Source organism: Ixodes scapularis, unplaced genomic scaffold (genome assembly GCF_016920785.2).
Source record: "Ixodes scapularis isolate PalLabHiFi unplaced genomic scaffold, ASM1692078v2 PGA_scaffold1__304_contigs__length_218370807, whole genome shotgun sequence".
Lineage (NCBI taxonomy): Eukaryota > Metazoa > Arthropoda > Arachnida > Ixodida > Ixodidae > Ixodes > Ixodes scapularis.
The window spans coordinates 197,744,881-197,816,969 of NW_024609846.1; the positions used below are offsets into that span (position 1 = coordinate 197,744,881).

General features: G+C 46.5%; 1 protein-coding gene across 1 annotated transcript; it reads left to right on the forward strand.

Moving 5' to 3' along the window:
• The first annotated feature begins 8,601 nt into the window (after positions 1 to 8,601).
• On the forward strand, positions 8,602 to 19,888 carry LOC115315790. Its single transcript, XM_040222201.3, has 3 exons — positions 8,602 to 8,812; positions 12,613 to 13,545; positions 19,557 to 19,888. The coding sequence occupies exons 1-3, from the start codon at positions 8,602 to 8,604 to the stop codon at positions 19,886 to 19,888; spliced, it is 1,476 nt and encodes a 491-aa protein (XP_040078135.2).
• Positions 19,889 to 72,089: the final 52,201 nt, after the last annotated feature.

A 72,089-nucleotide genomic window follows, 5' to 3' on the forward strand; every position in this document is an offset into this window, starting at 1 on the left:
AGAGCACTTCTGTGACACACAAGAGATATTCCAAACTTGGGCAGGCGTCTCGGCTTTCTTTGCCATTTTTGGCACTTATTTTGCAGTTCAGTGGGTAGCCAGAGAAGAGCCAAACTTCGGCATGGCCCGAATCGCCAAATTAAGATTTATTGCGGCAGTTATGGCTAAGGTCTGGCACTTACTTTGGCAGAACTGTGGCGCACCAGAGAAAGGCCAAACTTGGTGTGGCCAAAATACCCAAATTAGGCGTTGCTCTGGCAGTTAGGGTTCAAGTCTGGCACTTACTTTGGCAGAACTGTGGCGGACCAGAGAAAGGCCAAACTTGGAATGTCCGAAATACCCAAGTTAGGCGTTGCTTTGGCAGTTATGGCTAAAGTCTGGCACTTACTTTGGCACAGCTGTGGCGGGCCAGAGAAAAGCCAAACTTGGTGTGACCGAAATACCCAAATTAGGCGTTGCTCTGGCAGTTATGGTTCAAGTCTGGCACTTACTTTGGCAGAACTGTGGCGGACCAGAGAAAGGCCAAACTTGGCATGTCCGAAATACCTAAATTCGGCGTTGTTTTGGCAGTTATGTCCCAGGTATGGCACCAACATTGGCGCTCCTCTGGCGTTCCAGAGAAGAGCCAAACTTTGGCATGCCCTAGGATCGCCCAACTACGGCTATAGTTAGGCACCGTACTTGCACCATGCACTGAGGATTGCCATGGTGCAAAATCCTAACTGCGCCAAAGTTAGGCCCTTATGTTTGCCAGACCTTTGCCCAAGTTGGGCATTCCTCTGGCGTGCTACCTGGGTAGTGCGATAGCAAAGAAAGCGGGGCCGTTGTACAGGACGGTGGTGCGACGGCACCCCTCTACTGCAAAAGCCACCAAGCCTGCGATGCAGGAAAACAAAAGGGAAGGGGGCAGAGAGTGTTGGTGATCGGGAGCTCTAATGTGTCTGAGTGCACAGCGGGGATCGCCAGCAAGGTCAGGAAAGATGGGAGAGTAAAGGATGTAGCCCTACCAGGCAGGAGGATGAAGGAGGTGGTGCACTCGGCAGCTCGGACACAGAAGTTGTCATCGGAGCTTGGGACAATGCTGTCAAGATTTTTTATTTGGGGTGCCTACCACTGGCGTCAATATGGTGGTCTAAAAGTGTTAGTTTTTTGTGACAAAACTTGCACTTTTCTTGGTGAACTTTTAATCCTCTGTCGCGCGTCTGCTGACACCCATCAGAGGGTGGTGTCGACTTTGGTGTTTTCTGCGACAGTAATGCAGTATATATAAACTTGTATTCCACGCAGATCGCTCAGAAAAATTTTGACGCGACGGTGAAGCATCGCAGGTGCCAACGCAATCTCAAACTGAAGCCGAGTGTTATTTGCCGCTACCTTGAGAGACACCTAGTTGTGGACAAACTGATTGTAGACGCTACCTGAAGTAAAAGGTGATTTCAACACAGTTCAGCACAGTAAAAATATCTTTCACCAGGGCCCAGAGTACTGTCAAGCTTGATTGCTACTGTAAACACTTAGTTTGAAATCACCGTAGAGCCCTATAGTTCCAATACCCTTAAATACATGCACGCGATAGATAATCCAGTTGACGACCGTAATCCTGAAAAAGTGTGCCCTCGTTGACGCGTAGGCACACTCTGTCAAACCTTTTTTTTTCTTTTTTTAAGAAATGCATAGTGCATTCGTCATGCCTTGCAAAAAAAAAAGACTCAATCTTTCACGTGCAATTGACCTGTCTGTGTCATGTAAAATCTAAGCTCGGCTCGAACACGCCACCAAAGTTATCCAGAAGGATCTTCAATCTCTCTGTTATAGGTTCAGCAGGCTTTGCCACCTGCAAGCTCGCGAGGGTCTTCCTAAAATAAACCCCAGTCATTCCTATGCTTGAAATCTTTAGACGTGCCTCTTCCAGTAAGAATTGGTCCAAAGCAATTGCCCGCTATAACTGACTACGTCGCCTCTTGCGGATCGAAATTCACAGTATCTTCTAGCTACTCCTTTATGGAGAGGGGTCTGATAAGAAGAAAATCTCAATTTTATTTTCTTCACAGGTGGCTTTTCATGTTGGGCTCCTGGAAAACGTCTCACTGTATAACGCTTATCGGTGACCCGGTGACAGCATCACGAAAGCTACGTCATTCGAAGTCATGGTTTTTTGGAGAGGCTTCACTGTCCTGCGGCTTGAAGCTGGGTCTTCATCCACCATTTTAGTTTTAAGGGTGTGGCGAGACTTTGTTGCTCGCTAAACAGGCTCTGGCCATATGTGTGTCTTGTGACTTATTTGAGACAGGTAGACCGGAGGTGCATGCATGTGTGCGAGTGGAGCGAATCACTGCGGCACCATCCACATGATTCTCAGTCGTCCCCGATCATTTTACACTATTTCTGCTTGTTTCTCAGGTAGCGTCCCGAATAAAGAACCTTTCTCAGGTAGCGTCATGAAGAAAATCTTCTTCAGCAGTGAGTGTTTGCCTGGTCAGCCGATTGTTGCGCGCCTCGTCACCAAACGCATGCAAGCAACAAAATCAACTATCATCAGGTGCAAGATTACGCCGAACTTGCAATGTTCGGTCAGTCGGCTGGCGTCTGGTATGAGTACCTGCACGGACACTATGTCACCTTGCTTTCTGATTAAGAAGTTTTAGCTTGCAATGATCTTGTTTACCTGGGTAGCACCGGAAAACGTACTGTACGATATCTGCGAAACTGAGTTCGTTTATTTTTTTGTGGTAACAACGGCGTTACGACATCTTCATGTCGTTGTTGCTTAGCTACGCTACCAGCAATGCCAATCGTTTCGGCTTTCAACGTTTTGCTTTCGGAAGTAGGCCTCCATCCGTGCCCTGTTAGTGCCCCTTGAGACTGTTGTCTTAACAAATTCCGTTGGACGCGTCATCATGTATGGACTGCGAACAATCTAGTGTTACCTCGCTGCCTTGTCCCGAACTGATGTATCGTAGTAGAAGTAGGACAAGGGGCCTTGCCAATACCACCTAGAACACAAGGCCTGCGCGTTTCCTCCTCTAGACGTCTTCACTAGTAGATCCCCTCAGCGCCCCGGATGGGCACCATCGCCTGCTACATCGCCTGCTTCAGTGGTCCTGCTCAGAACGAGCTCACATTAATAGGTTGCTAAGACTGGGAATCTTGATGGTGTCGTGCGGGCTCACATTATTAGGCTACTAAGACAGGCAATCTTGATGGTGTTGCATGGACGTGGCAAACGAACGGTGGAAGAGCTCGCTATCAGCTCGCGCTCAGCAGTCGCGCACGCAGCTGTGGCTGCCAGTGAATGCGGCGTAGTTCTGACAAATACGATTTAGCACCGCCAATACTTGAAACCCGTCCGAAAACCCATGGCAGCGGCGGCGAACGCCTGTAGAGAACTCTGAGTCTACGGAAGCAGACGACGCAATGAACTAGTATAGGCTCCGCGACGTCCTCATGCTTTGCGGCCCCCGTTTCGTCACGCCAACAGCTGAAACAATTCATTACGGTCAGTGTGCTTACGAAGCGGAATTGACTGATCGCAACTGCAAGGGCAGTCAAATAACAACGCGCGCACAAACCTAGATAAAGCAGTTTCTTTAGCGGTGTCAAACGCCACTCAGGGGATCACACAAGTTTGGACGGTTTGGAACGCATCTGGGAAGCGGAGGAAAGGCGTCCAGCTTCTCGAATTGAGTCGTAAGAGGATACTGTCGATCAGTTACAGACTGCGTTGTCACAATTTCTTACCAAAATAGGGGTGGTCGTTAAAACCTGCACTAACAACATGTTAAGATATTACCAGACCAAGCGCATCAGCCGCTTCAGCCTAATAAAAATAAAAAAAGTAACGAGGAAAATGATTGTGCAAACATTTTCGAAACGGGTTCCTTTCTCAGACAAAAATAAAGATAAATAAGGAACAGGAAGCGAACAACAGCGAATAAAACAAAAGTTAGCAGACGATACAGATAGATACAAACGATGTACAAATAATCCAGTAAAGGACTCCTTGAACGACGGCGATCAGTGCGGCGCGTATAGAACAAAGAGAAAAGTAAAATAGAAAGCAACGGCATAAAAAAAGCTCCACTTTTTTTTGCAGCTGCCTGTTATTTGTTTGTTTATTAACATTCCTGGTGTTGGTAGGAACTGAAAACAAAACAGGGGAAAGGAATAACGTAATCCAGCTCACACTGCCCAGTAAATAAGAGTCGCACGCTGCAATCTGCTACGTGCCAGCAGTGTGTGAACTTTTTTATTTTGCATTTTTTTTTGCAGTGACTTTGGCAGGTTTTTTGCTTGCTCGCATGACGAAGCAGTTCAAAAGTGCATTCAAGTACTTGTTGACGAACTTGTCCATTCGATCTTTGCACACCGTGCCTTTGTTTTGAGTGTCGATCAGCGGCCTCAAGTCCTTCAGCTGAGCTCTCGTCTGGTGCAATATATCAATGAAATGTGTTTTTCGAAGGCACGGCTGAGGTTACCGGGTAGATGAGGAAGGTGTTATCATTTTTCAATGCGAATATTTGTTGTTCTTCAACGGAATGTCTTTCGAAATGTTTCATGTTTCTGATTACAGTTGGACTTAGCAAGCATGACGACATATCTGACTGGCAGCCCACCCGGCTCCATGGGACTGGGTGTTCAGTTGTGCATCTGGTCTGTCACCCGTGAAGTTCTTCGCGATCTCCGTGGAGTTGTCATAATCGTCTGTTGAAACGTCAGTGACGATTTCGAAGCAAGGCTTGAATAGCTCTTCCAGTTTAATTTGAAGTAACTTAATTACTCACGTTTGTTCTGTCTTCCCGAAACCCAGAAGGATTTTCCACCACAACGCAGAAACTTGTTTTTGCAGTGGTATGCAGCACATGGCATGCCTGCCATCTCTCTAGAGGCGCTGCGATCATTTTTTCTAAAATATCTCCCGCGCTACTACTCTCGTAAAGCTTCAGGGCGTTTGCCGCTTGGGGCGGGTCGGGGATTTACTAACGAAATGTCACGCGTAGGCCTTGTCTTCTAGTTTGTATTGGCCTTGCATGGTACATAAGAATGACTTGACAAACTATAATATACCAATTTATACATGGCTGCTCGTGGAAGGTCTCGCCTCCTTCACCAGCCTTTCAGTGACAATGGTTATGATCAGCTTCCGGAGCTACACAAGTAATAGCAGTCCTGGTGGTCTCATGTCAGAAAAACAGTTATGTCCTCTTACTGTAAAATATACCTACTCTTTGTTTAAAAAAACTAAAAGACTAACTGTAAAACAAATCCCTCTCGCAAATGTCCTATTATTCGCTGGAGGGTTTTTCAACTGCTATCCACGTTACGGACACATGCTGGGATCCAGCTGACTCATGAACGGTTCACGTTTGCAATTGATGCGTTCCTATTTACATACATTTCCTGCGGCACAGGTGGGGCGCCGACAAACCTCGACTGCGTTTTTTATATTTTTTCGCGGTGACTATTTTTGCAGAAATCGTACCCCTGTAGAACAGAACAGTTGGGTTATGCGCCGGTATACAGCTATGCAGCAAATCTCAGTAAACCTCCACTGTAAAATATACGACGTGTAGCTTCAACTTACTACGAAGAACAAGGAGAAAATGAGCGGCATGGGCTGTTTGCAGGACTAGAGCGTTGGGGAGGTATTTCTGCCTTGCCACCTACACCGAGAGCTTTCTACCTGGAATCACGCTTCGGGGTCTACTGAGCATCGAGCTTGCGGAGTCCTCCAGAACCCGGTGGAAGTCAACGAGCACGTGCTACAGATCAGGCAACGGAAACAGAAACCCTTCCGTTCATGTCCTCTCAGTGATTATAGCGAATTCTAGAAGCGATCTCAAAGGGAACTCTATTTCCAAGTAATATATTTGCTTTCCCCCGACATAATTTTTTCCAATATTATCGGTGAGTACGAAACATAAAAATTGATCTAGTATTACATTGTACCTTTCGGCTCAGAAAAAAATCAATCAATACTCTTTCCCTCATTACCCAACTAATATGTTCTCCGTCTAGAGCGAGGATTTCGCTCTGGACGGGAGCATACCAACGGTACTGCCGTTGGTATCGCTTTGTCTCCACGTCGTCGTCATGGTGGTTATTATGTTGAAAATGGCGTCGCGCATTTTGTACCTGTGCCCATTGTAGTTCATCAAGGGACTAAGGCACTCATATAGAGTGTCTCTGGGTGAAACCATGAAAGTATACTGATATGGTATGAACTTTAATAATGTGGCACGAAAGCACGTGTGAAAACGTTGGTTTGGAATTAACTTATGTTGCTTGGAAAAGAGTTGACTAAATATCTATTTCTGTGTGAACAGTACGCAGTACAGAGTGTTCTCCCCTCTGAAAATGTACAGTTCTTTTTTCATCGAAAAAATTGACGACACATATTTGAACGCTCAGTCTCTCTCGAAACTAGAACTAGGTAGCGGTGTCTGGACCAAATTTTAAAGTTTCAGGACTTACAAAAATAAAAAAGGGAAAACTTCTTCTTTTTTTAAATTTCAATATAACACTGTGGCCTGTCCCTGGTAGTTTACACCATTCATACACATGTAATATTGGACTTTGTCGGCCATACGTTTTCTAGTAAACATTTTCAAACATTGCTTGTAACTTTGGAAGAAAAGAACGCTTAGTTCTGTACCTTTGGCTTTTAGTCCGTCAAACCTTTAGGGCTACATTGACGGTGCACTCTCAGAAAAAAGGGTATCGATAGTCCTCCGTAAGGGGAGGAATGGTCTTGTAACCTATGTTCATTTAGAAAGGGAGAAACTTTCGTTCCTGAAGCAAAGGAGCAAAGTTCCTCCGTCGCCTGCATCTCATTATGGCGGCCCCGAATCGAGCGAGTCGAGCTCAATAAGGCTTAACAAGGACGCTACGTCTCTTGTAGGGGACAAAAGGAGCAGCAAATCAAAGCGTAACACGAGCTTTCCGCGAACTGTGTTTATTTCCGACGCCAGATTTCCCCCGCAGGTACAGAAACTTGCGTTTCAGAAGCAGTTACCCAGTCTTCTCGTAGTCAGCACTGCGATGTTAAACGGAGACAACCAATACCCAGTTACTTCGCGCACTTTACGTTTTACCTTTGCTGTTCCTCGAGTCAGAATTCCTTCGCCAACCGCACGTCACGGAGGAATGGCAAACCAACCCGCGAAACCAAAAGCCGCTCTCAGAAGAACAAACTCGAAACCGCTGTCTATCGCGTAGCGCGAAAGAAGGTTAAATCGCTTGCCACCAGCAGAGTAATTGCAAGTAGCTAGGCTACTATTGTTTTTCATGCTAAAATTCCACACTGTAAATGTACGTACTTTCCGTCATAACTTTGTACTGTTCAGTCCTTTCCCAAGAGCGCAATCGCCCTCGGGGAGGAGACAACCGACAGTAACATTGGCCACTCTACGATAGGAGCGATTGCACCTAATCCCTCAAGTGGTCTTAAACTTTTTAATGTAAAGCGAAATGTCAACCTGCGACACCCCGCCCCCTTTGATCACTGCCCGACCAGTGGCATCAATGCCCGAAAGTTTACGTCATCTCATCTTGTTACACCACTGACACGCGAACACACGTTCACTTCGGCGATAATTGCTGTCTTCTGTTCCCAGCGCACAACGCTGCCATCACGATATTGCTGCTATGCTGCTGACACGCAGAAATACAGAACCACGTTGATTGCCGGTTGGCGCTCGGCATCGGAATACATAACTTAACTCAGCATGGAGGGCACCCAGGTAGGCGGCAGCAAAACCTGCCTGTCTTGGACGCAGTTCTTGCGATTTCCATAACGTCGAAAACGTCGATACAGTTCCGCGTGGTTCCGCTACTGTAGTTCCGCGTGTGTCCCGCAATCCGGAGACGGCCATCTTATCCAGTGTACGTAGCACTGCTGGCACTGCTCCGGAACTTCGCTGTTTCTAGCGGCTTAACAAAATTTATTAAACAACGTGCGCGACGTGCTCGAAAAACGACACCGAAGGAGATAAGTCGGAAGGGCGAAAGCTTTCTCCCGTCGGCCTGGAGAAGGAGAAAAACGTCTCGTTCCTCCCCTCTCTTCGTTTCCGCTTGGGGGAGCGTCAGTAGAAGGGAAGAAGACGCGCCGTTGCCACTTTTTTCCTCCATTTTTTCTTAGAGTGTGGAGGCAGCATTTGGGGTGTGAAGTTTATTTTTGTGATGAAAAAACCCTGTACCATTTTGAAGTGCACTCTTTACTTTTATAGTAGTTAATTTAGGAGCTGGAGTAATATTAGTTTCATTATTTTTATAGTATGTTGCAGGTTTAGAAGGTAGGGCCAGGGAAAGAAAGATGGGAGAGGAGAAAGCGGACGCAACACTGGCGAGGGGCGGGATTTTTCCCCTCCCCTCGCCAGCGTTGTGTCTATTTCCTCCTCTCCCATGTTCTTTTCCCTCGTCCTAGCTTGAGTTGTCACCGACAATAGTTAAATAATCCTTGCTAATTGGAGTGCCATATATAAAAATAAGCTCAGAAACCATCCTTCCTTTTCTCTTCTTTTGCAATAGGTCCGACGAATCATTCTGCAAGGATCTGTTTTACATTAAACACGGCAGTGGGTTTCAATTTCCTCTACCAGGACAATGGAAAGTCTCAAGCAGCATGCCATCTTTGGACTGGATTCTCGGCGGAGTTGGGTTGTTAATGGGTTTTGCTGCTGGGTCGCACTTACCGCAACGTTAAGCATTCGCTCAAGTGGAGTCCTTTTTGTGGGAGTGGTTCAGTTCTTCGATGTCACACGTGAAGATGCTTCCATGCCAATGACTGTACAGATCGCTTGCAACTTTATGGGCGGTGAGCAGAAACACCTATTAATAATAAGTGCGTCACAAATTGAGAATGTGTCTAAAGAGAGAGATATCGTGTAGAGGCAACCTCAACCTTGAACAATGCGTGCATTGAGGGTATACGAAGTACAGTACCTAGTATTGCAAAGGAATGCATCCCACATCTTGTTAAGTGAAACGCCTTGTCAATTCGACATGTCTAGAAACCTTTTGTTGTTACATAAAACAATCTTTTGTAAATCCAACGGCGCTCACGCCGATACCATTACGAAGGGGGAAAATATAAACTGTGTACATGTTCTTCATTAAGAACTGTGATCATCCCATAGAAACACTGGTTTAAAAAAAGGTCAGAGAAGTGGTGAATATCCAAAATGTCTACAAATTGTCCGCGTTGAAAGCTAGAAATGTATTTACTTTAAATGTTTGTTGTTTTTTATTCTTTTTTTTTTATTTACATTTTTCTATTTAGTCGAGCCCTCCAGCTGCTAGTTTGAGATTATTGGGTATTTAACTTGTGTAAAACGCGAAACTGGCGAACAATTTTTCTGGTTGAAACGCGGACAATAACAATATTACGCTACTATGGAACAATCCACTTCCCTGCTCTAGTCCGTCGTAGGTCGCCACTGTATGCTTTGCGCTTTGTATGATTTTTCTGCGTAGTGACAGCTACTCCGCTTGAATCAATGCACCTTTCAATTTTCTACTGCGGAACTTGGAAATATTAGATCATAATGTTTATTTCATCCAGACCAACATCTCTTTTATGCCTAGATTTGATGAGCGAACAGAAACACACGCAGTGGAAATAATCAATAGAGTTTTATTGTTCTATTACACTTGGTTTGGTCCTTTTATTTTAAAACCTGGCATTATGGTATCTTAAAACCTTGAGCGTATTTTTTGCGGCTCCTTAAAGAGAACGATATATTCGGAAAATAGGTTTCGAATGTGAATGCAAATGCCTCAGTGTGCACCGAGTTTCATAAGTTCCATATTTATGACGTAATATTTGCAGCGCTTGTGTTTGGGTATCTCTGCGAAGTCTGCTCCTGTCGCGCAGTGCTGGTGATCTCAACGTTGGTTACATCCGCCGGAATTTCGCTCTGCTACTTTGCACCCAGCCTTTTATTTATTACAATTTTCTTTGGAATCGTGCACGGTAAGTATACAGCCTTTGTATCTTCTTTTGTTAGCTATCGAATTGAGCTCGGTTTTCTAACTTGTGCGCGTTTAAAGGAATCTTCATCCTAGAGCAGGGGTCTCCAAACGTTTTGGCTAAGGAGTCGGATCGGCGATCTGTCGCAGTCTGGAGGGCCCGAAAACAAAAGTAAATATAAAAAAAGAAAAACTAAATAAATAAACCTAGATTAGCATTTAAACAGACAAAATGGTGTTAGAGAAAGTGTGAATAAAAACAAATCATCACAGAACCATTAATTCCTAATTTATTATTAAGCTAATTGTGATATTAAACCACAGATGTGCACAAAACGACTGACCAGGCATAACAATCGAGCAGACCTAGAGTGACGCAGACATGAAACAGGAGACTAAGAATAGTATTGCTGGTGGTGACAGTCCGTTTCTAGTAATATGGCGAGAGGACCTGCATTACGATGCAGTTTCTCTTGTTTTTTCTGGTATCTTGGTTTGCGCATTTGAAGCGCGGCGCAGCGCCATTTCTTTACGTGCACTTCTTTCGCAGCTCAGCAGCGTGTCAGAAGGAAGACCAGCGGCTGTTAGGAACTCTTTCGAACAGCCGCTGGTTGTTCGGAAGAGTTCCGCGGTCCAAATCTGCCCTGGCCCGTGGGCCATGGTTTAGAGGCCCCTGTCTTAGAGTATGAAAGCGGTTCTGTGTTGTGGGGATTCCCGTGATGTCCCTTCCCCGATGGCTGTGATAACGGCCGCGGGTCGGAACACTGGGCCTGCTTCGCCATGAGCTCCGACCTGTTCGTGAGGCGGAGGGCCGCCTGGCTTGGGAGACCCTCCTCTCACTCTCTCTCGGGGGGACCGATTTCCGTTCCCCCCGCTCGGATGCGGATCACTGCTGACAGGCGAGGAGGTTTCGCCTCTTGTTCTCCCGCTTTCGGGAAAGGAACTCGTCCGGGTGACCGCGAAAGAGATAGGACGTGTGTCGGCGACTTCTCGGATGCTTCCCCGGTCTTGGCTCTCCGGAACCCCGCGTCTGGCAGATAAGGACCTTTTCTTACCTTGTCGGCGCGGGGGGCATTTTGGATGGGGACATTGCAGTTCATTTTAAGAGTGTTCTAATAAATGCTCTTGGACTCTGTCCTTACTCTGGTACCTGTGTCTTCTCTTCCGCTATATTCGAGAGAGTGAGACAAGGTAGACGATCATTGGCACCGACGGAGTAATTAATCGAACCGACCCGCGGTCATGTAGCCTTAAACGACGTCTACATTGCCGCGGAGATGTGGGAACCGCGGGCTACTAGGTTTGATGGCTCCTTTGAGATCGCCGCCGCTGTTGAGATAACCCTTTGGTTACTCTGTCGGGACCTGTGTTAGTTGGTAGCAATATCCCACAGTGTCCGTCTCCGCCCTCGATGTTTTATCTTTTCATGTACTCGTACGTATCTATTCACCAACACGCTGGTCGTTAATTATTCGAGTATCGTTTGACACTTTCAGAAGTAAATAGCGCAGAGCATTTGCTGACACTCAAGAGAGTGCATATTAGGTACACCTGCAGTTAGAGAGAGAGGTAGTTAAATTTGCAGCACTCCTGTAATGTGTAGTTGTCGGTAACTTCTATAATATCAAAGGAAATGTAAATGAGACGACTCAAAAGAGATCATCCTAGCAAAACATGGCCGTAAAAATATCATATCCTTAAAAAGTATGCTCCAAGTGAAAGTCAAATTACACCTGCAACGTGTTCTTCCTTGCACCGTTCCCAAATTACCTTAAACGCACTTTCAATCCAGTCAATTCCTAGCTGCGTCGGTGGAACTTCCTTATATATGTCGTGATCTCCGTGGTTCCATGTTCACATTTTAAGATGACTTCGATAATTAGCGTCTAAATTATGGAAATTTAAGACCAATTAATATTTTTGTTTGGTGCTAATGAGAGCGAGATGAAGCACATCACCCATACTTCAATATTCCCATAAGGAATTGGTTTCTAATATTTTTTTACAAAGAAAACAAGACTTTAACGGCTTCTCGTCGTGTATAGAAAGTTGAGAAAATCAGATTACTACTTGAAGGTATAAAACGGTCAAACACTGAAGCAATTATGCAGGCTGATGTACGACTTTCGTAATTAAACCGAAAATAAGAACACAATAAAAAAACATAGTATACATGTATTCTTAGGTGGTTCCTATCGCTTCGGATAAGTTAGAAAAATCAAGAAATACCCGGTTTAATGATTTATAATTTATTGTGCTGCTACTGAAAACATGGTTTAAAGATAAAATATTTCAGGGTTAAAGCATTTCCGCCAAGAGAGAAGCTTTGATATTGACAGTTATATTAGGATTACACATGTTCCACAGAAAGGTTGTTGGTATGGAATGTCTGCAAGCTAGATACTGTCTTAACACTCGCATATTTAATCATTTAAATAATTTTATGCCTTTGCATAAAGCTGTACCTTACCTGGAAAACAGATGATTATGTGTGCTTGTATTGTCTCAAAGCGATCATTCTTTTAGCTTGCATTTGGCTCAAAGTGATAATATTGTGTGCGTGTATTTCTTTCAAAAGAAATTTTAAAAAGCAAACTTTATTTTGGCAATCATTGCTTACGTTCTGAAACTAAGCTTCTTTTTCAGGAGGAACCCTGGGTGGAATTACGGTCGCTGTGAACACGATATGCACTCAGCATTTCAAAAAGTGGCAAGCAACAGCAATCACAATCGCAATATCATTTCAAGCAGTGAATGTATTTTTTATGCCGCAGCTGACGAGTTATTTTATTTCCACATACGGAACGCTGGGAGCATTTTTACTTCTTGGCGCAGTTACTCTAAATGCATTTCCCGCAGCTCTGGCCCTTCGAAGCCCCCCCTGGGTGCATACTAAACGTTTCAAGGAGCCTGTGTCAGTGAACCGTCCGGTGATTGAACCTAAAATAACACAAGACAATGGCGAAGATTCCCAAGAAAGCTTAGATTTCACAGAAAAAGAAAACATATTATTTGTTGTCCATGACGCGTCATTAACCGCAAGGAAGGAAAAAATCATAGGTCTTAAAGAGGACGAAAAAACGTTTCGCAACCGCACACATAATGCCTTGAAGAATACACTAAAGCTTCTATCGAGTATAAAATTTCACGTGGATGCTTTCTCGTTCGCTGTTCAAATGTACGTTCTGACGACGTTCATCATTATACACGTTGATCTCGCGAGAGACAAAAATATTGAATTGGGATCTGGGGTTTACTTGATGCACTCATTCACAATCGGGGATATACTCTTCAGGGTGATGGGGGGTCTTCTGGTCGATCGCCGTGTCGCGGCTTTAGAGACTGTAGTCATGCTTAGCTTTGTGGGATGTGCAATCGCTTGTGAAGGTTTTATCTGGTTGTCATCGTTGCTGCCATTGCTGCTGCTGTCTTCATTGCTCGGTGCGAGCCAGGGTTTAATTGTCTCACTGCCATCAATAGTGCTGCTGCATGACTTCAAAGATCAACCGCTACCAATGATGTTTGGAACATTACGCTTCATCGGAGGCCTGCTACTGATGACAAGACCGCCCCTTCTTGGTAAGTCTTTTCTAGACAGTGTTCCCCCATTTTCGAGGGTGTACTAAATTACTCATATATTTCTTAGTCCCCATGCTTCAAATTTTTGTATTTCAATAATTATTTAGCATCTGACGTGGCTCGTCACCGTTCAACGATAATGACGATGCCTGGATAAACAACGATGCTGACAACATGTGCGAAGCTGTTGATAAAAACAAGTCCTTTATCTCTATCTCGGTTATGGCCTCACCTCAGAGGCGGTCATTACACGTAAGAGGAAGGATTCAGGTTCTGAACCTAAGTCCCTACGATGGCGTTCGGGTATACAGACCCACAAGGAGTCTAAGAATATGTTACGAAAAAATCCCCTTGTACAAGGAAACGGTTTATTTCGTATAGATCACAAGGTCGCTGCCATGCATTCTGGTATGTAGGGCAGGTACGTAGTGCTCGGATATTTGTGAAAAATTATTGAATTGAGCCGCGCTATGAGAGTAATCATGTTGCTATTGTATGGCAATAAGATTCAGCAAACATCTCCAGCAGGCTTAATGCGAAAATACAGCGTTACGATTGAAAACATTTTCATTGCATTGATCGCTGAATGAAGGCAGGAAAATGGTTGAAGACAACGAAACGGCTCGCACACACGTGCTCGCTCTTCCCATCTTTTTTCATAATATTAAAAATTCTCCTTCTCTCACACGCACCTTACCCCTTGTGACTTGCGCTTTCTTCCCTGAGCTGGCATGTTAACTTTAGGGTTGTCGTATTTCGTGCTCGAGACATGGAAATAACACAACGTTGTTTGAACTGTAGCTCAGGTTTATTTTTTTTCCCTCCAACGGCAAGACGAAGGTAGAAAAAAAAAAGGGACTCTTATCACTTCATAAAGCTACTCCCTCCTCCCCCCCTTCCAAATAAATAATGAAGGAATATACATTCTAAATAATCTATTAGACAGATGCATCTTGTAGCGTACAGGCGTAAAAATAAAGACAAATGAGGCACAAAATAAAAATAAATTACACAATCTAAAAGAGAGAAGTAGATGAATGGGCAGCAAATATCTTTGCTGCCAGTACTCATGAGACCAATATGACATCTATGCATGCTATTTGAAATGTTTGTAGGGAAATATTTAGCATTCGCAAGGCGCCGCGTTTTCTTGAGCGAGGCTCTAATTCGTTTCGGGGAGTGCAAAACATAGTGTTTCTTCATTTCCGCACTAAATTTAGCGGAAAGGTAAACTACACGTGACCTGACGCCAAGTGACGTTATGATATCATTTGATACCAAGTCCACGCCATGACGTCAAGGTGTCAGGCAGCCTGACGTCAGATGACGTCAGGTCATGCGAACAATTCCGTAGTCTAAAATATGCAAAAGAGGGGAACATAAATGAGTCCCACTTGCCATTAAAACGTGAAAGACATCCCGAAGCGTTGCGAGAGCAAAACTATTGGCAAATTCAACGGGGCGTTTTGGAGCGCGCTGGAATCAGTTGACCAGATCCGGAATGGAGCACACGATCCGAACGGGGTCCGCCACCTACGGATCCCTTGTGGAATATGACCACTGCTCCGGGATCGGCAGATGCCTTCCCGTCATTCACTTGCCCGGGAATCCCCTTTCCGCGGCCGCCGCGGTCGTTTCGAAGACGTTTTCGCTATCGCGGCGCTAACACGTGTTCGACGCACGAGCGGCAGGAATGGCTCAGGAGCTTCTTGCGAAGATTGCCGGAATGCCGGATGGGCGAGATCAGCCGAGATGCCCCGCGAGAAAGGAAGTCATGTGTGTGCGCCGAGGGCTGGCGCGGCTGGATTCCGGTTGAATCCGCCGAACTCGTGGGAGCGACTTTTCTCAGATCCGGATCGAGATCTGGATCGGGAGCTCAAAAGTCAAAAGTCTTTATTTCTCTCCGCTTGGAGACGGGAGGCAGAGAAAAAAGCAAAGCAGTGTTGCTTGACGAGCCTCTGCCCCCCCTAACGCAGCAGAGAAACAAAATATATACACGTACACAAATTCACACAACTTCACAATCTCTACACCAATAAAAAGAAAATAAGTGAGCTAAATCGCACAATCGATTCATGCTTTAACTATTCCGGAACGTATTTAAGAAAATCATTAACAAATACAGAAAGTACGTCCTTCCGAGTTCCACTTAAAATATTTATAATCAATTCAATGCAACAATTTAAGAGACGCGGTAGTGTATATCGCAGCATTTGATCCAAAACCTAATCCAAAACGACCTGTGCAACACGTCCGTCTCGAACCTGATCGCCCATTGAAATAGGCTCGCTCCAGAAAAGTCGATCCCGGCGCGCTCCAAAACGACCCGTGGAATTCGCCATGTGTTTTCCTGCACACGGAAATTTTCTTCAGTCAACGCCGACGGGAGAGAACCTGGGCCATTACAGCGGGGAGTCCACCCTGAACACGGCTCCATGACGGACATGATTTTGTGCTCCATGGGTTGCATATAAAGCAAATTGGAGGCAAAGCCGATACGGGAAGGGGAGGGGGAAGGTTGCGTGGACTTTTATGGGGGCGCGAACTCGTGTCCGGCAAAAGTCAGAAGGAGTCGTGACCTGTGCGCATGTCGTTCTATTAGTTCAGCGCCTACGGAAGTTCACATCTGTGCGCCACGCAAAGTTCTTGAAATGGTCAACCTGACACCCGTCTCTACTCCGTTCATCTCAAAGCTGACAGTGCAGTGGAAGCTACGCCCTCCCCAGAAGAACCAAATACCTCCTTCTCATCACCTGACCCCACTCTCGACACGTGGGTACGGGGGAACTTGTGATCACGTAGTGACCTATATAGGCATGACTGAACAAAGGAGCACGTAGCTTCCAATGCACCCTCAGCTTAGGGATTAACGCAGTATACCTCCGTCGGTTAGAGTATGAGACAATCTCAAGGTTGTGGGATCGTGCCCCGCGTTGGGGGCTACTCTGGTCCAGTCTTAAATAGTAACGCGTTACTAGTAACGCGTTACTGTAATTTCGTTACTTTTCGGTAACTTGTAACTGTAACGAGTTACTTTTAAAAAAAATGTAATTTGTAACTGTAGTTCTATTACTTTTTCTGAGGTAACGGTAAAAGTAACCACGTTACTTTTGTCGCTACTTTCCAGTTGTTTTATGAATAATAAATCATTGAACGAGTGCAATCTAGCTATTCCTTGCACTTTCCAAATTGTCTTTTCCGACATTTCGAGTGTCAAGTTGGCCTTGCACAAACTTGTAAATACGTTCTTTTTCGCGAGTCATGACCCGAATATAGCCACGTGTAGATTTCATGGAAAACAAAATCTAGTTATCTTTACAAACGCGCATGTACTTTGTGACTGAACACTTACATCTAAGTATCTTGAAGCACTATCTATGTTGCGGTTGTTCCTTTTTCTGCGCAAACACTTTTTAATCGGTTGACCCAACCCTGAATCAACAATGCACGCGGAAGGCACTGCACATGTTTCGTGTTTTGATTAACGCCACTACTACTTAATGCGCATGTTTTGTATTTTGATGTGCGCCACTACTCCGGCGTGGTGTCAACAGTCGAGGCAAAATTTGCCGCTGTTTGCGCGGGGTTTGTTTCTGGCTTGCCGGGTACAAACTGAAATATGTCCAGCGACTCTATGAATCCAGCGCAACCTTCAGCGAGCCAGCAATGTGCTAGTGTTACCAAGGATAAGGCATTTGTATTAAGTCCGCGTTTGCTCCCGTGCAATTCCTTCCAGCGCGCCAGTTGAGCCCCTATTCAGCAAGGGCAGGGCCGTGTTCGCCATCAAACAAGGGAAACTTTCAGATAATACTTTCCAAAAGCAACTGCCTGCTAAGTTACAATATAAACTAAAAACCGCACTTTTTAATTTTATGCAATAAAACTTGGCGAGGGGCGTTTTCTAGTTTTCCCTAAATTTTTTGAGTTGTAGAAAAGTAACTGAGAAGTAGCGTCGTTACTTTTTAAAAGTAACTGTAACTGTAACGAGTTACTATTTTATTGCGGTAACTGTAACGGTAACTTCGCTACTTTTTTCTGAAAGTAACGGGAACTGTAACGAATTACTTTTTAAAAGTAACTTACCCAAGACTGCAGTCTGGTCTAGTTGTCTCACTCTATGCCTAACACGGATTAATACCACGAAGCTTCTGGCTTCAACATTTAATTGAATAAAGAGGAGACAAATAATATCTTTCGGCTTGTCCGTCAGTCCCCAAGTTTCCACGCACCGCCTTAGTTCTACCTCATGTAGGCGATGCCCGCGAGGTGTGGGTAGTCTGGCGCTCTTGGCCTCAGCGCGGTTAGCTGTACAAAAATATAGATAGCTCATCTGGGTAGCGTGCAACTTCACTGGTCAGGAACGAGGCAGCCGCCATTGCGCCCATAAGATGTAGGAGTGCATCATCCTCGCTGATTACGCGTTTTCATTTTATGTTGAACCAAAGCGTCCTGGTAAAGGCCTGGCTGCCCTGCCCTCGCGGCCATGCTTACTTACATTTTTTCATTCACGTATTTGTCGGCGGAAGGAAAATGATGCCTTTCAGCAGCCTCTGACTGATTTAAAACAATTTTTACTCTTCAATCTATATGTCAATATTTGGGGTTGGCCTCATTGAAACGGCCTATAACGAGTACCGGCAGGATGTCCAGAAACGTTACGCTGGCTGTCAGGTAGACCCCTCTCGGAAAACTGCTCTCTTTGGTAGCCGTGGAATCCCTGCACAAAGAAGGATTAAAACCGTAACGTCACGGAACACTTTATGCGTTTGTTTGGAAAAGAGAAAATACACGCCCACAGAAAAAGGTCACACGGAAAGAATAAAAACACCAAACAATATACGAGGGACAGACACACGCAGTTCTTTCAACGAGCAACTACATTTAAATGATGCCTATTACACTAGGATGAACCGCTTTGGTCACAGAGAAAATTAAGTGAAGGCGAAAATACCAAGATACTGCAAAAAGACAAAAGTAAAGATAGCTGAATTTAACTTCCTGAAAAGGAAGAAGAAGAAGAAGAAACTGGAGGAGATATTTTCTATGGCAATTCCGGCGCTAGGATCTAGTATCTTCTTGTATTTTCGTCTTCACTTAATTTTCTCTGTGACTAAAGCGGTTCATCATAGTGTAATGAGCATCATTTAAATGTAGTTGCTCGTTGTAAAAACTGTCTGTGTCTGTCCCTCGTATATTTTTTGGTGTTTTTATTCTTTCCGTGTGAACTGTACTCCATCTAACGCGCTCTGCTACGTGTACACAGAAAAAAGTGATGAGCGCAGTGACATTGCACTTGCACTGTTTGATGGGCTCGTTGGCTCCAAGCGTTAGGCGCGCTCCGACGTTCGCTATCTTATGGAATGACTTGCACGTTCCACGGTGTCAGTTCTTTCGCCATTGGGAAGGGTTTCCGACCGACCTTCTAACAATCGGCACGTGAATTTCGAAAGGGGTCTATAATGGAAGCACTTTACCGATATACTGTTTGTCGTTCTTTTACGGGGAATTTTTCCTTAACTGTCCTGTATTAGAGGTGTGTTTTAGAGCTTATGCGAAATACTGTTAGGCCCAATTTGGCCGGCAATTACGGGGAATTTTATCTTAACGATTGTGTTTTAGAAATGTGTTTTAGAGCTTATGCGAAATACTGTTAGGCTCAATTTGGTCGGCAATAATAATATTATAGGGCGCTCATTTGGCTTCACGCTCTTGTAACAGTCTTGAATGAAAAGCGTGTTTCGACCTCAGCATCAACTTCTAGGCAAGAAAATGCGTTTACGCGCAATTCTGTACGAGCTGATTTTGTCAATCTGGAGACGTTGTCTCCTGGCCAAGCGCGCCGTGCAGTGTAGCTGTCCCTTACTTTGAATATTTCTATTCGCAAGACTTATCCTTCCATTCCACTGCATAGACTGTACCCTTAAAATGTTGTAAATATATTCAATTATTTCTTTTCTTGTGTGTAGTGTGGTGCTGCAGATAACAACAAAGGTTTAAATTTTTTTATGCAGGTTATTTCAGAGATAACGAAGGAAATTATGATGGTCTCTTCCACACGCTCGCCGTTGTGAATGGACTCATCGGTGCTGTTTGGGCAGTTCGCAGGGTGCGACTGAAGGCAGCCTCGCTAGCAGTACGCTCCGAACAAATTACTCGGAACTCTGCAGCCTTGTCGATGGACTCAATAAATACCCAGTTTGCGGTTTATGTAAGTGGTTTCCGTTTAAGCGCGTCAGTCCTGTTTGCCTATGTTAAAGGGCAGGCAGGCCACAGTGTGCCGCCTACTTTAACATATGGGTCAGCGCTATCGCTAGCGGTAAAGGACAACAAACAACAGCTATAATCTGTCTCGCTTTAGGTCCTACCTCAGCCAGCACTACGATCCGACTTAGTCAATCGGGCGGTGCCAAAAAATACTCGTAATAGGCGACTTAGTCAGTTGCCTATTCTATCCTCTTCCTCTTTCTTTCACTTTTTCTGCCACCTATTTCTCTTTTCTCCTGCTCTCTCTTCCTTTCTTTTTCATATTCTTAGGCGGCAAGGACAAACCTTGGATCGAGACAGGACCTGTTCCTGGAACCACACTCGGGTATCGTGCCGGGGTAGCACTGGTAGAGTAACAGTGTCAGTCAAGCGCTTCTTGCTGTGCCAAATCACCTATCCCTTTTGAGCTCCGTGGTGGGCGGTGCACTGGGGCACTGAAGCTTCCTCCCATCTGTTATAGCTTCCAAACTACAACTGTTCATGGGCCTCCGAAAAGTGGTCGAACCGACGTCCTTGAGATTGCCACAATGTACCCCGATCTTTTCAAATTCCCAAGGAGTCTTGTTCATAGGTCTGAGGGCTAAAATCCTCTCTCTAAACTTTCTTAATCTTTAGTGTCCAAAGTGCTTGAAGCTGTTGTCGGTGCAAACTTCCGCGCCAAAAAAAGTGGAATCAGGCGACCTTCTTGTTCAGATAAATACTAAAAAGCAAAGAATTAATAGTAGCCCCGATCTCCATCTCGGACTACAAGGTTTGTGCGACCCTCACCGAAGTTGAACACTGCCCAAGATGTCATTTCTGTAGATAACTTGCTTGACTCAAAAGATACAGAGTCAGTTGAGTGTCTCTCTTAGCAGGGAGTTGTTGCAGCGCGACGCATCACTCTCCGCTGCGATGGCGTACGACTCAAAACAAGGCATATTATCTTGACTATCGATTCTACCACTCTTCCAGCTGCTGTAAAGGCAGGCAAGCTTCAAATTCATGTCCAGTCCTATGTACCGAACCCCCAGGAGTGTTTTGAGTGCCAAAGGTTCGGCCATGGGTTTCAAAACTGTCGGGGTGGTGAAACCTGTGCCAAGTGCTCTAGTAAGGAGCATGTCGCTGATGTGCGTGAGAACAAAGCTAAGTGCGCAAACGGTAACGGTAAGATTACAACGTACTCCAGATCTAGCTCCTTATGGAAAAATAGAAAAACAAATCATCACCTTGGAGGTTACTGAAAGCATTTCTTATATTGGTGAAAAGACGAGCTTCGACTTTGTTTCCGAAGGCTCTTATGTCCAGGCCATACGCATTTGACCGGAGCGGCCAATGGTTTTGACTGAAACACAGACGTATCCGGATGATCAGCGTGTCCCGCCGTGGTCTCCTTCTGTGTAACTGTTTTCAAGGCATCGCATTCGCATCGCAAAGCGGATGCTGCCTCATCAGCATCAACCGCAGAGCAGGGAATGACAGCCCCTGCTCCAGCTGCCACTTCGACCCCTTCGGGGCCGAGGTCAACCCCCTCGCACCTTTGCTCCCAAGAGAAAGCCTGGGGATCTGCCGAAGCCGTCGACCTCCAAGGGTCAGCTGCCGGAGGCAAGATACGAACCCATCGATAAAGGTGGGTTCAGGTCCGATGAGGACGCTCCCCACTCAGGATCGGAGTACTTTTTTTTTTTGTCGCCAGTGACCCCACTCGGAAACAAAAAGATCTTCAAAAGAACAAAGCATCATGCGTGTAAAAGGAGACCTTAAACATTAACGATTAACGTTTCTTCAGGTCATCGTTTATAGCATATATTTTTTTTTCTGTAAATGGTAAAGAGCGATAGTATCATGCAGGGGGATTGCCGTGGCCTTTCTTCTTATATTGATGACATCAAGTGTTTTTTTCTCAATGAGCTTCGACCTGTGGTTATATGCTTACAGGAGTTACATCGTAAGGACACAGACAAATCTTCTACGCCGCCATCAAGTTTTTAGAAAGGACCGTGCAACCCCTTGCAACTCGACTCGTGGAGTAGCTTTAGTTGTGCAAAGCAGATTTGCCTGTGCTCCTCTTCCTCTCACGACCTCGCTAGACGTAGTGGCTGTTCGTATTCTTCTTGACCGCCTTATTACACTGAATTTAGTCTAGTGCAACCAAATATTTCACATTTCACTGCATTAATATGACCTTCAAGGACTAGTTGGTCAGATTCCTAAATATATTTTAAAGGAGATTTTAATGCGCACCACACAATGTGGGTCAGTGCCCGACAAGCCTCCCGTGGTAGAAACATTGAACTATTTTTGCTGTCCACCGGCCTTTGCCTTTTCAATGGATGGGACTTTAGGGCACCTCATAATATTTCACCCACACTCATTTGTCCCTCTCCTTACTATTTACTTCCACGCTTTCCTTGAAATGTTTTAGACAGTCATTTTGGAAGTGACCATTTTCCTGTGATTTTAGAAAGTACAGTTGCACTGTCTTCGCATACACTCCGCATCCCCAGGTAGAAATTTGACATGGCGGACTGGCTTCTTGTTGTGTTGGAGGCGGTCTTCGACGCCGCCGATCGTTTAGCTATTACCTCTGAGAATGCAACCTTGCATATTACTGACCAGATCATAAATGCAGCATATGTTTCAATTCCTGAAACATCTAGAAATCATTTGAAGTTTTGCAAGCCTTCGTGAACCAAGGAGAAACTGCCACACATAAATCACAGTACAATGTCTGGAACAATGTTTGCCTCTGCCCAACTGTCTGGAACGAGAGAGAGTTTAAAAAAAAGCAAAGCAAATGCTTATTGGGCAAGGAAGCAACCCAAAATGAGCTCGTGAATGAACTATGCTTCCAAGGTGAAAAGTTTTGTTAGTTCAAATGTGGTATGGGAAATAGAAAGATTCTGGGAAACTATCTTCCGTTTAGGACACGTCTTTTACCCCCCCCCCCCCCTCCCTCTGATGACTTTTGAAGGGCCAGGCAAATTTTCTTGCACACTTTTTAGGAAGAGTCTAGTTAATCTAATTAAACTTCCAAATTTAAGAATTTCAGGGCTGTGGCATAAAGGCAGCCAATTGCTCTGTCTGTATTGGATGTTCTTGAATATAACCAAAGTTTTACATTGTGTGAACTTGAGATGCTTCCTGGAACAAAGAAAAAAATTATAGTCTGCGCGTGGGCCTGACAGAACACACTAATAAATCTTGCGGCACTTTTTTTTAATTTTAAAAAATTTATTTCACTTATTTAGTAATTTATTTATTGAGATTACCTGCATTGCCTTGGAGACATTATTGCACAGAGAGGTTATCAAAATACATATAAAAATAAAATACAGAGGGAAACAATTTTTTATTTAAGCATGTTCCATAAAAAATGATCTAAAACAGGAGTTCATAGTTTATAGTTGCAACTTTGTATTGATGGTCAACTCTTTCTGACACGTAGAAAGGACATCGCATGCAATTTTCTTTATTGATGCAAGTTTTATCGCTATATAGACAATAAAAAGTTTTAATCTTAAAATTTTTTTTCTGCATAAGAGCAGTTGCCACTGTAAGTGTTCTTTCATAGCCGTGACGCTTGCTTTGGACGTATAATTATTCAAGACAGATCTGGCGCAGCAGGTCTGAAGTGGCCCATGCTTTGCTGACTGCTTTTCCATCTTTAATACTTTTAGTGGGTGTGCGTTTGTTCATAAGAAAGTGTAGTCTTTCGGTGAATATGTTCCATGATGTTTCCACGTTCGTAAGACCTGCCTTGTAATTAAACACCATTAACAAAGATTGTAGGTCCTGCGAGAGTGAAGTATATTTTCCTTTGTTATATAAATACACTTTCCTTTTATTATGGGTGTGCCTTGGTGGCCTGGGAAGAGATATTTCAGCAGTAACGGCATCATGATCACTTATTCCAGGGATCGTTGTTGTGCTTTCAATGCAATCCGGGAGGTTACACATTACCAACTCAAGAATGTTGCTTTTTTTCTTGTAGGTGGGGTTACATATTGTTTAAAGCCTAATATATCGACAAGACATTCCAGTTCATTGCATAAGATCGTATTTTGCACGCTAATATTTCCATTGTCTATTATTATTTCTAAAAAGTAAAAATCACCGCCTACAAACACACCCATTTCGCATATTGTTAATTTCTTGAAAACCAGTCATTGTTTCGGGACCTGGTTTAGGAGGTCTGTAAAAATCACTTACTAAAATTATTTTCCCTTTTACGTATATGAGAGATCAAACAGATTCAACACAACTGACTTGAATTTAAAAGTGAGTCCTGTGCAACTCATCAGCAATCAACAAGAACACCCTTCCGCCGTGACTCTGACGGTCACGGCGATAAACTGCGTATCCCCGGGGGAATATTCCACAATCTCTGACAGAATCATCGAGCCGTGATTCAGATGGGTCAGTTGCTTGAATGAGGCCACATAAGCCCGAAACTTTATTTTTCACGCTTCAGCAGTTTACAACCAAAATTTAGATTGGCTCTTCACGGTTGTTCACTTTCGTAGCTGCTGGTGTAGATGCCTTATTTCATTTTGCAGTACTCTCACTAGAGGAAAATGCTTGGCCCCAGCTCTTCTGTTTTACCTCTTGCGATACTTAATCGCTTTTTGGTGTGGTGGGAGGGAAAACTGGCGAGGCCTGAGCTTTATCGGCAGCAGCACAAATCAATTTGTGCACGCAGCAAACAATGCACACGAAAACAGATTATTATATACAAACTTGAAAGTATAAAACAGAGAGGACGAGGACGGGAACAGGACATCTTTCATTTAGCAACAACATAGAATGGCACAACGATAAAACCGGCCCCCAAGGGCGGTTTTAGTGTATTCCCCTTCCTTTATAACTGGTATCTCCTTTCCCTCTTTGAGAACGTTGAGACCCTTGGGGGGCGGTTTTATCGTTGTGCCATTCTATGTTGTTGCTAAATGAAAGATGTCCTGTTCCCGTCCTCGTCCTCTCTGTTTTATACTTTCAAGTTTGTATCTATTAACCAACACGCTCGTTTTCAACTGTAAGATTATTATAGGGTTAAAACTGACAATAATTACTTAAGCGTGAAATCCACCTTATGTTCAAACTATCGAGCTAGAGCGGCGTAGAATGATAAACCGGAAGTTCAAATGTGGCGCCCCCCCCTCCCCCCACCGGTTGCCGCCATGTTGTACACAAAAGTGACTACTCGTCACGTAACCTCAGTAGAGCCATGACGCCACCGGAAAGATGGCAGCGCACAGAACTGGTGGACTCGAGTTTGTTCGGTGCGCGATTAGCGCGGTAGTCTTGATGTGCCACTGCTTGCCGACGATTTCAGGCTTCTTTGTGCTCTCTGACGCAGGTATAACGTAAAGATATGAAGGAATGAGAAATTTATACCTGTTTTGAGCAAGACCGTTTCTGGATCATCTGAATATAAACACCTGTGAGACAGCGACGACTCGGCGACGTTTTCGTGCAGATCGCCTTGGTGGTTGGGCGTGTCGTACGGAATGAATCCTAATTGTTTTCATCGGCCAAAAATTTCTTTTTCGAAGGAAGACAAATTCGCCGGTACCGCGAATGACAATTGTGAAGTAGAGGTTCCACGCCCGTCGTCCACCGCCATCGCCATCCAGCAGCGCGACTCCCACGATACGCAATACGACTCCATGTTGAGAATTACGCAGTGAACGCACGGAATGCTTTCGGTTGTCTGTGCAGCTTTTTTTTCAAACAACGTATTTGCAGCTGTTTAAATGCCACAAAAATGGGTTTCATAGTTTTCCCTTATTTTTAATATTGAGTGTGTGCCTTCAATGACCCACGACTTTGATTAAATTTGGTGGTTGTGTCTAAACCATAGAAAACGACCCTTGACCATTAGAAGGACGTGATCGCGACTCAAACCGGCCAGTTCTCGATCTTCAGTTTTCAGGCGGAAAGATACCGAATTTCGAGTCAAAAATTGAGTTTAGGGTAGTTGGGCTCTTATATGTCATGTACAACTAAAAACCTCGGCGAGCATAAATACCCTGTCAGTGTCCCTCTAACTTCTTTTTGGCGAGGAGAGGCATAACAGATGTGACATTCTTTTAATTTTATAGCTAGCTGTAGCTATATGCAATTCACAAAGGTGCACTAAGCCCGATCATTGGCCGCTGGTCAACTACGTTCTTTTTTGTGTGTGGGTAAATTTGCTCTAAAAGTTGTCACCGCTTTAAAGTGGTAATTTGTAGATTGTTTAGCCCTGATGTGCGCGAGTACGTCGGGTACTGGCAAACACCTGAGTTTGGAACGGAAACAGCATTCTCTGCAGCTGCATCCTCCGGTTTTGTACGCGTGTTCCGATCTACGGTGCGTAAAGTGGCAGCTGTGGCGTTCAGTTTGTTTGAAGACTGTCTCTAGAAAAACCTTGATTCGAAAATAATATCTACCTTGCGTAAAGTTATGTTGTTCATATATGGGAGTATACGCTCTATACTAAGTTTTTGTACGAGGCAGTTTCCCCAATAATATGACAAGGATTATTGAATAATACAAATAGGGGTAATTTGATCTCAAATCGTACAAGAAAATATTATGAGTCCTTAACAAATTTAAAAAAAAAAATGTTGGTGGAAAATTTGTGACTAGAACAAAACTGCAAATTACAACTACGGAAAATTTGCTGGAACTGAGTTTTGGGCTTCGACTGGGATCAAGGCAGGTTTTCCGATTTTTACAGTTTTCATTGGTTAGATATTTTAGAGTCTCACAACATAGATTATTTTTTCCCGCAACAATTATAACTTGTTTGTTGTTTTTAAAACTTCGAATTGTTCTCTAGAATCTAGAAACATGTTTTTATTTTTGTTTTATGGAATTAAACATTTTCAACCTTCTGTATCTCGCAACTCCAGCCCGCCGCTTGCCCTCTCGCGGACGAACGAAGAACCAGAGAAGCGGGGACGGCGGCGGTAGCCATGGCAAGTTCTGCCGTCCTTGGCGATGCTGTTCTAATCGCGTGTTCGTGCATCATGCAGATTTTACGGAAAAAACGAGTGCGCTAAAATTTAAATTATTGTGGTCCGCTTCGCAACAGCGTTGGACAAAGGGGCAGGAATGTCTCATACGCTCCGGATTTCGGGTCCCGCGGTCGCCAGCACAATCTGTGCTCAATGTGACGGCAAAAACCCGCGTTAGTAATGCAGCTCTTGCTGGTCACTAATGTTTGGTCTTTCAAGAAAGTGGGAGTGGACTGCTCGCGCAACGGTGTATCGAGCGATAGACATTTTGAATAAGTTCATATTTATGCGCCTAAAGCCCGTTACAAGAAACATAACAGTTTTCTCCAAGCACTTCCAAAAGACAAACTACGCATACCTGCGTGATAACTACGAAGGCAAAACAAGAAATGCTTGCAGCATTTTTTAGCGCGTCTGTGTGTCGATCGTGAGGTGTGCTGAGAACGGGCAGTTTTGGCGAGGCGGGTTTCGACGATGCGAATAAGACGGTACACAGGTGTAGTTTATTGCATATTTCAACATTTGTTTTGACAGAGCAATGCATAAAACCCTCGAACACGCCGATGGCATTATTATGCAGTTTTTTCATAGCGTTACCGAAAGCTACCGTACACGCACGGCAACACTCCCTGGAGCGCGCTGAAAATCATGTCTCAAATGTGCAGCCGAACCTCTGGTCGGAATGCCCCACCGTACACTAGCCTGCGGTGGCGCTGTGTTAAAACTGCCTTTTAGAAACCATGGCACAAGTTGATCACGTTTTACGATCAACTAAAACCGTGACAATGTGCAGTGAGTTGTGAGCCTATGACACAGAGATATTAATAGTGTGAACGCTGCTCTACCGGATTATAACGATCATCACGTGCGGCTCACGTTTCAGAGCACTGGTTAGTAGGCGGAACGCGAACTCCACGATATTTTCACCACCCAAAAATATTTTGCCACGGACAGCAAAAAGACGAGCGCGTTTGAAGTGGCGCCCAAAACATTCTCGCCTTCCAGAAAACCTAAAAACAAAAAATTATGTTTCCGCACTTTCTAACAAAGCAATATTCTGTTTTTCCTAACGTACCTCGACATCGGTACCACCTGTGATACGGTGCGATCCTGACCGCTTCAGATTTGTAGCCAGATAATTAAATTTAAGCTCACTGGCCGGCGTCAGCGTGCAGGCGCACGAAAAATATATCTCCGTCTCTTTCCCCATCTTGACACTACCCCCCTCCCTCAATCTAAAGGGCCTTTGAGTTGCGAATAATTGACCAAGTTTGAATTCAGCTAGCATTGGATGTGTAATAATTGGAGGCATAAGAAATATATCAAATAAAGTTTGTGTCGAAGCCTATTTGCAAATTAAGGTAATCTGACTTTAAGTATAGTTTATATAGTTTATTAAATGTGTAGTTGAGAAAAAGCTGAACATACAAATTTCAATGTCTTTTAAGTGATTTTTAATACGAAACTTTTTATGTGTTTTTTTAAGTATGCAATAGAATGAATTTCACATATATGGTTTCGTCATATTAAGCAGTGCGTTTGAAAAGAAGACATTTCTGTACCTCGATTCTGCGGTGCATATTCCTCTAATTTCCCTTTATTACTTAAATATTAGTTATTTTTGTAACATGACCATACTTTTTATGGGTTTTGAGTCCACACACAGCTCGGTAAAACGTGTACATCGATAGTATTTATGGGAAAGTATGGTAAGTGGTTCTTCTGCGCCTTCAGTTTGGTTACTTAGTAAACTACAAAAAATTGCAACTGTCTTAAATAATCTTTAAGCTTTGTAAATGAGATTAAGAAACATATAGAACCTTCGATCGGGTCTTCGTCAGACACTGGAGCACTTGTGGGGAGAAACGTTTCAAAGCGACGGCTCACCGAGCAAGTCAATGCCCTTGCGTAATTTGTTTCTCTTTTTCCAAACAACTTCCTTTGACCAATAGCTAAGCTAGGTTTGCTGAAACCTCCCGATTCCATTTTTGCTACTCCCACTTCTATGTTTGCGAAACCGAACGTACAGAGTGCGACACTGTTAGCGCGAACAAGCGATCGCTGGTTTTTCCAGTTTTTCTCTTTGAAACCAAAGGATATCATCAAAGTTATTATTGGTACGGAAAGAGCTAATAAGTTCTATAATGTAAGCAATAAAATTTCGTGCTCACTAATACCATCTAGAAGTATAATGCAAAAGTGCGCTGATGTCGTGTTCGCGCTAAGAGTGTCGCAATGTGTACGTTCCAAACCTTGTAGAGTGATATGGGGTGAAATTTTTAGCAGGTTTGAAAGTTGGGCTAGTTGGTAGCAGTTCATGATAAAATAGGAAGCGCGCAAAAAACAAGGACAAAAAGAGAGGACACGTACGTTTCCTCCGCGTCAAGAACGAGACAAGAGGACATGTACGACAGCGCTTGTCTGTCGTACGCGTTCTCCCTTTTCGTCCTTGTTTTTTGTGATTTTTTTCTTTTTTCTTTTTTTTTTCTTTTTTTTTGCGCGCGTGCGTTTATTTTGTTAAAGAAATTTCAGTTTTGATAGCATTGCGCCGCTTCGGCGCTTGCATTCGATTGTCTGCAATATGCGCGTCTTCCTTAATTTCTGATTTTTTAGTTTTTCCTTTATTTTGTTGGGAGATAAGTACCCTCAAGGTTCTCATAAGCCGCATTGGCTCTTTTCCTTCGACGTAGAGTTGTAAAAAAAGTGCAATCCACGAGCCGAGCGGGACAAAGACATCCCGCCACTCGTTTTAACTCTATGAGTGTCATATCCAATTTTAGATACAAAGGAAGAACCTATAGAGAACCAGTGATTACCAGGAGGCACTTCCCGAGCTAAAGCCGTTGTGACGTAGCTGGGGTTAGCGACAGCCTTTTCCTCTCGTTTTGCTTCGCTTGCAGGTTCTATACTGTCCACGTATCGTAACCTTCTCTTAGGTTGTTTGACACTGTTTACTAAAACCAAGAAAGAGAGAAGCTGTCTCTTTACCTGTCATAAATATCAAACGTAGGTGGCCAAGAATTCAGTCTCGACGACATTAAGAGGGCCTGTATTCTAACCCAACTTAGGTGTACGTTTTGCTCGCCTACAAAGTGTGTTCAAAAGGAGATGATTTAACCCTGGCATCGTTGTTAATCAAGGAAGACGATGAAATCAATATATCTTTGCCACAAATTTGACAAACTGCTAATGAAACAAATGAAAAATAACGCATTTTTAGTGTTCTCAAAGATTGCGTAACAATTACTTCTCCCATTAATTGCTCCGAAATGCACAGCGACTTGCAATAAGCTCAAAAACGTCGCATTTCAAGACTCGGACTATCGTATTACATTTTGATTTCGCAGAAAACTGGAGCGTCATCCTTCCGCGAGCGTTACAGGGCTTTCATTGGAAGAACCAAATTCTGTCTATCTTCACCTGTATCGCTACAGCGGAGTGCAAAATTTGCAGCTTCGGAGTCCTCATCGAAGACATGGTGCACAATACAGCACACACCCTGTTCGCTGTGCGTGCAGTTGAGAGTGGCTGGCGGGAAACATTCCGATATTTACTAAACTTGTCCACATCTCCGACGAGACGGTTAGTCATATCAAAAAGAGGTTTCAACTCTACAACATGGCGAAAAGACGAGATGTGACCAAATTTATTTTAATGCGAAAGCATTAGCTGGTCTCATAGAGCGAACTGACATCATCATCAGTTTGAAGCGCGAAAACGGCACCTATTTTCCTTCAGTTCCATTGGCTGGCGGGCGTCAACGGGGGTCCTATTGGCCGCTGCGCTAGTCAGTTACCACGACCGCTCACCCCATGGCACTGCGTGTCCCTCAGCGCGCCGTTGCTCCCCTGGGCACGGAGCTTCCAAGGTCACCTTGCTCCGGGGAGCACACGCGCTGACCGGCGACGAAAATCCGACACGAGTTTTTAAATCTCTGCTTGTTTTGCAGCCGTGTTAGTCTCGGCCTCTTCCACACAAGTGTGATGTGCAACTCCGACATGGTGCAAATTAAGTAAGAGCAGAAGAGGTTTTTTCATTGTTTACAGTTGATGTTTACAGCGGAAGGCGTCACAAGTTAAGGCTGTTTCACACACCTGCAATTGCTTACTACAGGAATGGCTTGAAACCGGTTTTAAGTCTCTTGTGACTGACTGGTCGGCTACTCTGGTAATAAAATGTTGAGAGTGTGTGAAGCCGCTTTTACATGAATAAGCTATAGTAGCTTCCAAAGTTACGACAACTCTCATGTGCCTTATACGTTTGAGGCGACATGCCCGTTTGCTTTACTCCAGTTCTCGAGAGAAACTATTACTTCCATTTGTCAACCTCTTTTAATGTTTATGTGAGCTGTTGCTTTTCAGTGTGAACTTTCCATTTTGCTTTACAGCTCATAGCCATATCGTTCCCACGTCTTCACATTGTTGATTTTTGGGTGTATGCGCATCATATAAAAGCTCCGGTTGTTTCGAAGGGACAGAGGAAATAGCATTCTTTGAAACCAGCATTGCAGTGCAACGATATATTTAATGTGGTGAAATAAAAACTTCGTGAGTTCGAAGTATGCACCCTTGTTTTTTTCTCTTCATAGTTCCACTGGGCATGCGTATCGTCATATGCGTACCTCCACCATGAGAGGTTCTCCAATGGCACAAGTGTTTCTGACGGTACTAAGCTAATTCCTTCACCACTTCCCGAATTCGCGGTTCGAGCGTCGAGCAGTTGTAGACATTGGTGCATTTATTTTGCGACGAGAGAGCCGCAACACCGCTAAAAGGCAAGCACGAAGATCTGCGTCGCCGCCAGTAACTGTAATGCGACGGTACTAAGCAAATTTCTTCACCACTTTCCGAATTTGCGGTTCGAGCGTCGAGTAGTTGTAGACATAGCCGCATACATTTTGGGTCGGGAGAGCCGCGGCAGCGCTATAAGGCAAGCACGAAGATCTTCGTCACCGCGAGTAACGGTGATGCGATGACAACGTACACGTGAAATAAAAATGCTGGCAATGCTTCAAATTGAGCTTGTGGGTTAGCGTAAGCGTTCGCAAAGACAAAGCATATTTTCGTATCGAAAAAGGCAAGCGTTCATGCATGGCATGGTTTACATCCACCCCGTCGGCGACGAACCTGCTCAGCAAGAATAAAGTCTACACCAGCGACGACATCGAGAGAAGGCTCGACTTCGGATACCAGCGGTAGGCTTTGGTAGCTCCGCTCTTATCACGCGATGAGATGGGAACACTAACAAAAGTACTTGCGTCTTTTAAGCACTCCTGCAGAAGCACGATGCGAGACGTCGCATACTGCGGGCGTCACATAGTTGCGTCAACAAGTATTCAATCCCTCGCGGCACCGCGTTCACAGCGTCTCAGCCGCGACTGCGCCGACCGCGTAGGCTTCGTGTTTCAATCGTCTCAGGCTTCAGCCGTAACTTCATCGACTGCATAGGCTTCGTGTCTCAGGCGGCGGGCGCCATGTTTGCCTTACCACAGCAGCGCGAGTAACGTCATGTGACGTGCCATTTTGCAAACCAATAAAACAACTGGTTTCGTTTTGGAGTGGAAGTGACGTCATGTCACGTGACAAGGGGGCGGGGCCAGGTGCTGTACGGGATATGGTTTGCTTATACGCGGCCGGGAGGAGGGTGGTGAAGGCGGTCTGTCATCTCCTTTTGGTGCCCTTTTTTCTTTTATTGTAACAACTTGGTGCTGGTCGTTTTGTAAATGTTCACTCCGCCGGGGTTGTAGCAGAGGAGCGCGGAACGCTGCTGTCTGGATGAAGATATCTGCATCGCAGTGCACTTGGCAATGTTCAGCGGAAGTCTGTTTTTGCCTGACCAGGCGGCAACATTGTCCAGGTCCGCTTGGAATAGTTGGTGATCGAGGGGGCGAAGGATTGGCTGCACGAGGGTGAGATCTTCGGCATACAGAACTTAAGTCCCGGGTGATGTCATCGATAACGATGTTAAAGAGGGTAGGGCCTAGGACACTACCCTGAAGAATTTCTGACGCGACCTCTGCGGTATTTGACCTCTGCCCGCCGAAGACTACGTGCTGAGTAGGACCGAGCAGGAATGACATTACCCAGTTTAACAGGTTGCCGGATATTCCTATCCCGCACGAAAATGTCAGATACAGGCCGGAATAAAAAATGCCGGTTCCGCCTGGACCCAAAATTGGGGCCCCTGTTTGTATCCAGCCTGGAACCGCGTAGTTCCAGACACCGCAGTTTCAGACGGGATAAAAACTGGTGCCCCAATTTTAGATCCAGGCGGAACCGGCTGGTTCTAGTGGTTCTGCAGAGCCACTGGTACTGCGTGGTACCAACCGGTGCCCCAATTTCAGACCCAGGCGGTGCGCCGCTGGGATTCTCACTGCGCTCACCACTGGACTCGACAAAAGTATTTCGCGCGATGCCCTTAGCCGTTAAAAGCGAGAGATCGTCTGGATTTCAGACCAGGGCTGAAGATCCCGGGTCTGATATCAAGACGATTTCTCGCTTTTAACGACTAAGGGCATCGCGCGAAATACTTTTGTAGAGGCCAGTGGTGAGCGCAGCGGGAATTCCGGTGGTGCACACGGTCGGCCAGACGTCTTCACCGAACACGGTGCACAGAACGCACATACAGCACGCTTAAGCACAGCATCCAGTGTTGAGCGCATCGGGAAGTTCTGGCGCGCAAGCGGTATCCGAGTGGTCCAAGTGTTGGCACCAAGCACACCAACGCAAAGCGAATCCAGATGCCGGGCCAAAGTACAATGGGTCAGCAGCTTCATACTATATGAAGATTCAAAGCCGAGGTCAGTGGGTATCCATGTAGGGAAATGATGGGCGCCTTAGTACCCGTGCGCCCGCAGCGCGAACGTCGCCGTCGGGCGAGCGCCGGCCGACAGTTCGACGAGATAGAAGACCCGAAACTCTCGGAGCGCTGCCGCCGACTGCGGCAGACAAAGCGAGGCACGGAGAACGTTCGCTCGCAGCGCCTACGTACACTCTTAGCCTGGGGCCGGCTATTGGGCCATCTATAGCCGTGACAAGCGAGATCCAACTTGTCACGGCTCCATAGCTGCGACAAGTTGGATCTTGTGTCACGGCTGTATTGCCATGACATTATGTCACGGCTATGTAGCCATGGCTGATCTCGATGTCATGGCTGTATTGCCGTGACATTATGCCACGGCTATGTAGCGCAACAAGTTGGATCTCGTGTCATAGCTATATTGCCGTGACATAATGTCACGGCAATGGAGCCGTGACACAAGATCCATTTTCGCCGGCTTTATAGTTGTGACATGTCAAGTCAATACAGGCGGCCTATCTTCAGCCGGCCCGTTGAAGATGGCCGTCCAATTTGCTGTCTTTTAGAGCGCAGCTCTTAGGGGCCCGTTTCCAGCTTGAGCGGCGTCGCCGTCGCCGTCGCCGTCGGCGTAACCGGGGGAAGGGGTCACGTGACCCCCGAGGTCACGTGACCCCCCCCCCCCCCCCCCCGAGGTCACGTGACCCCCCTCCCCCGAGATCACGTGACCCCCCCGGGGTCACGTGACTACCCGCAGGTGACGTGTCCCCTTCAGTACCCTTCCCTACTCCTCAAGAGCTGCGCTCCAATTCGGCGTTACAGGGATTTGTAAACGGCTTTCATTTTTTAGCCGGCTGTTCCTACACTTTGCAGCACCCACGCGCAAGCAAGAACAAGAACGACGACTTATAAAGTTACAAACCTATTTATTAACTTAAACCCAGTGTCACACTTGACCTACTCCATAGTAACAAAAACAACACACTCAACCACTTATTAAACTAAAATGTGTGTACACGGTTTACACTTAAAACATAAAATTAGAAAACAAGAACTTTTTTACCTTAAATGACATGATTAAAAAAGAAAGAAAAACATAATTGTTGAAAGTAGTCGTTTTTCAACAGGTTAGCTTGTCAACACGAAAAATATAAAGTTGGTGTCTACTGCAGCCAGGGGAATGGTGCATGATAAAGACCACAATCAAACACTCAGAGCTCCAGAACTGTATAAAAAACGCTAATCAGTTATTGAAAGAATTGTATATATTTTCGTCACATAAAAGTTACATGCTCAGCAATATCTCACAATTCCTGCCCTGGTTCTAAGATTATCACACAGTCAGCGTGAACGCATTCCAAACCCACATATGTGAGATCTCGTTTAATTAAAAAGCCACATCAGCATAAAACTTTTTTTTACGAGCAGCTTAGATAGAAAGCACAGGTCAGAAGGTGGATTTTCCACAAACAAAAACAAATGTAATTCGGGCAATATTTTCGGCGCAAGACGCATTTTAGTACGCGGTGCAATTGGTTCCAAGTTGCAATCACCATAGGTCCTCCGCTGCTGCAGACAGGTGCGACAGAGAAAAGTGAAGAGGAGGACCGCCCGTTAAAACTGCGTTCCGCGCCGTAAATATTGCTCGAAAGTAACTTACATTTTCATGAAAAATATATTTTGACCAGCGCCTTGTATTGAGGCTGTTCGTAAAAAAAGTGTTTGCGCTGGAGTGCTCCTTGGGCGAAGTGATCATACGAGTGCATTTAATGGATCCTTGGCTGCACTTCCAAAGCAGACACTGAGTGGATGGAAACTTGTAAGTTTAACTTTCAAGCAAATGTGATGTGAAGTCTTTTAAGGACCCGTGCTGCTGTCAATAGCATGATACCATTTGGAAGCGTGTAGAAGTAATAACATATACTAAAAAAAGGAACTAGTGGTGCAACTGGCGACGATCTTAGTTAAGCTCATTACTAACAATTTTCTGAAGCATTTCAATTTACAAAACACTGACACTTATCATGAAACTGCAGCCTTGAATGACAGATTACACAAAGAGTTCTAAGAAACATGAACTTCTTAGGCATAAGCACTAATATTCAACTTCGTGCGAAATTTAAGCCCGAAATGTTTACTCTCCAAACGCATATGACGGTATAGCTTTATTAAAAATAAATACCCGAAAATACACGGTGTCCCCTAAAAAAATATTACACGCTAAAATAACCCGCAAGAGTCAGAAACTTGAAGAATTAAGTTGTAGCTGCTCTCATTAATGTCCTTCACTGGTCACATTTCTGTGCTAAAATTTGAAGTCTAGATCAGCTCCGTGTACAAGGAAAAGAAGAAAAGCAAAACTGATTTTTACTTGTTTTTTCGACGGCGGAAAAGGGAGACGCCACCTCCGGAAAAGGTGAGCAAACCCCTTCTCCGCCATTGAAACACATGCAAAAATTCGTTTTTTTTGTTTTATTTTGTTTTCGAATTTGAGGTATTAACTTTAAACACAATAAGATGACTAGTAAAACATATTTTTGTAAGCAGTTACAACTTGATCGGTCAAGTTTCTGATTTTTGCGGGCTATTTTAGCATCCAAACTTTTTTTGGAGACACCCTGCATAATAAAAGATGCAAAAAACAAACACAAATGGCACCAACAACAAATGCGGGCAAGGAGCATTGTCTGGTCAGCCCAATTTTTAGATTCTATATGAAATGCTTTTGTCCACGCCAGTCAGTTTCTTAGTCACCCATGCACACTCACACCCTGCCACACCTTTTAAATACATTACACGAGCCCAAGGATTTGGGCGAAGGAGCTTGGGTAAGTCAGGTCTTTCAAGCAGTATGTAAGGATGCATAAAACAAGAGCCCTCTCCAAGGTACACAATGAGTTGAGTTGGATGACCTCCATTGGGTCTGCACTGCACAAGATGGTTTTTGCTGTCGGTCCAAAATATATGCGACGACCTGGCGATCCTCCGGTTAGTATGGGCATGTCTCCCTAAAAGGCATAGGGACAATGGAACTGATCACTATCGGCCTTACATTTGTTCGGATGTATAAAATTCCAAAATCTACAATCCCGCCCGATCGTCTGGTAAAACACCATCTGGGAGGAACAGAATAGTAGCTCTTTTGCGGACTGAATAAGGCGTTCAGAAGGCCCCTAATAATAATAAAAAAAAAAATCTGTGAAGCAAGTATACATTTATTAATGTGATTCGAGTGTACTTGGAAAACTTGCTCCTCAGATAATTGTCAACGTCGTCAAACCCCATTTAGTACCTCTACTTTCATTATTGATATTGATTTCTGTCTTTTTCATGGTTCAGCTTCTTGAATTGTGCACCATGTTTTCGCTTGAATATTACGGAGGCATATAGTCAACCGTTCCTGCACAGATTTCTATAAATGAATAAAGGGCGTCTTTTTTTTTCAAACAAACAGAATTTAAAAAAAAAATCCGGTGATAGGTACGTTGAGGCCGTCATCTTGTATATACGTGGGGCTCGGCGTGCGTTAGATGAGAACATAACCGTAAATATCCTAATTACCCAAAATTTTATAATAGTTTTTAATAAACCGTTTAATTGGTCATGTCGCAATTGCAGTTTTGAAGGCCACTATTAATAAACCCTAATCCAATTGAAGCGATTTGCGAAGAGACAACAAACTTCGTGATATTCATCCTTACAATTTTGAGGTTTTTCTCTTGATTTAAAACCGCGCGCTGAAGAGCGCGCCTGGTTATGCGCGGTCTGTGTGTCCGTCACGATCTTGGAAGCGTGACGCCGGCGCGTTCACCAAAGACGTGCAGCCGAAATAGCGACGCAGGGCTCGAAGCGGATGCGTCACTCTTCTCAGGCGCGCCCTTCAGCGAGCAATTTTGAATGAAGCGACGGAAGGCAAACTTTTAACGATGAATATTTGAAAGCTCGTTGCTTTTTCGAAAACTTTGTGAAATGGGTTAGCCTTTAATAATTATCCACTTTAAACCAATAACTGGCACTAGTCCCATTAAACTGTTGATTAAAAAGAAATTAGAAGAATTTGGTTAGTTAGTCAATATACCGTGACGTTTATCCCCTTATCTGATGTGCGCCGAGCCTCACAAATATTCAGTGAAAACGGCATCCACGTGTCTATTATCTCCTTTTTTTAACAGTTACTCCGTTTAGCTTAAAAAAAACTCTGTATCCATATATAGGTGAACGCGTAGTTGAGAATGAGCCGGGAGACCTTGTAAGCGAACAGTAAGCTGCTGCAATGACAGACTCTTATAATATATTGTTAACGGCAAGCCAAATTCATTTATCTTTATATATATATATGTGTGTATATGTTTGTCTTCATGCATATACTGAATCTGGCTTGGCGGACAGTAGATTGAATAACTGTCACCATTATATCACTTCATTACACGTAATGGAAAGGAAAAAAGAGCGTGCAGGCCTTGCGAGTTTTGCGGAGAGGCGAAGGCCCACCCAAACAGGTGTTCCCGCACAAGTGACCCTCCATAGCCTTCAATATTAATTAAAGTTTAAACAAATAGTACATAAAAATAACGATACATCTTGGACCTGACGCTTTTATTTTCGTTGACTGTTTTGTGGGCCAAGTTACAATTGCAGATAGAAAGCTGATCCATTGCGGTTACACCAGTTCATACAGTTTTCGGGGAGGTTCTAAAATACATAGCTTCGACTGACGTAACTCGGTACCTAAAAATTGCGTCCTTTGGACGTGTGGCCAATCTTCAACAGCACGTATATGACGATTGGCAACGCTCGCGGAAGTGTGAGGCAGAATACTTTCTATTGTATTAATTGGACCCCTAGTACCTGGGCATGGCAACCAGACTGACATCATGTGAAAACTATATATTGCACGCGAGTTAATTTTCGCGAAGACCTAATCTTCGCGAATTTCGCGAATCACCTACAATTCGCCAAAAATAGGTCCCGCGCACAACACACAAACACATTGGAATGTATATGGGGATCCCACCGAGTCGCGAAAATTTAGAACCCACGAATTATTTCAAAACTTAAGCTTTGACCTAAATCGCGAAATATTGAGTCCGCGAAAAATAAGTCGTTTACAGTATTTCATCTATTAGTTTTCGCATTTTTGTCATCCAATTTGGAAAGTGGACGCAAGCGCGCAGAGAATGAAAGGCAGCCTCTTCCGAATGAAGCCAACAACTTCATTCGGAAGAGGCTGCCTTTCAGCGGACTCCAAACGCCATGGGAGAGCAACGTCAACGTAGGCACTAAGCGAGCGCGCTTCCCCCGTGGGGCCGCAAACCGGCCTGGTAAGCAAACGACGCCGAGCATCCTTTTCATAAATGAAAGGGCGAGGCGTCCACTCGATCGAACGACGTTTTAACGAACGCAAACGAAACCACGACGTTTCATCGAATGACACTTTAGCAAATGGCGGCGTTCTTATTAGCGAATGGCTCTATGACTTAATAACCTACGCTGCTGAACTTTTGGCGGTAAGCCCTAAGTGGTGCACGCTCGAGCTTGGCATTATATTAATTTCCGTGACGCAGTCTGTTCCAAAGCCCATCTGCAGCCGCCTACAAACAGCCTATTCACTAAAATATGATTCGCGAAAACTTCCATTAGCTCAAATGATTCCTAGTCGCATTGTCTTCCGTAATGGACAACCTAAGGCGAGTAGAAGTATTCCTTTCCTTCAACGCCAATAGATATCCAGCGAGTGAGAATCATTACCCAGGCGGTTGATGCTGTGGAGGGCTGTGTCCACAGTAGCAGCACCATCCAAGTTGACCTCGGAGTGGCGGCGGTCCGGCCAGGTCGCTCGTCCGGGTGTAACTATCACAACTCGCATGTGGCGTCTTCGTTACATCGCCCGCGTCGTACGACTTTAATGTCTTCTGAGGTGAGCATTACGACGAAGTCACATCACCACTTGTCCTACTTCTCGAGGTCCATACACTTTAGCAAGTTGGGAATACTTTAAGCAGACTTGTACGTAACTTAAATACTCTACTCAAGTTGCTGTATCTTAAATACTTTTGGGAGTAACTTGGTATCTTGCAAATACTTTTGAACGTCAGTATTTAGTACTCTAACTTAAATACTTTTTTCAAGTAAACACAGCATATCAGCACCTTTCCCCGCTGATGATTTACCTCGACGAATACAGCCTTGAGGTGTTCATGCTCCAGGTCCTGGCGCTTCCCGCAGGCCATGTGGTGGGGTACCGCCATCAGCACACCTGCTCCATTCGAGGCTCGGTCCTTCCTGAAGATAGTAAAATTTTCAACATCCACATGAAGCCCGTCAGGTGTTGAGGGGTCAAGCCATGTTTCACAAACTGCAAATACTGTGTCCGTGTAGGATAGGAGAAGAGTGCGGAAGTCAAGCCATTTGTTTTTCAGCGAGTGCGCATTTCAAAACTATATTTCCAGACTGGTGTTCTTCGTCGCCGACGGAGGAGAGGGAAGCGGTGGGGAGACGATGGTCACAAGGGAAGCCTGCACTGCCGGTTGTTCGGAGGAGCTGGTGTTGGAATTCGCGACTCGGCTCTGCTCGGACGGGAACAAGTCGTCGGCGAGGGGCGGAAGTTGGCATGCAGCACAAAGCCACTCTGGCGATGATGAGGCGAAGTGGCGATACGACACAAAGGACACGTTCTCACATTTGCGGTGTCTGACGATGATGAGCCGAAGTGGCGATACGACGCAAAGGATACGTTCTCAAATTTACGGTGTGGCCAGAAGTCTCAACCGTCACATTGAAGTGCGCCCACGTGGTCATACTCATACACCGTCCGGGAGCAACGAGGGCAGGTGGGCCACGGACCAGAATTGGAGGGCACGTAAACGCCGATGAGAAGAAATTTTTAAAAAGCCGGCCGTTATAGGCCTAACGCCTGCCCACCACGACAGTTCGCCTTTACAGACAGTGATGCTTGGAAAAGCTGTTACTCAACACAATCAGGCCACCCGATTTTCACGCTCTGTCGACACTGTTGACGACGGAAGCACTCCTGCGAAGGCTCACCCGGCATAGAAGAAGACGGAGACACGCAAAAAGGGGCATGTGTGCGTCCCGCCATGTTGCCTTGCTTGATTGAATGCAAGGGTGATAATCCGTCGTATTGCACACAGGTACAGCTCCAGAAAAATGCGTACAAAATTACTGCAGCTGGGCTCTGACGCATTCAGTACACGTAACCTTCATTTGCAACATGAGTGACGGACGGCACCGGTTGAAATTTGAAAACTGAAAACGCTCACCTTGATGTTTCTGAGAACGCGGCGAGCACAGGCGGCATGTCGACAACACACACCAGCGCGGACACCACCGAGCACCTGACCACACACAGGCCGAGCGACCGACAGTTCAAAATGCAGTCGGCGGCATTCAAAATAAATCGTGCTGTATACGTCAAATTAACAGTTAATAATATTCTGACATCCTAGTCGTCGAATTGCCGTTATTTTGACGTCCGTGACGTCATTGCCCACGCCCCCTGGACATCAAATCACGGCTGAAAATACGCAGCCGTTGGCGGCGCGCGGGCGCAGCCAATACCATCTGGTGTTGGCTGCGCAAACTCTAAGAAGAAAAATCTAATTAACAAATTGGGCTTCCTTAGTATCCTGCACATAGAGAAAAAAATTATAGAGTGAACGCTCCTGTAATCAGAAAGCGTGATCATATGGCACGTAACAACAGATAACGACGAGGTAGGATGACCGAGTTTTTCTGCCGCCTTGTGAAAACGCCTCTCACTAGGCGGCGCTAAAAGTAGCCCCTCAGCCCGTTAGCTCCTACGTTGCTTCCTACCACAGGCTTCCTGCCTGTAAACACGATGTCCTATAGTGTGCAGCACCTGGTCTCGTCAGAACCCCAGGTCAGTGGGCACTGCCAGCCTAAAGCAATGACATTGTTTGACGTACATGTAGCCTGTACTGCCGCCAATCAGCCAGCCGATGAGCCCTCTCAGGGTGCTACGCCAACCCCTGATACTCGCACCGGGACGCACGTCTTGATGCCAGACTCCGCTCGGACTTCCCAAGCCACCGTGAAGAGTACCGACATTGCAGCGGCTGCTAAAGACCCTGCCGCAGCTGTTGATGACACCAATAATATTGTAAACCGCGGGTCATTAAAGCTAATGGCAGACGCAACACGAATCAAAGATGTCTTCTCGCAAGCAAGGTATGCGCCGAGATGTACAAAATGAGGGATGCACACGAAAAAACGCTCGAGGGACTAGAGTCTCAGATAGGTGCCATGTCAACACGCCTAGACTAGTGCCACTAAATAAGCTACGCTTCAGAGTAACGACACTTGGCCATATTGTGGCTTAAAATCATGGTTGCCAGTTATCTGAACCTTTATCTGAAATCACGGGAAATGCTTTTCCGCCCTCCACAAATGTTTAAACCGTTCGGGACAGAGCAAAGCAGTATTACATGACCTTCCTAACACCGAATCTAATGCTGAGGAAGTCGCACTTTTGAATCATGACGATCGGCCGTTGCGTCTGTTCTGCATACGAGCCAAAATGGGGGCGCCCACAACACTGTCGGGGAACGGAGTGCCGATACTCTAAGCGCAGCTTATTTAGTGGCTCTAGCCTAGACGGAGCAACGGACGGGCGCAGGCTGTCTGAAGTGGCTTGAAGGATATCGACATCTGAATGCCCGATAAATGAGGTGGCGAAGAAGAACGAAGCACTGCAAACACTAGTGACAGCGCTTCAAGGACATGCAGTAGTAGCTGTACAGACAGGAGAGTCCATGGTTATTGAAGATGGGACAAGCAGCGCACCATTAGAATCTGAAGGGAAAAACCAGATCAGTGGTGAAACAGATCTGCACCAGAGTGCGATGACATTGAGCGATGCGACGAAGGCTCGAGTAGACAAGCAAGGAAACGAACTACAGGATGACCGTCCACAGGATGCCTGTAGTGCCATGAATAACACCGGTAATGTGACAGCGCACACTGACACGCCGGGTGACGAAGTCCCAAGCAAATTTTTAAGTGGAGTCACACACATGTCCATTCAGGAGATTCACGTGCCCGTGGCTGCAAAGAAGCTGGCGCGTGAGGGTGTTCAAATCCGACCGCCACGAGAGATCACACGGAAAGTGATAACCGCCGGAGATGGGAACGTCCTGCGGATAGCTCGAGCTCTCATCGAGGAAGTCGAAGCACTTCAAAGCATGGAGTTTATAACGCACAGGGGAGCCACAACTGAGGTAGTGCATAAAATTATCGAAGCATATGAGGAAACCGCGAGGAATGTACCACGCATGTATATAATGCACGTGGGGTTGAATGAGCGAGCAACCTGACCCAATGATAGAGCCTCTGAGGCTTCAGTGGGTCAAACGTAACGCATCACTAGCCATCTGCTCAGTACCTAAAATAGACGGCAGGGAAAAGGAACTACGCGCTACGACCATGTTCCTGAGTGCAAAGCTTAACAAGTTTTATCGACCCAGCCGAGAACTGGCCAGCACCCCAGCAATGCAAAAGGACGGGCTTCACTACCGCACAGAAGGTAGCCAGCTGGTTAAGGGCGGTTCAAACAGACTGGGAATACGGAACCCGGGAGCCGGAATCCGTACTGACGTAATCACTTCCGGCTCCCGTTTACGGGCGCTGACGTCACGGTTTGGTTTGAACGGCGCGCGACACGGGTCTCCGCATACGGTAGCTGACGTCACGGCGGCTCCCCAGGCAACCAATCAGCGGCTGTCGTCAAGCCGGGTCGTCGCCCGGGCAGCCCGGGTATGGTGCCTGTAGCCCGGGCGCGCGACGCGCTCCGTCTAGAGCGGCACCGGCGGCACCGCGGCACTCGCTTTGTTTCGTGATGGCGACGTCTCGGCAGGATCCTGGCTACGAAGCTCGAATTGCCTCACTTATGAACCTTTGTGTAGTGAGGTGCGTCACAAATGCAAGAACTATCAACTGGCGTCGGCTGACTACTTTCGCGGCTGCGTGTGAGCAGTACCTACGGAGCGTGAAGAAAAAGAAGAAGCGAAAGGCCGTCCGCGAGCTCCTGAAGCCTCGAAAAATGCTCGACGAGTATGCCACCATCGTGAGACTACAGTCCTACAGTGTTGCGAGACAGATGTTCGAAGACCCCGACGGCCGGGAATTCTTTGAGTGCTTCCGAATGTCACGAGCAAGGTAGGGTGTGCTGCTTTTTATTTTAGATCATTTTCATGTTATATACCAAGTGGCGTTCCACATGGGCCCGCGCGTCGCTCGCAGGAATACTCACCTGGAGCGTGCGCTCCCGCAGTGAAAGCACGCGGCAGGACCACGAGAGCAGCTTTCGTAACAGTCACATGCTTGTCAAATTTTACTGCGTCTGTGCTATAAAAAATAGCAATGGCATGCACATGTGCAGCTCGTACGACACACTCTCTTGGTCCACAAAATCTGGTCACGGTGTTGTGCTCCTTTGAGTGCATGTATGAGGGAAGCCCGTTGTGCTTCCTTGTCCTTTGTGCTAGCTAGGATGTGTGCTTACAAGCTTTCTGCACGAAAGCTCGCGCTGCAGAACCCAGGGATGTTGGGTTCAATCCCCACCCCTGCCCGTTTCGATCTGGATGAGCATCGTACCAGTAGACCTTCGTGTTTCACTACTGCGTGACGGGTGTTAAAGACCCTAGGGTAGCAGTCGTACAGTACTGCCTAAAAACTGGTCTGCAGCGCGTACCGGTGTCGTTGACCTTTTTAACCTTTTCTTAAGTGTCGGATGTAGCTCGCACGCACAATAGTTGCAGCTAGGCACGTAGCCAGGATTTTGTTTCGGGGGGGGGGAGGAGATTTTGTCGGTCGCAGAGTGCCCGAGGCTGGTAAAACATTGTGTATAAAAAAAGAAAATGAACAAATGAGTTGCTTTATTATAATTGTAGTGAACAAGCATGCCCTCAAAGCTGGAAGCTTAGCACATTTGCTTACTAATAACATCCCACTGCCTTTCCGGTCTCCTTGCAGCCAGCAAGCCAACCACTGCCTGCCTCTACAAACGGCCTTTCTAAACGCTACTGATATTTGCATTGAAGATGTTGTTTCACCGGGTTGCAACCACCTCCCGTGTCTCCGAAACCGTGTCAATAAATTATTAAAAGCAGTATCGAGTTCTTTCACTTGTCCCGGTCCTTGTGGTCGCTAGGATACCTGTCGTACATCCAGGGGTACCGCTGAACTAGCTCACTAGTCCATAGGCTTTCTCGGGTACGGCAAACGCAGCGGCACTCTTCTTTGCAGCCTCAGTTGCTTTCCTCACGTCGGAGACGGGCGAGAAGTTCATGGCCGGAGCCTTTCTTGCAAGCAAGCACGGAGCGACTGAGGCATTCGCACGCGGAACAACGTGAACGCCGGTGGCAAGGAGGGCGGAGGAGGGAAGCGCGCCGCGCTGATTCGCCGCGGAGAAAATACGGAAACCTACGTCACGACCCGGGCAAGAGAAAGCTGAAAAAAGTTCAACTCTTCAATCCGGGTGCCGGAAGCCGTATTTACGTCACCGCCCGTACGGAGGGAGCGCTGACGTCACTACGGGTTCCGGCGCCCGGGTTTGCAGTCCGGGTCTGTTTGAACCGGGCTTTACCGACTGAGTGGGTGCATTGGTGACTCATTTTTTAGGACCGCAAAGAACGGACAATTTCAGCGGCCATGCTGGGAGCAACGGGGGACGATACGGGACGCATCCCACAGTAGTAAACTGGCAAGAGGCAGAAAACAAGCACACGCTCACGACCTCCCAGGTCTTTCATCTGGTCCCAGAACGAGTGGAGAACACCGGGTGGTGAACACGCCTTTGATATCAATGAAGACTGTACAGCAGCCGGTGCCGAACTTTCCCGGTCCTGTGTATTCTCCACAACGTCAGAGGGACCATCCACTACAGTCGTCACCTCTGCACGCAATATGGGTGCCCCCACTCATCATACCATCCAACGGACATCTTCAAGGACAAAGGTGTGGAATACTCCCATCGAGGACAGGCAGTCAGGAAGGAACGTTTGCTCTAGGGGCTACTGCGAGACAGACCTTTCCTGTGTGCAGCCCAATGCTAAACGACTTGATGGCCGGATGCCTTCAGCACCCCACATGTGCCCCATCGCAAGAGCTGACGCACTTTGTGAACCAACTGGTCCGACAGCAACAGGCAGCCATGCAGCTTCAGCGGGAATGTTGACCGAGTTTCTGGCGCGGCGGCAGCAAGGGCAACTACGGAAAAAAAACAATGCTGTCGTTTTTTCTTGTTCTTTTTTTTTTTTTTTTTTTTTAATTAGAGTAGTGCGAGGCGTCAACGAAAATGGACTCAGCTCTATGTAGTACTCCGGGAACAAGGCTTTTCGTTGTTCGGGGTTGCTGATCAAAGATTGTTTGTGTTAGTTATGGGGGACTTTAATGGCCATCTGGTTGAGATTGACGGTCGTGAGGACGACAATGGCCGAATGCTGACACAGCTGTCGGAGGAGTTCGACCTGGAGATTCTAAACCTCAGAGAGGAATGTGAGGGGCAACACACATGGATGGCCCGGGACCGACAAACATGTACTGACTACGCCCTGACATCAAAGAGGCTCGCACGTCGTCTTCAAAAAATAACTGTAGATGAAGATGGAGAGTGGAGTATTGACAGCGATCATAACAGCGCCAGACTTCATTTTGGCGCAATCCAACGACACCGCAGCCGGCCAAAACGTAAAATAGCGTTTCAATTACGTGAATGTGATATGTAGGCACTATATCAGGAGTTCGAAGAAAGTTACAAGCGCATAAATGCCCTCCTCTATAATGACTATGCCAATGCGCTTCGGCAGACAGTCAACGCACGGTCGATTACAACAGGCTCAAGCGGAAAAAGACGGCTTGTATCGTGGTGGGATGCTGAAATCCGGAGATCCATCCAACGCAGGCAAGACGCTAGCCGAGGCTATCGCCAGGTGCTGCGGACGCTTGGAAAAGCACCGGAGACTCTGCGACTCTGGGAGGAATACCAGAAGCTGAAGGCAATTACACATTCTATCGTCGAGGAGAAAAAACAGATACATGATTGCAAGGTGATGACAAATATCAGGAAGGGTTACAAAAGAGCTGGAAAGAAGTTCTGTCGCTATTTTGGAACACTAGATGGAACAGATAATTCTCCCCAAATGATCAATGCCAAAACTGAAGGTGTAGTGCACAACGTTACAGCTCTCTTGGATGAACACCTTCACAATCGTTTTGCGACGACACAGGATTTCCACGGTAATGAGAGCGTGTCAGCAGGAGGCCCGTATATCAAAGATCCACCGCTACCTAATTTCACGAGTGACAACACCACCATCGTGGGAAGAGTAATGGTCGCACGCGCTCTCGCGCGGTTGAACGGCGGCACTGCGGCATTCGCGACTATCATGAACTGGCGGATCACAGCATGGGCTGAGGGAGCCGGCGTGTTTACGGAACTGCAAAACGGGTTCCAAGTTGGCCGGCGGTTTGGACGATAGCCCGTTTACATTGACCCAAAGCTTAGAGATAGCGCGAGCGGAGAGGCGACCCCTGATATGCTGCTTTCTGGACATAGCTAAAGCTTATGATTGCGTCCCTCACATAATGCTACTGGAAAGGCTGAGACACCTTAATGTGTCCCCAACATGGGTGAGGTTAATCCGTCGGCTATACGACGGCAATTTTGTGACGACATCCTTCAATGGTGTGACATCAGTCGAGGTCATAGTTAGAAAAGGTTTACGACAGGGCTGTCCGTTGTCGCCGACGCTATATATGCCATATGCCTCTAGAATGGAAAAGGCCATTGAAGACACTGGCATTGGTTTCACACTTGAACACCGTCAACATGGTGATATTGTAGCGTGGCGACTCCCTGGCCTTGCCAATGCTGATGACCTCGTGCTGATGGCCGACAGTGTAGAAGACATGAGGAGGTTGCTAGTCGCCTGTGAAACTGCAGCGGAACACCTCCGACTACGCTTCAATCTTGGCAAGTCAAGGACAGTCATTTTTCTGGCGAGGTGTGCAATCTTGGATCGCTCATCCTGCAAGGCTCAGCCATACGTCTTCACACCGAGTACAGGTACCTCGGAGTAACACTCTCGGCTAAAAAGGACTACTTGACTGAGCACATTGAGGGCTTCAGGAAGTCCTCAGTTAGTAAGCGGAACATACTGCGAAGGCGGAGCCTATGGAGCTGTGACCGGTACATTTTCACCCGAGAATTTTGGAAGGCTGTGGCTGCGTCCGGGCTGACTTTTGGAAACGCAGCCATACGTGTTCCTAGTGAGCTACGCACATATCTCGAGCGGCGCCAAAGGGAGGTAGGACGACAGGCACTAGAGTGTCATGGACAAGTAGCCAATGAACCGGTAGAAGGCGACGTCGGCTGGTCTTCCTTAAAGCGCGGAAGGCCAACAGCCAGCTTCAGTACCAAACACGTCTCCGGTACATGGACGGATACCGGTGGGCTAGGCGAGTTCTTATGTACATTCACCTGAAGCATATCAACTCGACGTAGAGGAAGCGAGTCACTCGTCTTGGGACAAAGCTTAAGATCTTCAGCTTGGCCACTGAACCTCAAACAGAAAAGGAGTGGATGAGCACAGTGCGGGAGGAAGGGAAGAGGGTTGAGAGGGACCGTTGGATGAGCGGCATGCTACAACACCCTTCCATGCACGTGTACGCGTCTCTGAAGACGGATATTGCCCCGGTGACTTTCTGCGGGAACACGCTGAGCAGTTGACTGCTTATTGAGGCCCATGGTGGTGCCCTACGTATCCGCCTATACCGAAGCAAGTAGGATAGCAGTGTGACCGAAACGGTATGCAGTACGTGTGGAGCGGGCGTACAGACAACCGGCCACTTGCTGCTAGCGTGCAGGGCACTACACCCACCGCCTGCCGTGGGTGCCCGCTTGGAGCAGGCACTTGGTTTCACCAACGAACACACCCATGTAGTATGCTCCAAGCGGAGGCTCGAGGCATGGTGGCAGACTTGACTGAAAAATCGGGGGCGTGACCAAGATGACCAAGGTGACCAAGATGGCCAATAGCCGCTGCCTTACTTTTGGCTGGAAGGGCAAACACTCACTTAAAACGACGGTGTCATGTGAACTGATTAACTTTGACTGTGCGAAAGTGACGGTTGATGAACTTTGGACACTCGTGCTAACCACTTCTCTTTCGTTGTTGTCTTTTTTATTTCGTTTTTCTTTTCTTGCTTTTATTGGCGTGTCTTAAAAGACTCTCAATACAAAGAGAGTGTGCCGCAAATATACATACATACATACACAGATACAGCCGGGAGCAGGCTCTTACATAGGAAGCGCTCAGGTGATGTGGTCGTAGATAAAGAGTAGTTCGTGGACTGGAGAACTCGCTGCGCGCGCTCTCATCTAGCCGCCTAGATTTCATCCGAAGCAACTAGCTCGCACTTTCAGAGTTAAACAGATTTGCAACGGTTGCGTTTGCACGGGACTGAAACAATCGTAACGACCAAAACACCGCAACAATTGTGATCAAGGGTCGCTTCGTGAAGCTATTCCTTGAATCGCTTGCCATGCTGTGTACGGCAAGACTTGCCCCGGCGACTTTGTCGTTATGGCTGTTTCGGTTGCTTCCAAACGTAACCAACACTGATATGTGAATCAGCCTTAAAGGAGCGATGCAACAATTTTTGTACTGTGCACAAATACCGCTTAAAACGGATCCCTAACGTTAATGACCTATGAAACACGCGTTCGTTTTTCACCCCACGCAATAGAAGTCCCAGAAAAAAATTTAAGAGAAACGAGCAGCGTTCACCCCCTCAACTCGCAGCCAGAACAAGCGGCCACGTGATCTGGAGCCGATTATATGCCGCCAGTGTTGATCATAGCCACGCGCTAGGGTTGGCAAAGCGCAGGACACGCGGTGAGTTCCAGACATTGTTATGGCTCGGCTGTTGTCGTCGTTGCAGCGATTGGACACGGGTCACAACCCGAATGCTTCTCGAGCTAGCAATTGTCACGAGCCCAAGTCGAGTGCCCACGCAATGCTCGGGTCCAATCTATGAACCGCATTCAAATATCGTCACTTGGGTGTACTGCGATCCCCGAGTTACGTCATCAAAATTTGCAAAGGAGAGATTGAATGAAAATGATGGCTTTTGTCCTTGAAATTACACCGCAACAAAGGAGTTTCTTGGCCAGTGGCGTTGCGTGTGAGTATCCTTGAGTCCCAGGTGTGCCAGTAAGCTCGTGTAGAGAGAAAAACATTCCAATTAAATATCGTTGCACAGCTCCTTTAAGGTGAGACGAAGTATAGGCCTCAGGAAGAAAAGAAGAGGTTAAAGTAGTTTTGGTATCAGCCTTCACTAAGGTGAGCTCCAGATTTGTTTAGTTTTTAGCAAACCTACCTACGTGAGCAGGTGCCTAAAATGCTTTCAGAATATCATAATCAAGCAAATTCCTACCCTCAATTATGATCTCAATTCCGCGTCCACCGAGGGTACGTTATTATCATGAATGAGAGGAAATGCAACCTCCGTATCGGCGTTATTGTTAAACATCGCAGACATTTGAGCAAGAGCTGCGAAAAATGGTACCGCGAGCAGAGAAAGACGAGGGGTGTCATCTACTGTCGCCGTCTGCTCTTTTCGTCTGCTTCTGCACCGACGCTGAACTGACTCCGGAGCCGGTGCAAGATTTTGAGGAACTGGGTCTGAACTCGTTCAGGACTGGGATGAATCGAACGCGCCGGTGCAGCGGCCGTGCAACTTCCGGTTGAATCGAATGCCCCAGTTCCTGCACTGCTGAACTAGTTCAGCCAGTTCAGGCGAATCGAACGGACCTACTGTGATCCTGACCTGCCGACAGACGAGAGCGGCAGTGCGCGGTGTTTAGTACACACAAAATCCGCGGCGTTTCGTAACGCTATGAGTGCATGGCACCAGCTAAAGGTCTTTATGCTTCCTAAAATATCCGCACGTCAATCTGAGGCGCGCAAGTCGCGGCTGCGTTATCTGGTCCTGACCTGTCCGCGGAATAGCTCTCCTACTATGGTGCCTGGTGTGTTTAGCGTCCTATCTCGCCCATACATCAAAAGTGGTCCCGATGTGGCAACAAATGACGCCAGTGTCATGCTGTTGCCTGTCACGATCCTGGCGGTTGACCGTAGAAATGCTGGCGAAAAGCTCGAGCGAACGCGAGTGTCGCTGTCGTCGCGGCGTCCCTTTAGGCATCCCAGGCGTCCCAACTCCGGCTGCTCGAGCTTCCGTGAACTGTCACAGTAAAAAGCGACGTGCAGCAGAACAGGCATCTGCTACATACACCACAGCTGTTGGGACGCCGCCAGGGTCGCGACCGGCGACAGCATGACACTTCTATGACGTCATCAGGCGGAAATCGAGGGACCACTTTTTTGGCCGCGGTAAACACACCAGTCGGAGACGCGTTCCAGGCACCATACTCCTACTGCGATTTCGCCACTGCGCGTGTGAAATATTTTGCCACTAGGGGCGCCAGCTGCCGTTATAGTAATTGCCGCGCGCCAATTGCAGAAAGGCGTGGGTCCAACACGCGCGTACTTATTAACACAGCTTCAATATGAATATGCGACGGAACATAATAGGTTTCATGTTTAGAGTTATTTATTGTACTACAACACTTTGGTGCTGTAGTACAATCTCGTTCTACCTCCTGGTACCGCCCCCTCGCCCCCTAATCAGTCAGACAGAGGCGATTAGATCAACATTGAAAAACGTTTATGGTCCCGCTACGAGCGAAAACGGTTGGTCCCGCCGCTGGCGCCGCTCTGCGGCGAGGTGGATACCTGCGTAAGGGAAGGAAGAGCGGTAATCAGCTAGTGGCAGGGGTGGTAGGCCGCAGGGAAGGCAGGCTGTAAGCTGCGTGTGGGATCGGAAAAACCTTTACCGCGCGCCCTTAACGGACAAACCAGGCACTCCGCCGGCAACAGCTGGTCCCATAGGGGGCCCTTCTGTCGGCAGGTCAGGATTACAGTTGGTCGTGGTTTTGAAATGGGCAGGCATTAGTGTTAGGTACATATATGAACAGTTAAAGCTATTTACAGAGGTCAGGATGGTCTGGACAGTACATTGCTGAAGGAAGGCAGTCAGTTCTGCTCGTCGTCTTTGTCGCATATATAAGCAGCTGCACCTTGTAGGTGCATATATTACACTAAATGCTACTAGACTAAGACGCAGAGTCGTCGAGATAGGTAGGGCGATATGTAGCTCTGCATGGCCGGGAAGATGTCAAGGCGCATCGAGGACTTCTTCTGGTAAAGCACGGGTACTTACTTCTCTTTCCTGGAAAGATTAACTTCCAAGTCATCTGCTGAGGCTGTCACTGGCCTCCTGCGCAACTGGTTCACATGGCGACGCCAGGAGCTCCCACCTTCGGTCTCAATCCAGTATAATAACAGACCTGCAGCAAATACGATATAACTTCGCCAATACTGGAAACTCCTCTGAAAACCCATAGGAGCGGCGGCGAACGTGACAGTGGCGCCTCTAGCGGACTCGGAGTCTACGGAAGCAGTCGACGCAATGGAGAAGTATAGGCTCCGCGACGTCCTCGAGCTTTACGAGCCCCGTTTCGTCACCCTAACAGCAGAAACATTTTATTACGGTCAGTCCGCTTGCAAAGCGGAATCCACTGATCGCAACTGCAACGACAATCGAATAACAACGCGCGCCTAAACAAAAATAGAGCAGTTTATTTAGCGGTCTCAAACGCCTCTCGGGGGATCACACGCGTTTGAAACGCGTCTGGGAAGCGGAAAAAAGGCGGTTAGCTACTCGAACTACGTCGTAATCATTAAAACATGCAAAAACGACATGTTAACATTACCAGAGCAAGCGCACGAGCTGCTGGAACATAAAAACAAAACAAAAAGTAAGGATAAAAATGACCGTGCAAACACTTATCGAATCCATTTCGTCGTTTACCCGGAGACTGGGGGTTTTTTTGAAGAGCAGAAGTAACAGAAAAAACAGACAGGTCTCAAAATTTTGAGACCTGTCTGTTTTTTCTGTTACTTCTGCTCTTCAAAAAAAAAACCAGTCTCAGGGTAAACGACGAAATGGTTGACTTCCACCAGCTAGCCTGTACTTTGACTCTTTTCTCGTTAACTTACCGAACTTTGCAGAAAAAAAATGGTGCCGCCATTCCCGACGAAAATAAAAAGAAACAGGAAAGATAGCGAACGGCGAATAAAACAAAGAAGCTAGCAAAAAAACTATTTCAACGACGACGATCGTTGCGGCGCTTATAGAAAAAAAACAAAGAAAAATGGAAAGCAGCAAATTAATAACTGGTGGTCGCCACCCGTGTTGAGTTCACGACAAACAAAGCGGAAGCAACAGACGAAACTAATGAAAAAAGAAGAAAGCGTCCCTTTTTTTTCAGCTGCTTGTTGTACATTTCTTTATTTGCTTTCGCGGCGTAGGTACGAACTAAAAACGAAACTGGGGAAATATATATAACGTAGTGCAGGGGGGAAGGGGGGGGGGGGGGGGGGGGGGGGGCTCACAGTGCTTGGTAAAAAAGAGTCGCAGAAATGTTTTGGTCGCAGGCAGCAATCTTCTATATGTGCTAGCAGTGAGTACTTTTTTTTGCTTTCGAATTTCTTTCTCCAGTGACTTTGGCGGGTTGTTCGTTCGCTCGCTTGACGAAGCAGTTTAAAAGTGCATTCAAGTACTTGTTGACGTAGGTGTCCGTAGGTTGACGCAGGAAGCAGAAGAAAGATTTTCCACCACATCGCACAAACTTGTTCTTGCAATGGTAGGCAGCACATAGCATGCCTGCCATCTCTAAGGGCCGGTTGCACCAACGCCGCTTAGCGCAAAGCGGAGCTTGAGGCTTATTCACACAGATCAGATCAGAAAACGTTTATTAACAATGATTGGGGTCCGCCACACCTCTTGACTGAAGTCATCTGGTGTGACGGGATGATTAGGAAGAGATGAAGGGTGTGAGGAGGAAAGGGGAGTTAGATGAGGTGTGTGAAGTTCACTGCCTTAAGGTATGTGAGTAAAGAGTCCAGGATCTTAATCCTGTTTGCGTTTTCTTTCAGGGGGGTTACCCACACTTCGTATGTTTCAGGTCGTGCGTCTTCCGGAATGCTGAGGAGTGCGTCTTGTCTTAGCTGTTTGTTTGCTTCGCAGTCCCATATTAGATGTTTACAAGTAGCCGAGGTTTTGCAAGTCTTGCAGTTGCAGTCGGGATTAGGGTCGTCTTCGTCGCGTGACCTATAAAATTTCCTTCTCAGCACAGGTGTTAGGGCTGTGTTGGTGGCGATGCGTCGAATGCATACCCTCCCCCACCTTGAGTAGTTGGATGGAAGAGGGTAAGCCTCTTCTGGCAGCAGCGATGCCAGTCGTTGTTTCCGAGCTGTTCTACTTGCCTCTTTCAGTTCATCGAGGTCCAGATCTTCTGGTTGGGTTGTGACGGGGGAGCCCTCGTGACCTGATGCGGCGTGGGATGCTTGTAGCTCAATCCGCGCGGTCTCGTGGGCCTCCTCGTTTCCCGGGATTCCCTGGTGTCCTGGGATCCATGCGATGTGCAAACTGCCTCCATTTTGGCGAAGGATCTTAGCTGTATGTTTAATGTCTTTCGCAATCTTATTCCTACAATCTGTCCTTCTGCACGCCTTGACTGCTTCGCTGGAGTCTGTGTAGACGTACATGTGTGCGGCCGGATTGCACTGAACCTGCTCTTCAAGAGCCCAGTGTACAGCCAATAGTTCAGCAGTTTTTGTGCTGCTGCTATTGAGCAGGTATTTGCTTTTTGATTCGCCGGTGCCCGCTGAGTGCATTGCTATGGCCGTGGTTCCGTCCTCGTTCCTCGCGGCGTCGGTGTAAATTACTTCCGCGGTTCCCATTTTAAGAATCGCCTCCACTTCTTTCCTGTGGCGTTTTGCATTGCTTTCCCTGCGTTTTGGTTGGGTCCTGTTTTGATTCTTCGGTGTGGGTTTCAGGTCCACCACCGCCTCATCCTCCCAGGGAGGGTTCGGTGATGCGATGTGGAGGCTTTGTTGTGGTGTCTTTCCGAGCATTTGGAGGATGATAAGGCCGGCGGGTGATCTTTCGAGTCTGTCGAGTTGACTTCTCCTCGCTTCATTTGCAATATCCTCGAGGGAGTTCATCTGAGCGGCGCTTCTTAAATCCGTAAGTCTGGTGTACTTGGGCAGCCCAGTAACCACTCTCATGGCTGAATGGTTAAGTATCTCCAGCTTTCTTATCTGGGTTCTTGTTAGCCGCAGGAAATTTAACCCGTACATGACTCTGGTAATGAGCAGTGCTCGTATCATATTCTTCAAGGCACTCTCGTTTGCTCCCCACGCCTTGTTAGCCGTTCTCTTTATCAAACTGAGTCCCTGTTTCCAATGAGACTGCGTTTGTTTTACCCAGTTATGAGCGCCTCCGGTTTCATCAAAGGTTAGTCCAAGAATTTTTATGCTGGGCTTTCTCTCGACCCTCGTTCCTTCAATCTGGAGGCAGATGGTGTCACCGATGTTCTGCTGCCTGGCTTTTTTGTTTGCAACAACCAAGTAGTTTGTCTTTTCAACCGAGATCTTCATCCCGGTTTCCTTAAGGAACCCAACTGTGATGTCAAGTGCTTTTTGCAAGAGTTCCTTTTGTGTTTTAGCTTCCCCTGTTGCCGTCCAGATAGAAATATCGTCAGCATAGATTGTGAAATTTACTTCTGCCGCATTTTTCTCCAGTGCTAGAGCGAGGTCCGTCATGGCCATGTTGAACAACTTGGGGGAGATAACGGCACCCTGGGGTACTCCAATCGCATTATTTGAGATCGGTCCATTGGTGCTGCCCATGTGAACACTGTAAGTCCTGTCCTGCAAAAAGGACTTTATAAAATTCAGCAGTCTGCCTCGGATGCCCCTTTTTTCGGCCGCTTTTATGACCGTTTCATGCGGTATGGAGTCAAATGCTTTTTTAATGTCAATTGCCACGATGGTACGGGGTTGTCCTTTTGGGGGAGTAGATGTTATGTCTCGGTGTATCATGGCCAAGCTGTCCTGCGTTGAGAGGCCTTGCCTAAATCCTGTTTGCATAGGGTGCAGTCTACTTTGTGTTTCCAGGAGCCATGTAATACGGGCTAAAACCATTCTCTCCATTATTTTACACAGGTTAGAGGTGAGAGAAATCGGTCTTAGGTTTCCGATATCGTTGGCTGGCTTGCCGGGTTTGGGTATCGGAATTACTGTGGAGTGTTTCCACTCTCTGGGTAGGGTGCCTTGTTCCCAAAATTGATTGTACCATTCCAAAAGTTCCGCCTGTTCTTTTTCTGGGAGGTTATTTATAGCAGCAATAGTTACATGGTCGGGTCCCGGTGCTGTGTTGCATTTGGCTGTGGCTATGGCCGCCAGCAGTTTCCCTTTGTTAAAAGGAGCGTCTTCTGGTGCTTGGTCGTCCGTTTGCGATCTTTCGTAGCAGGTGCTTGGGGGGGAAGTGGTGGGCTGCGGGAAGAAGCTGTTTCCAGCTTGAATTGCTAACTCAGCTTCTGATATTCCAAGTTTGAGAGCCAGGTTGGCTCCCATCCCTTTGCTTTTAGTCTTCCCGCACATCCCTTTGTACGTGCGCCATGCTTTTCCTAGCCCCGTCTTTTCGTTGAAAGATCCACAGTGCGTTTGCCATTTTAGCCGACTAAGCTCCAGTGTGTACCTTTTTGCTCGAGCCGTAGCAAGATTGAGCTTGATTTTGAGTTTTTCGTCTCGTTTCTTTTTCCTGTACCGTTGTAAGGCTTGAAGGCGACTGGCCCATAGGTTAAGTAAATGCAGGTCTGGCGCGGGTGCGTCTTCTCGTATTCGGTACTCTTCTTTTGCGCCGGCCATGGCCAACTGTATTCTGCGTGTTAGGTCTTCTCTGCTGCTCTCTCCTAGCAGTATTCGAAACCTATCCCATCTAATGAAGTGGACCTTCTTTCTCGCACCCACGCTGATGTCCAATTTGATACTGATTGGAAGGTGGTCGCTTCCCATGGGGTCCGGCTTTGTGTTCCAGGTCACCCTTAGGTTCCTGGTTGTCCATGTTAAGTCCGGTGTTGTATCCGCTTCCCTTGGGTTGAGTCCTAGTCTGGTTGGTGAATCCGGCTCATTCCTGAGAAGAAGCCCTAGCTGTTTACACTTGCTGTTGAGGCTTTTTCCGCGTTGGTTTTCTCGCTTATATCCCCATGTTGTGTGTTGGGCGTTGAAATCGCCGGCCACCAGCGTAGGAATATTGCCGTGTTTCACGTCATCTAACCATGACATGTCATTTCCTTCCCGTCTGTGCGGTCTGATATAGATATTAAAGATTCTACATTCCTTACCCCCTATTCGTACTTTGACACCCACAACTTCCTGCGTGTTGTTGCAGAGATGTTGCGTCATGAGTTGTGCCTGGGAGATATCCTTACTTATCAGCGTTGTTACTGTAGGCATGGGGTTCTCTGGTGTATCACGGTCGGTGTTGGCGGTGGTTTGCGTATAGGTGTTGTAACCCCTAATTTTGATCGAGTCGGTTTTTGTTTCTTGCAGCAGGATGATAAGCGGTTTGTTGTCACCCATTTTGTCCAGTCTTTCCTTGAATTCTGCTTGCTTTTGTCGGAAGGTTCGGCAATTCCACTGTAAGACCCATGGAGTCTTTTTACTTTTAGAACTTTGCGTACGGGTCCTATGTATTTCTTGCTCGGTTCATAGCATGGAGGGCTTGCAGAATGCAGTCCAGTGTATTTTCCATTTTTCTCACTCTTTGATCCAGTGACGCCATTTTCTGCGTGACGCTGCTGTTCTGTAGCATTTGTGTCGCCATCGCAGTCGGTTCGTCGTGATATAGAGTTGTCTCAATTGACGCCGGATCGGGTGCTTGCCTGTTTAGTCCTAGCCTGAGGGGAGCAGCCCAGACCCCTGTTTGAGGCTTGGAACTGTCTTCAGTTCCACGGTTCGATGCTCTCGGTGGTGGCGGAGGGCCGTTCAAAAAGGGCCTTGGTGTTAGTAATTTTCTCGGCTGTGGACGCCTTGCCGGTATCTGTCTTTTGGGGCAATTGTTGCTAGTTGCAACGTGCGGGCCCCCGCAGTTGAAACATTTCGGCAGCAATTCGCAGCCTTCTGCGTCTCCATGAATGTGTCCACAGTTGCCGCATCTTTTTGTGCCGTGGGGGCACACATCGGACTTATGACCAATGCGGTGGCATGAGTAGCATACTACCGGTCTGGGTCTGTACTCCATTACATTGAACACTTCACATAGGAAACGCACATGCTTCGGAATTCTCTCACCTTCGAAAGTGATCAGTACCGTCTTTCCGGATCTTCCTATGATCCTAGCTGCCACAATGTTGTTTGTGCGACAGTCTAATCCCTCCATCAGTGATTCTGGTGTTTCATTCAGGTTTTCGCCATGCAGGTATATAACTCCCCTCACTTGGTTGCTGGAGATGGCCATGTACGGTTTCATCTCATACTTTTTCTCCGCTTTTTCTACCGCTCCAATGTTGAGTAGCTTGCTCGTGAGCCGAGGGTTTCTGGTGGTGATTGCGATAGTATTCGACTTCTCGTTGAGGTGCACTGTGAAACCGTCCGTGTTCTGGATGCCGGCTTTCTCCATCGTCCGGTAGATGTCTCGTCCGGTGAAGGTGTGAACCTTCTCCTTGCTGGTAGGTTTCAGCACCACTGTCTGAGTTGGGGACTTCCTTGTTTCTGCAAGGGCTTCTCCCTGTGTTGTAGGCAAGGTGCTCTGTTTGCATGAATGCGATAGTAGTAGTGGCCATTCTTCCTTGTCATCTTTCTGGCTCGCGTCGTTTGTACATGCTGTATTTGTTTCTTGTTTACCTGCCTCCGTCTGCTTCTGCCGCACAGTGGAAGGCAGGTTGCGGTTCAAAAGAAACTCTTCGAACTCTTTCTTATGATTTGAGTACTCCTGAAACGAATCCTTTTGCGTGAGCACCTGTACTAAAAGCTCCTTGTTCTTCATAAATTCTTCAATTGTTTCACGTTGTTTCGTACAGTCCGTTAAAAACTGACTGTCTTGTTGGGACATCTGATGGTAAATGAGCTGACCTGTAACGGCTGGTGGACCGCTGTTGCCTTGAGAATGACTCACGAGAGTCGGATAAGGGTTCGCCGTCGTCTGGCTCATGGCATGAGTCCTTGCACCGCGGAGCTTGCCACTTGGTGTTTTCACTATGGTCCCGGGAAAATCTGGGGGATCATTGCCTCGAGGCTCCGAATAGGCATATGAGTCTTCAGTTTGCCGGTCCAGGGTTCCAAGCTGCGGCCCCTTGCCGGGGCTGCCTTCTTTTGCGCCAAGATTTGCGCAAATTATCGAACTAGTTAGAAGAGCGATAGGAAATGGGCGCTTCGTATTCCAATCGTCGTCGTCTTCCCGGCTTATTCACACGATGCATCTTTTCAACGCGCCACAGTTTAGCGAAATCAAGATTTCGCGAAATCAGCCAGTTCACACGTGGAGTATGACGCGCGAAACCTGTGACGTATTGACTCACGAGAATTTCGCCAAACCTTGTCTCATCAAAATGATATGAAGTACGCACAGTGTGAAGAGACAGCCTGTTTTATTAATACCACTCAATGAACTTCGTCAGATTCGGCTCACTGGGTTTATTAGTCCTGCCAAACCCGGAAAAGACCGCGAACGTCAAAGAACAGGCAGATGATCTCGAAGCATTTCGGACATTTTTGCACCGCTAATAAAGAAAGTTATTCCCAGTCACCAGGTTTATATCCGGTGCTTGCACTCGTCGCGACTATTGATGAATCTGTACCGCGCCACCAACCCGCACTCTAGGCGCCGTTCACACACCTGACGCCGAGTAGGACGTCGCCCGTACGCCCGTACGCACCGCTTCTCCGCTTGTCGCTCGCCATGTTTGTTTATTTTCTTTCGGCTTTGGCTCGGATACGGAATCGGCCGAAAATCAGACTCCTCCAAAAGCTCGCTCCTCCTCGAAGGTCAGACGTCATACCAAAGTCGAGCGGCCATTGGCAGCGCCCGTGTTTCTCCTTCGGGTGATGGACAGGCCTCGGTGAGGTTTCAGCGAGAAATTGCTCCAGAAGCGAGGAAGACGCGCACTTTTTTCGGAGGCGCGCCACTTTTTCGGTGGCGTTCAGACGGGGAATCTGTTTCCCGAAACCTAGTTTCGCGACACAAGATTCGCCAACAAGATGCATCGTGTGAATAGACCTTTAGCCGGGAACTTAAGCTAAGTTTTGGTTTCGTTCGGTTGCACGAAACTCGCTTATCGCTAAACCCAGCACTAAACTACGCTTAACTTAAGCGCTCAACATTGGGCGCTCAGTTTTTGGTTGTTTCTTAATCCTGGATTAAAAACATGGCGGCTGGTTTGTGGCGGTCGACGCGGTGAACGAAATTGGTTGTACAAAGTGTTTTAGGCTACAACAGCGTGAGAGTTTCGACAGAATGACCTTCGATTGTGACAAGGATGCAAAATATCGTCGCGTGAAGTGTTTATCGACCCCTGTTTTCAAGTTGGCTCTCCACTTTCAGTGCGTGTTAGCCCTAACCGTGATACGTACGGAGCTGTGGGGCTCACGTCTGTCTTCGCGTTGGTTATTCTGTCCACGACCAACTCTATTGATTCTGTCAACGAGCTTATTCGTATGTACTTTCTGATTTTCGCATAACTGTAACGTATTGTTATTTACCACTTTGTTTATTTCTGCTTGCAACGCATATCCTTCAATCCGATCAGCGCATTGAATAGTGGCAGTACATGATCTCGGCGATCACCTGATTCTCGACACCTCTGCCGTTTGCATCAGATCGCGGCGCTTTTAAATAATGAAATAGCAAAAATTAAATTTTTGTCGTTTTCTGAGTTTCGAGACAATCTTCAGTGAATGTTCCTTGTCTCGCGAGTAGAATCTTGGCTTCAGAAAACTGTATCGTTTCATAACCGTAACTTTTCTGGTGATCGCGCTTTTTAGGAATATTTTGGCCACGACAAACCGTAACGACTGCAATACGAGATTCGTTCAGCGCTGTATTGGGGCAGGCTGGGGCCGGTGATGCGAAGAGACGACCGTTCTCATCGGCATGATCTGATGTACTAGTGGGAGTTTTCGTACTTCGAAGTCTGCCGCCGTCTATTTGTATGAACTCCAGATCTGCCTATATCACTCGCGAACGAGCTTCTGGTTCTCTATCAGCAGAAAATTAAAGAAAGAAAAAACGGTTCTGGGTGACCTTTGCGTGTTCGAAAATTGACAGTTTGTACGATCATCAAGGGATCTATCTACCAGTAGTATCGCTTTGGTGCATTGGTAGTTATACCTTCTTTCCCCTTCACTAAAACAAAATATACGTAGTTCCATTACCAAAGGGTTTGACACAATCGAGCCATTTAAAGGTGTCATTTCTGTGGTGACTTCACACCCGTTTCTATGCAGTCACCAACGGTAGAACATGCCGATCTCAGTTGCGGTAGGCGCACTGTGCAGAAAAAGTTGGTCCACCAGCTGTTGATCGGAAGCATTCTGGTACAGTATCCAAATCACTGGATAGGAGCATTGTTTTTAACAAATGGGCTTTTAAGGCAGATGTTGAAAGAGATCAGGTTTGGTCTTTTCCAATGAGATGAAGGCTTCCTTTGCTTACAGGACATCATGACACTAGTTGCAGCACCAGAGACGATTGCCTTAGGGAGGAAAGACAGGGCTCATGTTGGCATCTTAATGTTGGTGGTTAAGACCCCCCTTGAAAACAGTTGCATGCTGTGACTATCACATGCATTAAAGTTTTGTTCAACATCCCTTCAACTATGTGCTCCCATTTTGTTTGCTTAAAATGCTGTGTGCAGTGGCACAGGTAGGGGGGTAGTTTGAAAGGTCAAACCTGCCCCCCCCCCCCCCAAATTCCCTCTCTCAAATCATCACTTTTTCTTTTGTATGAGTAAAGCAAGACAAATATTGAAGGACTACCACCCGAAGGTTTGGGACGGCTGTGCCTGTATCCGTCAGTCGTACAGTACATTGACTACTATACGCAAATATGAAAGAAAGCCCCCCCCCCCCCCCAAATATAATTCCTGCTACACCAGTGGCTGTGTGTATGCATACATAGACATATCCACCTTATGGGAGGGCAGTAGGATGTAGAGAAATGGCTGTTTTCCTGATTTCAAGTTCAGCCTGACAACTGGACACTGCATGCACTTTCTGGCATTGTGGCAACAGCAATTCTTCATAACATGGTGCTTGAACTGATCGAAGCAGTACTTCCTGTGGATCTGAAGCTGTAAGGCATTGGTGTGTTTTCCTAGCTATGCCAACCGAGCAGTCGCCTTGCAGGCTCTGATAAGAGCAACACTAAGACCATTCTCATCAACTGTGTGTTTACAACAAGCCTAAGTGCTCCTAGGCATGGCTTCAAAATGCTGAATGGGTATCATGAGCAACACCATCCTTTGACAAGTTTTCTGGTCAACAAGTGGATGCTCTGTATTGTAGAGAATCATGTTTAGCTTTAGTTTTTATTAATTTCACAACTAGCTTTTTTATAAGTAATACATTTTACTGTGCTCATGTATAATGGGGCAGCTTCTGCAGTCGTATTCTCCTACAATTCATTTGTGCGAGTGGTCTGGTACATCATTTGCACTGTTGTCACAGTCCCTAATCTCATTTTGTAATTGAAAGACCAGAAGTCCAAGTTGGGCTAGTCTCATATTTGCAATAAGGAAGTGGTGGACTTAACACTTTGCCACCCTAGGCAGTCTAAAAGTGCCGCCTCCTCCTATACTCGTATAGACATACATGCGCACAGATTGTTTCACCCCAGTTCTAGGGTATTCTTGATGGTGGTTACCAACAGCCCCTCTGTAACAACTTGTATGAGGTTGAAGTTACTATGGTCTACAATGCCGTCTAACGATGAGATGCACAAAAGTTTGAACTTGGTTGTAGTAAAGTAATTTTTGATGCATTTCAAGCACAATGAAAATTGTTTGTTGGTGCAGTACCCCACAGACAAGCAGAGCAGCACAAAACATATCAGTCTGGATGAAGTCGACAATTCTCTTTATGAAGGCGTCTACTCCTATCAATATCTTCTAGTAATCATTGGTCAGTGTCTCCTCCATTCTCTGGGTTTTTCTTCTGGATCCGTGTTCCTTTGATTACATGGAGTTTCGTATATCTGAATCACATACTTGCCTAGAGCCACTTTTAAAAACTTGGCACCCACCCGCTTCTACCTAAACTGCTGCCATAAACAACTACTTACTTTGCATATTGATAGGTTTTTCACTGGAGATAGGAACTTTAAAGAAAAACAGGAAGCAACTGGGATCGAGCACTAGATTGTCAACGTTGTAAGTGCTCGCTTCAGTTTTTCTTGGTGTTTCACCTATTGCTGGTGTTTTGCTTGTCTCTAGGCTATCAGTTGTTTGTCTCGGTCTCTTCCTGTAGCTGTTAATAATTCCCTAACCATATACTAAAAATAATGTTAGAAATACCATAGGTGTTTTCTTTGTATTTTCAACAGAGTAGTCAGCAACTGTTAGGAGAATCCATTAGTTTATTGGAACTAGGAAATATGTGAAAGCTGTGAAAGTGAAAATTGGGTTCATACTGAGCTTAGAAGCACATAAGACATATTGTTATCAATAGGTGATGGCATGAGTGCCAAACTGCATATACAAAGTTCAATATGGCACAAGCCAAACCTATAGTCACAGTATTTTACTCATACCTACAAGCCTCTAGTAAAAGTGACGAGTGTGGGGAATATGCTAATGTAGGATACCATCTTGAATGGTACAATAATGAATTCAGCATTCATATGTGTACCTAGAACCACACCGTATCAGAATCATATTCACCCTGTGGTCAGTGTACTGTGCCACAGCATATATGCCATGGCCCCCTCAGTACACATGTTACCACATGCTGTTCAGTATCGTAGAAGCTAACAATCGTTAGGTAATCAGGTCCTTCAATATATTCCATTTCATTATTAAAATTAAATAAATTTTCACCAATGGAATGTGCTTTGTTGCAATGCACAAGTGTTGTGTGGTGAAGTAGGCATGAAGAAAGCATCCTACACTGGCCCACAACGTTTTTTGGCAATGCAGTGGAGGGTACAGGCACGCGTTCCCTCTTCCATTTTGAGCGCTGAATAAAGCTGTGCGCGGGCTCTCCTCCTCTTCACTGCATTGCCAAGAAAAGTTGTCGCCGAGTATAGAGTGTTTTCATGATACCTACTTCACCACACAACACTTGTGCATTGCAACAAAGCATGCCCCAGAGATAAAAACTCGATTTAATATTTATAATGAAATGGAATATAGTGAAGGACGTGATTACCTAATCTAAGGAGCCGACCTAGTGCTTGTGAGAGGTGGCTTGCTCCGGGCCACCTCAAACTACCTCCATCATATACCTGTAATAAAGTTTTTTCAGACAGACAGACAGAGTACTGTATTTTAGTATTTTGGCTGCAGTTCGCATTTCAATAGATATTTGTGCTTAAATTACTCTTGGCTAATAGCTCGGCACTAGCCCAAGAGTCATGCCTTGCTTATTGAAACTTTTGATCGTCCAATTGCTTACGGAAGTGATTTGCATAATTAGCAAAAACACAAAATGTTCATGAAGGCTGATTTGGGCATCTTAATTATATATTTGGGAAGATAATTTACTAAGTAAGGGGTCGGCAACCTGTGGCCCACGGGCTAGCAGAACGATAATCACTCATCTAGTACACAGAAGATCGGAAGGTCACGTTTGAAAGTTGCATGTAAAAACCCCAAGTTAGCAATCGTGCTGCATATGGAAGGTTTGCCCTCTACAGTGGTGACAGAAACCATCTAATTTCATAGCTGAGTGACTCAACACTCTCTGAAGGTTAAACATCCCATTTGATTTTGACGTTTATGATCATAATAAAGTCAAAGTAGATAAGTTTGAATCTATAGAAAGATATAAATTGCATATGTAGTGGATATGACCATACAAGGATGCCTTGTTATAAATTCTATATGTATTCAGTTACCAAAATTGGCTCATGAAATAAAGAAATTGAGAAATATGGATGGTCAGAGCCAGAATATAGGCGCTAAAAAGATTCATGCTATACGACAGTGATTAAAAAATTATTAGCACTTCTGTTATCCTGAACCTAGAGTTGGTCACTCTGTCTTGTCAGCCCTTTGCGTACAAGGTTGCTGTCTCTACGGCCACTGCTGTGCAGGCAGTTGTGACTGTGTGGTAGTTGTGGCAGTAGGGCAAGAAAGAATGGCTGCCCCGTCTGTAATTTGTACACGGCTCTCCTGAGCCGAAATAAATATCTATGTGTCTATCTACAAGTGGAGGAGTCATTGTTTCCGTGGTCTGAAGGGGTGTCTGGTGCCAATATCTATCAAAAACTTTGTGCACACTATATCATGGAAACGTTTTGTTGCGAAAAAGTGTGTTTGAATGGGTACAGAAGTTATATGAAGGATCCACAAGTGTCAGCCATAACGGAGCTTATGCCCGTGCATGTCGACGACTGATGACGACAGTGAGCGTGCATGTGAGCTCATTCTGCCGGATAGACGAGTGGCAGTAAAAGATGATAAATAATTTGCGAATCAGCCAAAGCTTTTCGCATGTCATAATTCATGGCAGGCTTGGGTTTTGAAACATTTTTATCTAAATAAAATCTACAGGCATGAATCATTCTTAATCACCCTTGTATTTAGGATTTTTCCTCTTTTTTTCTTCAGTTTATTATTGACAGATAAACTGCTCCCGCCAGAGAGCATGGATGCTAGATAGTGCTTTGCCATTTCTGAATGGTGTTCTCTTTCAATGAGCCAGATTTTTATTTTAGGACAGTGATTTTCGGAACCTGTAACCTCTTCCCTATAGATAGTTGCAACTGCCACAGTGAGAGAAAAGATCAGTATAGTCGTGTTAAGTGCCTCTAGAGGCTGGACATGCTTGAACCATTCTTGTAGCCTCATTTTGCAAGGTGCTGAGACACATCCGCAGGGCATTGGGGGACCTCCAGAGGGCACTGAAATGTTGAGGACTATCACGTGATCGTCGTCGTCCCCAAATCATAGTCAATCATTGGTCTTTGACAATGCTGTTGCGACAAAGATTTCTATCTGGTGACCCAACGTCCCTCCAGACAGCACTGAAGTGATAAAAACTACCACGGGATGGTCGTTATCCCCAGGTTGTAGTCAATCATTGGTCTTAGACGGTACTTTTACAACAAAGATTTCTATCTGGTGACCCAACTTGCCTCCAGACGGCACTGGAGTGCTGAGAATTACCACGGGATGGTCGTTACCCTCAGGTTGTAGTCAATCATTGATCTTAGACGGTACTTTTACAACAAAGGTTTCTATCTGATGACCGAACTTGCCTCCAGATGGCACTGAAGTGCTGAGAATTACCACGGGATGGTTGTCATGCTCCGATTGTAGTCAGTCATTGGTCCTAGACGGTACTTTTACAACAAAGTTTTCTATCTGGTGACCCAACTTGCCTCCAGACGACACTGAAGTGCTGAGAATTACCAAGGGATGGTTGTCATGCTCCGATTGTAGTCAGTCATTGGTCTTAGACGGTACTTTTACAAAAAGTTTTCTATCTGGTGACCCAACTTGCCTCCAGACGACACTGAAGTGCTGAGAATTACCAAGAGATGGTTGTCATGCTCCGATCGTAGTCAGTCATTGATCTTAGACGGTACTTTTACAACAAAGTTTTCTTTCTGGTGACCCAACTTGCCTCCAGACGGCACTGAAGTGCTGAGGATTACCACGGGATGGTTGTCATCCTCAGATTGTAGTCAGTCATTGGTGTTAGACGGTACTTTTACAACAAAGTTTTCTATTTGGTGACCCAACTTGCCTCCAGACTACACTGAAGTGCTGAGAACCATTATGGAATGGTCATCGACCACAGATTGTAGATTCACTTTTGAAATAAAAAGTGTGATCACTTAAAATTATTCAAAATTATTTACATACGAAAATGTAATCCTAACATGGTGCAAACATATAGATGCTTACGGAACTAGATAATGTAAAATTTTCTGAAAAGACAGAGGTTACTTCAATTCATATTACGGATGCAACACTGACATTAAGCACATTAAGTTTCCCTGGGTAATATCTCACTGTGCTTAGGTGTTTCTGATATTTGGTGGCTTAGCCTGAATGTTCCTTTCCCGTAATGAAACTATACTGAATTTGTACGAACTGCATTCTGTTCAAGACTTGCTACATCACGGTAAAAATCAAGTGAACAAAGCTTAGAGACCTGGGCCGTGGAAAAATAAACTCGTGAAGCTATTCAACGATAGCTGTTAAACAAAAACTGTGTTGAAGAAAGTGTTGGGGGGTTGTTAGCTTATATTTCAATCTATTGGGTGACTATGACTGACCAAGCAATATGTTGTAAGCGAGACCTTCAGTGTTATCTAGAAAATAGCCTGATAAGTTGAATTTCAATTGTGTAGTTCGTATAACTAACTTCAAGAGTGTGCAATAAGACAAACCATCAAAGGAAGCTTACATAATTGTTTATATAAGTGTGTGTAACTTTTATGGACAATCAAATCTCTTTAATTACATATACACTAGACATGTACATATTTGCATAGTTCAACAAATGTGTTTTTTATGAAATGGTAACTTGAGTTAGTTGGTAATTCACAAATAAAGACAACAGTGAGAAAGACAAATATGAAAATAAAAAAGCACAGCATCAATCTTTCAATAAAGGGCGATTCTTTATGTATAAAGCCATGAGAATAAGCAACAACAAGAACTTTATTCCGACTAGTTCAAGCCACCTTTTGAGATGACATACATTGGAGAGTTTCAAGTTCATAATATAAAAGCTTCAGTGACCGAGAAAGCTCAAAATTTTCCCGATTGTGAATGTATTAGCTTGTTTCGTGTACACCAACAGCCTAGCTACCGCCTCTCAACCTTTTGCAATTTACAATAAATGCAGTCATGCTCACAAAGAAGTTACAGGGAAAGTCTTGTGTAATTTGTCTAGTGCATTCTTCGATTATACCCTAGCCAAACGACTAGGGTTTGAGTTATTGGTTTAAGGATCCCAAGGCTGCTCAAACCGGTCACCGTCGTTGCCGTTTTCAGGATATTGGCGCACTGGGGCATTTATAAAGTTGACAAGTAATCTGTGCCTGCGGCGGGACACATCGAGTAAAAAATTCACTTCTTGTTTTTTTGTGAACTCGACATTGAAACTGAAGTCTGTTTGAGGCTGCAGCGGATGTTCAACGACGGTACAGTGCCGTTCTGTCACCTTTCTGATAGAAACGAGTACGGTCGTTGCAAGGACCTTGCGGCGATCTCTTGACGACTTCTATTCGACGATTTCTAGGCATTTTCGCAGCTGCCGTGGCGAGTTCGTCACTGTTTTGAACTTCATCGGTCTCAGGCATGACTTTATTTTAGTAGTCATCTTACCTGCCAACTTATTCTCGACGATGTTTTGTCTTCAGCGATGTAGCGAGTGGAGCGTCCTTCTCACGTTCAGTGAGATTTGGGGCCCCCGATCAAAATGTAAGCACGAAAACTACTGTTACTGTCAAGATATTGTCACGGGTAGTGACCAAAAATAACAAATAAACAGGAAGAAATAAACGTTTAATGTGGCGAACTTGTGCCAAAAATAAAAGAGTACAAAAGATAATAATAGAGCGTCGCGGGCGTCGAAGTCGGCGTGGCAGCAGAGTCGAACGCTGGGGCGAGACTGAATGCGCTCGCCTGGCGGAATCCCTTATGTACCCTCGTGGGTTTCTGGATCGTTCGGCGTAGAAGGTTCGGCGCGTAGAGCATTCTAACCGCGAATCAACAAGACGGTTCTCGAATTCACCAGAACATCAAATTACACTGTCAACAAAAATGTGTAGCCGCTGCCAGGAATCGAACCCTGGCCTTCTGCGTGAGAGGCAAGCGCGATAACCGTTAGGCCTCGCGCGCGCTGCCTACTTGGCCAGCTGCGCGCGCGGCATTACTCCCCCCTTTAAAAAGTGCATCGTCCCGATGCAACCCAAAAACAAAACAAAGCAAATAAAAGGAACGGTAAACTAAAGAGTATTTGGAATACTTAAAGTCCACTGTCCTATCGAGCGTAGTACGGCTTCATGCGCACGACGTGGACTACTTCTGGTCGTGGAGGGCGGCGTGATGAAGTTCGTGTTCCGTCGGGCATCACCTCGTAGTTCAGATCCCCGAGTCGACGAAGCACTTTGTAGAATCCAAAGTAACGTTTCAGGAGCTTCTCGCTGAGACCGCGGCGGCGAATCGGTGTCCACACCCACACCCTGTCTCCGGGCTCGAAGTGGACGTCCCGACGACGAAGGTTGTAGCGGCCAGTGTCGACACGTTGTTGAGCCTGAATCCGAAGTCTGGCGAGCTGACGGACTTCTTCTGCCCTTTGGGCAACTACCTGGGCGTCGTCGCTTGCGTCGAGAGCCGCTTCGTGGGGTAACATAGCGTCCAGCATTGTCGTTACCTTGCGCCCATGCACCAGCTGAAAGGGTGTCATTCCGGTGGCCTCTTGTACGGCCGTGTTGTAGGCAAATGTGACGTACGGCAGCACCTCGTCCCATGTCTTGTGCTCCACGTCGACGTACATGGAGATCATGTCGGCGATGGTCTTGTTGAGTCTCTCCGTTAGCCCGTTGGTCTGCGGGTGGTACGCCGTGGTGCGGCGATGGCTGGTGTGGCTGAGACGAAGGACTTCTTGCGTCAGCTGGGCCATGAATGGTAACTTGAGTTAGTTGGTCTGAGATCTGAGATCTCAGGTCTGAGATCAGGACTTCGGGAGCGCCGTGCCGGAGGACGATGGATTCAATGAAAAACTTGGCCACTTCCACAGCAGTTCCGGAAGGAAGGGCTTTCGTTTCGGCATACCGCGTGAGATAATCTGTGGCGACGCTGATCCAGCGATTTCCCGACGTCGACGGCGGAAAAGGGCCAAGTAGATCCATTCCGATCTGCTGGAAGGGTGCTGTTGGCGGAGGAATTGACTGCAAGAGTCCGGCCGGCCTCGTCGGAGGTTTCTTTCGTCGCTGGCATTCATGACATGATCGTGTGTACAGGTGGACGGTTTTGGGGAGCTTGGGCCAGTAATACTTTTTACGAATACGGGCCAGGGTCCGGCTGTAACCAAGGTGTCCGGACGTCGGGTCGTCGTGGCAGGCTTGAACGACCTCCTCCCGAAGGTCGGTCGGGATTACAAGCAGCCATGGCGAGTTGTTGTTCCCAAAGTTCTCTTTGTAGAGTACACCTTGTCTAATGGCGAAGGTCGGCAGCGCTCGTGAAAAAACACGTGGCATGGCACTCCCGCGTCCTTCCAGGTGCTCTATTAGTGCGCGCAGCTCAGGATCGTCTCGTTGACGCCGGGCCATGTCGTCGATGCTCACTGCGCCCAGAAAATACTCGTCGTCATCGTCGTCGCTGCTGCCGGAAGGTGTTGCGACGGGAGCTCTGGACAGGCAGTCGGCGTCGCTGTGCTTGCGGCCTGACTTGTAGACGACGGTCATGTTGAACTCTTGTAATCGGAGACTCCACCGCGCGAGGCGTCCTGACGGGTCCTTGAGGTTCGCAAGCCAGCAGAGCGAGTGGTGGTCCGTGACTACCCGGAACGGGCTCCCGTATAAGTACGGACGAAACTTCGTGATTGCCCAGACGACCGCAAGGCATTCTTTCTCAGTCGTGGAGTAATTTCTCTCCGCCTTGGTCAATCTCCGACTTGCGTAGGCGATGACTCGCTCGGTGCCTTCTTGTACTTGAACCAAAACCGCGCCAAGCCCTGCGTTACTTGCGTCCGTGTGAATCTCGGTTTCCGCATCCTGGTCGAAATGTCCAAGAACAGGAGGAGTCTGCAGTCGTCGCTTGAGCTCGTCAAATGCCTGCTGCTGTTTATCGGCCCATTCGAACTTCTCGGCGTCCTTCGCGAGGTGTGTGAGCGGTGCGGAAATTCTTGCGAAATCTCGAACGAAGCGCCGATAGTAGGCACATAGCCCAAGGAACCTTCGCACGGCCTTCTTGTCTCTTGGCGCTGGAAATGCTGCGACGGCACGAGTCTTCTCTGGGTCTGGACGAATGCCTTCGTTACTAACCACGTGACCAGAGAACTTCAGTTCGTCATAGGCGAACCGGCACTTTGACGGCTTGAGAGTGAGCCCGGCGGTCTGTATGGCATGGAGAACCGTGCGGAGTCGTCGCAAGTGCTCGTCGAAGTCAGCTGAAAATACTACGACGTCGTCCAGGTAGACGAGACAGCTCTGCCACTTCAGCCCTGCCAGTACGGTGTCCATGACACGCTGGAAAGTTGCTGGCGCCGTGCATAGTCCGAAGGGCATCACCTTGAACTCGTAGAGTCCATCCGGCGTGACGAAGGCTGTCTTTTCTCGGTCCCTTTCGTCGACTTCGATCTGCCAGTAGCCGCTCTTCAGGTCCATCGATGAGAAATATCGAGAGTGGCGCAGCCGGTCTAGAGTGTCGTCGATGCGGGGGAGTGGGTAGACGTCTTTCTTCGTCACCGTGTTCAGCTGCCGGTAGTCTACACAGAACCTAAGCGTCCCGTCTTTCTTCTTAACCAGTACGACTGGAGAGGCCCAAGGACTGCTTGAAGGTTGAATTATGTCGTCGTTCAGCATTTCTTGAACTTGCTCCTGGATCGCCTGCCTTTCTTTAACGGAGACTCTGTATGGCGATCGATGCACAGGGCGCGCGTCGTCCTCGGTAACGATGCGGTGCTTCGCAACGGTGGTTTGGCGCACCTTCGACGACGTGGCAAAGCAGTCGCGGTATTCGGCGAGAAGGTTAATCAACTGTCGTCGTTTTGGGCCCGGGAGTTTAGGGTCAATGTCGAGCTGCGCTGGCGACGCACTGTCTTGCTGAGTTGGCGAGAATTCGTCAGTAATGGCGGCGACTGCGGCGGAGTTTTGGAGTTCCTCGACCTGGCCCACGGCTGCACCTTTTGTGAGGTGTTGCGCTTCATTTCGGAAGTTCGTGACGAGGACCACAGTGCGGCCATCCTGAAGTTCAGCAACGCCTCTTGCGACGCCTATTCCTCTTCCCAGAAGCAACTGGAGGCTTCCTTCGAGCAGAACTTCGCCGCAGAAATCTTCGGTGATCCCGACGGGTACGAAAACACTCGACCGCGGCGGTAAGTTCACGTGGCTGGCGAGGACTCGGACCGCAGATGACGTCGCTTTGGGTTCCTCCGGTGGTGAAACAGGCTTTCGCAGCGTCAACCGGTTTGCTCCGAGGTCGATGACGGCGCCATACTCGCAGAGGAAGTCCATTCCGAGGATAACGTCCCTCGAACAGTCTTGCAGAACGACGAACTTTACAGGGCACGTCTCACCGTGGATCTCGACGCTAGCGGTGCATCGCCCGACTGGTGTGATGAGGTGCCCACCGGCGGTTCGTATTTGAGGGCCCTC

Excerpts from the sequence above, each read along its gene's own strand:
- LOC115315790 (XM_040222201.3), top strand. The coding sequence starts at position 8,602 with ATGGAAAGTCTCAAGCAGCATGCCATCTTTGGACTGGATTCTCGGCGG. Across the intron at positions 8,813-12,612 it reads CGCTTGCAACTTTATGGGCG|GAGGAACCCTGGGTGGAATT; the intron begins GTGAGCAGAAAC and ends CTTCTTTTTCAG. Across the intron at positions 13,546-19,556 it reads GACAAGACCGCCCCTTCTTG|GTTATTTCAGAGATAACGAA; the intron begins GTAAGTCTTTTC and ends TTTTTTATGCAG.